Source organism: Capricornis sumatraensis, chromosome 14, assembly GCF_032405125.1.
Source record: "Capricornis sumatraensis isolate serow.1 chromosome 14, serow.2, whole genome shotgun sequence".
NCBI classification, from domain to species: Eukaryota; Metazoa; Chordata; class Mammalia; order Artiodactyla; family Bovidae; genus Capricornis; species Capricornis sumatraensis.
The window spans coordinates 25,420,430-25,492,518 of record NC_091082.1 but is presented as its reverse complement, the minus strand read 5'-3'; positions in this window follow the sequence as shown (position 1 = coordinate 25,492,518).

Here is a 72,089-nt window from a genome sequence, read left to right as displayed (position 1 = left end):
AGATCTTGTTTTACTTAATCTCTCAACAGCATTAAAACAAACTGAGGCTTTCTCATTGCAGGCACTCTGCTATGAAGTGAACTGTGTTCCCCACAAATTCCTGTGTTTAATGCCTAAATCCCTAATGGAAACTGTTTGGAAATAGATTCATCAATGCCATTTTCTAGATTCCATATGTATGCATTAGTATACAATATTTGTTTGTCTCCTTCTGACTTATTTCACTTTAACAGACTCTAGGTTTATTCACCTCACTAGAAATGACTCAAATCTGTTCTTTTTTATGGCTGAATAACATTCCATTGCATGTATATACTACAATTTCTTTATCCATTCATCCACTGATGGACATCTAGGTATCCCAGCTATTGTAAACAGTGCTGCTATGAACATTGGGGTACATGTGTCTTTTTCAGTTACGATTTTCTCAGGGTATATGCCCAGTAGTAGGATTTCTCGATTACATGGTAGTTTTATTCCTAATTTTTAAAGGACTCTCCATACTGCTCTCCATAGTGGCTCTGTTAATTTACATTTCCACCAACAGTGCAAGAGGGTTACTGTTTATCCACATTACCTCCAGCATTTATTGTTTGTAGATTTTTTGCTGATGGGCATTCTGACTGGTGTGAGTCAATACCTCATTGGTAGTTTTCATTTACATTTTTTCCAATAATGAGTAATGCTGAGCATCTTTTCATGTGATTTTTGGCTATCTGTATGTCTTCTTTGGAGAAATGTCTGTTTAGGCCTTCTTCTCAGTTTTGGATTGGGCTGTTTATTTTTCTGATATTTCATTAGTGATCTGGATGAGCTGCTTTTATATTTTAAAGATTAACCCTTTGTCAGTTATTTTGTTTGCAATTATTTTCTCCCATTCTGAGGGTTGTCTTTTAATCCTGTTTATTGTTTCTTTTGCTGTGGAAAGCTTTTAAGTTTAATTAGGTCACACTTGTTTATCTTTATTTCCATTACTCTAGGAGGTGGGTCAAAGAGGATCTTGCTGTGGTTTATGTCAAAGTATGTACTACCTCTGTTTTCCTCTAAGAGCTTTATAGTTTCTTATCTTAGATTTAAGTCTTCAGTCTGTTTTGATTTTATTTTTGTGTATGGTGTTAGAAAATGTTCTAGTTTCATTCTTTTACATGTAGCTATCCACTTTTCCCAGCACAACCTATCAAAGAGAATGCTTTTTCTCCATTGTATATTCTTGGCTCCTTTGCCCATAGGTGCTTGGGTTCATCTCTGCGCTTTCTAGCCTGTTCCATTGATCTATATTTCTGTTTTTGTACTAGTACCATGCTGTAGCTTTGTACTATGACTGAAATCAGGAATGTTGATTCCTTCAGGTCCATTTTTATTTTTCAAGATTGCTTTGGGTATTTGGGGTCTTTTGTGTTTCCATACAAAATGTTAAATTTTTTGTTCTAGTTTTATGGAAAATACTATTGGTAGTTTGATAAAGATTGCATTGAATCTGTACATTGTTTTGTGTAGTATAATCATTTTCACAATACTTATTCTTCCAATCCAAGAACATGGTATATTCCTCCATCTGTTTGTGTCTGATTTATTTCTTTGATGTCTTATAATTTTATGCATTCTTTTATCTCTTTATGTAGATTTATTCCTAGGTATTTTATTCTTTCTATTTCAGTGGTGAATGGGATTGTTTCCTTCATTTCTCTTTCTGGTTTTTCTTTGTTAGTGTATAGGAATGCAAGGGAATTCTGTGTTTTATGTCCTGCAACTTTACTATATTCATTAATTAGTTCTAGTAATTTTCTGGTGGCATCTTTAGGGTTTTCTATGTAGAGGATCATGTCATCTGCAAACAGTGAGAGTTTTACTACTTCTTTTCCAATCTGGATTCCTTTTATTTCTTTTCCTTCTCTGATTGCTGTGGCTAGGACTTCCAAAGCTATGTTGAACAAGGTGACAAGATTGGCCACTCTTGCTTTATTTCTTTTTAGGCTGTAATTTTCTTCTGACCACTAAGAGGTTGAATTTCCTCAAAGCTCAGATACAGTCCTTTGGTTCTTCTCACTGTCTGCTTCTCCACAAATATGATCCATGATTATGGCTTTAATGGACATCTTGCTAATGTATTCATGTATATTTCTAATTTATAATTTCTTTGATATCCAGAACCATATACCCAACCACCTGCTGTGATTTATACTTGTATTTCTTCATGATTTCCAAATTACTGTGTCCAAAACTGAACTCATGAATTTAGTGAATGATACAATTATTCTAGATAGAAATATACTGGCCATCTATAAAACTTTTCTACTTTTAACTATTTGGTATCAAATCTGCACCCAAATCCTGTAAATTTGACTGTCTATACACCATCCATCAGTTCAGTTCAGTCACTCAGTCATGTCCAACTCCTTGCAACCCCATGGACTGCGGTACGCCAGGCCTTCCTGTCCATCACCAATTCCCAGAGCTTACTTAAACTCATGTCCATTGGGTCAGTGATACCATTCAACCATCTCATCCTCTGTTGTCTCCTTCTCCTCCCGCCTTCAATTATGTCCAGCATCAGAGTCCTTTCAAATGAGTCAGTTCTTTGCATCTGGTGGTCAAAGTATTGGAGTTTCAGCTTCAGCATCAGTATTCCACTGAATATTCAGGACTGATTTCCTTTAGGATGATTTCCTTTAGGACTTTCTCTATGCAGTCCAAGGAAATCTCAAAGAGTCTTTTTCAACACCACAGTTCAAAAACATCAATTCTTTAGTGCTCAGCTTTCTTTATAGTTCAATTCTCACATCCATACATGACTACTGGAAAAACAATAGCCTTGACTAGATGGACCTTTGTTGGTAAAGTAATGTCTCTGCTTATTAATATGCTGTCTAGGTTGGTCATAACTTTTCTTCCAAGGAGCAAGTGTCTTTTAATTTCATAGTTGCAGTCACCATCTGCAGTGATTTTGAAGCACCCCAAAATAAAGTCTGTCACTGTTTCCATTGTTTCCCCATCTATTTGCCATGAAGTGATGGGACCAGATGCCATGATCTTAGTTTTCTGAATGTTGAGTTTTAAGACAATTTTTTCACTGTTGTTTTTCAGTTTCATCAAGAGGCTCTTTAGTTCTTCACTTTCTGCCATAAGGGTGGTGTCATCTGCATACCTGAGGTTATTGATATTTCTCCCAGCAATCTTGATTCCAGCTTGTGCTTCTTCTAGTCCAATGTACATTTATGATGTACTCTGCATATAAGTTAAATAGGCAAGGTGACAATATGCAGCCTTGACGTACTCCTTTTGTGATTTGGAACCAGTCTGTTGTTCCATATCCATTTCTAACTGTTGCTTCTTGACCTGTATACAGATTTCCCAAGAGGCAGGTCAGGTGGTCTGGTATTCCACTCTCTTTTAGAATTTTCCACAGTTTGTTGTGATCGACACAGTCAAAGGCTTTGGCAATAAAGCAGAAGTAGATATTTTTCTGGAACTCTTTTGCTTTTTCAACAATCCAGTGGATGTTGGCAGTTTGATCTCTGGTTCCTCTGCCTTTTCTATACTTCCAATGTATTCTTTCCATCTGTATTGACCACTACCTACTCCTATTATTTCTCTAGTTGTAGTAACTTGCTAACTGGTCACTCTGAAACTACTCTGCCTTTCTTCTCCACTGCATTCAAAGTAGTCAGCATTGAGACCAAAGCAGTTTTTTTATTTTCTTACCCTAAAAACACTTCTTGTGGATGGCTTCTAAAGACTGTTCCCTGTTTATATCACTTACCTTCTTGTGTTCTCCCTTGCATTCTGCTTTCTAGCCATACTGGCTTTATTTCTCTTCTTGGAACATGACTTGCATTATTTCATCATGGAGCCTTTTAAATATTACTCTTTTCCTTGGACTTTCACTTCCTCTTTCACCAGATTAACCCTCTCATTGAATATCTGCTCATTCCTCGTTTTTCTTAAAGTCTCTTGCTGACTACAAATGCTTACTGCAATTCACTCAGTTTCTCCCCAATCACCTTGTCTTCAATATCATTTACTACAACTGTTGCTTTCCATTTATTATGCATTCATATGGGTTTTTGATCAATATTTGTATGCTCCAGTTGACTATAAACTTCAGGAATGTAGGGAATGCATCTGCATTTTGTTGTTGTTGTTTAACTTTTGCTTGCTAGTATATACCCATCACTTCATGGCAAATAGAAGGGGAAAAGGTGGAAGCAGTGACAGATTTCCCATTTGGGGGCTCTAAAATCACTGTGGTTAGTGACTGCAGCCATGAAATCAGAAGACTATTGCTTCTTGGCAGGAAAACTGTGAAAGACCTAGACCACCGTTGAAAAGCAAAGACATCACTTTGCCAATAAAGGTCCACATGGTCAAGGCTATGACGGTCTCTTCATTGGTCATGTACCATTGTGAGAGCTGGACCATAAAGAAAGCAGGGTGCTGAAGTGTTGATGTCTTCAAACCGTGATGCTAGAAAAGACTCTTTAGAGTCCCTTAGACAGCAAGAAGATCAAGCCAGTCAATCTTAAAGGAAATCAACCCTGAATACTCATTGGAAGGATTGATGCTGAAGCTGAAGCTCCAGTATTTTGGTCACCTAATGTGAACAGACGACTCATGGAAAAGACCCTGATGCTGAGAAAGATTGAAGGCAGAAGGAGAAGAGAGCATCAGAGGATAAGCTGGCTGGATGGCATCACTGATACAGGGACATGATTTGGGCAAACTCCAGGAGATGGTGAGAGACAGGGAGGTTTGGCATGCTGCAGCCCATGGGATTGCACAGAGTTAGATACAACTGGGCAACTGAATAACAAAAACTACAAATATTCCCAGAACCTAAGTCAGTGCTTGTTACATGATAAATGCTCAATAAATACTACCTGAGTTTTGCATGAAAGAAACCTAAAACACCAGTGGGATATGTTGGGTAAGTACTTGTCAGAGCAAAACAAACAAACAAAAAATCAGTTAAAACTTTAAACTGTTTTACTCTTTCCATAACCAATAAGAATATAGAAATATTTGAGTTTTCAGATCCCAAGTTGTCTTGCTTCTGTGCACAAGTGGATTGTCTAAGTTATTTCAGAGATGATAAGATCTACAATCACAAAGATGTGGGAAGGAGTAGTGATAGTTTTCAATTAATTGACTAAAAAACAATAGATATGTAGTTATCTGGACATCCATGAACTTCTGCCTTTAGACAAAGTCAGACAAAATGAGATATTTCAGATAAGTTTTAAGATTAATCTTTGCATTCAGTATCAGTTCTGATATTGTTGTTTGGCAAAAGCCTCTTTGTATGTAGCTGCAAGGTCACAATCACATGAGATGCATTTATGAGTGATATTAAACATTCTTTAATTTCCTGAAGAGTTGAAGTAGTATCTGGATAGTAGTGATAATCTTGATTGGTGAGAAAGTTAGGAGTATTACCTTATGGTTATATATTCATATTAAATCAGGAGCTCCTCCCAGGAAAGTAATTGTTGTTGTTATTGTGTACTCACTAAGTTGTGTCTAACTCTTTGCAACCCCATGGACTGTTGCCTTCCAGGCTCCTTCTGTTCATGGAATTTCTAAGGCAAGAATACTGCAATAGGTTTCCATTTCCTTCTCCAGGGAATCTTCCTGACCTAGAGACTGAATCTGTGTCTCCTGCTTGACAGGTGGATTCTTTACCACTGAGCCACCTGGGAAGCCCCCAAGGGCAAATATAACAACTTATCTTTTCAACACCAATCTATAGCATGTGCCAGGCATTTTGTTAATATTTATTCTGATTCAACTATTATTTTATGAATTCTATTGTATTTAAAATCAAGCTTGGGGACTTCCTTGATGATTAACTGATTAAGAGATTCCACATTTTCAGTGCAAGGGGCCTGGGTTCAATCCCTGGTCAGATGACTAAGATCCCACATGCAACATGATACAGCCAAAATTTTTTTAAATTCAAGCTTAATATTAACCATAACATAATGCAGTGTCATTATCTGTTGTACTAATACACTTATGTGCGTATGAGAGATATTCCACGTGCTTCCAATTTAAGTAGCATTTGGGAAACTGTTCATTTCTTGTACAGATGTATTTAATAACTGTACTAGTTAACCTGTGAAAAATTTCATGGATCTCCTCGGGCAGTTGGTTTCATACAAAATTGCCTTGTGAAATGCACTCCTTATCTAACCTTCCTGGTACAATCCAAAATAAGCTCTTTCAGAGCCAAGTTAAATCAGAAAATATCCTAAAAGACACTTGGGAAACAATACATTCTTAGCCAGCTTCTGCCTGAAATTTTAATCACCTTGCCCTCTTGGATTAATGTTTCAGTCATTTTCATCCTTCTGTTGGTAGATGTGAAGTGTTTAGAGGCACTTTTGCCTCCAGTCTTCACTGATCCTCTGCCTCACTTCTCTCTCCTGACCCAGGTGACCCATAGGTTATAGCAAGTGCCAGGCTGAGAAAATTGGAGTATGGCAGAAAACCCTCCCTCTGATTTGCATCATCAAACGTTCTAACTTTGGAAAATATGTGGAACTTTTGTTCGGCTCACTGACTGGCCCTCCTGTTCTCCTTCTGATTGTATTTTATGACCTAATTGTCACAAAACAAAAAGTTTGTGAGACACCCTCTGAAAAATCACCAAAAGATGGTTCTGTTAGTAATTCTTTATCTATGCAACTACTCCCATTCATCTTGCCTGCAATTAATTTTCTGTTGCTGGGGCTGTTAACATATGGTGTTCTAAGTGTCTAGTGCAAAAGGAACTAATTCCTCTGAGGAATGTATATGATTAAAATATTATAGTCTGTCTTAATAAGAAAATTCAATTTCCTTATCAAAATATTTTTTCCAGTTTTTATGTTAGGTTAAAGTATAATTTTAATTTAGTCTTATTTAATTTGATTGCTAAAATGTAGTAAATTTTTTTTCTGATTTAAGGTTATGAAGCAGTATCCAGTATCCTCCATGGAACTTACCACAGACCTGTCTCCATGGGAGAGAGATGGAAGATTATTGCTTTGGATAAATTACCATTTCCAGTTTGCTCTTTTTCAAATGATTAAAATAGAAAATAAGATCACTATTAATCATAGTTAGAGAAAGCACTAGACACAAATTATGGATGGCAGAAAAGAAGAAGCAATCTTAATTAAGGCATCTATAGAATACTTGTATAAGCAGAAATGGCTGAAGGCAATGCCTTCTCATTTATTTCTTCAACAAATCTTCATTGAGTTACACAATGTGTCAAGATCTGACTATTACTGCTCTTGGAAATGTTTTCAAGGAAAGATAACTGATTCTTGGCCTCCAGAAGCTAATATTCTAGTTGAAGAGGAAGGAAACAAGTAAATATTTAATAGGACCTGGGAGAGTAGAAGTTTTAAGAGGAGAAATGAGGCAGGGGAAGAAAACAGACTTGGGTAGTAATGGACAGGGCTGCTCTTTCAGAAAGAGTGGAGAGCACATAACCTGATATTTGAGGATAAAATTGGATAAAATGAGAGTGACGGGGCTTGACATTGTGAGGAAAGAGAATCCCTGTCAGAGAAAGCATCAAGTGAACATTCCCCAAAGAACTGAGTTTGGCATTTTGAGGGATAGCCAGAAAACCAGTCATGGTCTGGTGGCAGGAAGCTGGACACCGTGACAGGAGATGAAGCTCTAAAGGGAAGGGGCCTGACCAGGGAGGGCTTTATCATTGTGGGAAATTAAAGTCTTTATTGAATTTGTTATATTATTGCTTCTGGTGTGTGTGTGTGTGTGTGTGTGTATAATAGAGTCATTTAATGTTGTTAATATTGCTTATTTTAGATATACATACATATTGTGAAATGATTACCATGATCAAATTAACTAACATATACACATATTTCTGGGGCTTCCCTCGTGGCTTAGAGGGTAAAGCATCTGCCTACAATGTGGAAGACCTGGGTTCGATCCTTTAGTCGGGAAGATCCACTGGAGAAGGAAATGGCAACCCATTCCAGTACTGTTGCCTGGAAAACCCCATGGACGGAGGAGCCTGGGGTCTCAAAGAGTTGGACACGACTGAGCAACTTCACTTTCCTTTCCATTACACATATTCCTTCCCTCTTAAGCCTCCTTCCCACCTCCCTCGCCCATCCTACCCCGCTAGGTCAGCACACAGCACCGAGCTGAGCTCCTTGTGTTACACAGTAGCTTGTCCCCAGCCATCTGTTTTACACATGTTGGTGTGTATATGTCAGTGCGACTCTCTCAATTCGTCCCACCGTCCTCTTCTGCTGTTTCCGCAAGTCCGTTCCCTACCTCTGCGTCTATTCATGTCCTGCAGAGAAGTTCATCAGTACCATTTTTCTAGATTGCGTATATATGCATTGTTGTTGTTCAGTCGCCCAGTTGTGTCCAACTCTGTGTGACCTCATGGACTGCAGCACACCAGGCCTCCCTGTCCCTCACCGTCTCCCAGAGTTTGCTCAAATTCATGTCCATTGCATTGGTGATGCCATCCAATCATCTCACCCTCTGTCGCCCCCTTCTCCTCCTGTGCTTAATGTTTCCCAGCATCAGGGTCTTTTCCAGTGGGTCGGCTGTTTGTATCAAGTAACTAAAATATTGGAGCTTGAGCTTGAGCTTAAGCACCAGTCCTTACAATGAGTATTCAGGGTTGATTTCCCTTAAATTAACTGGTTTAATCTCCTTGCTGTCCAAGGGACTCTCAACTCTTCTCCAGCAGCACAGTTCAAAGGCATCAATTCTTTGGCACTCTTCCTTCTTTATGATCCAGCTCTCACAGGCACACTTGACCACTGGAAAGACATAGCCTTGACTATATGGACCTTTGTCAGCAAAGTGATATCTTTGCTTTCCAACACACTGCCTAGGTTTGTCATAACTTTCCTGCCAAGAAGCAATCATCTTCTGATTGCATAGCTGCAGTTGCCATCATCTAAATGGCCAGTGATTTTAGAGCCCAGGAAGAGGAAATTTGTCACTGCTTCCACACTTTCCTTTCTATTTGCCATGAAGTGATGGGGCTGGATGACATGATCTTAGTTCTTTTTAATATTTAGTTTTAAGCCAGCTTTTTTACTCTCCTCCTTCACCCTCACCAAGAGGTTCTTTAGTTCTTTAGAGGTTCTTGTGCAAACACAGCATTATGTTTTGGTTTTCTGGCTACAAGTCATGTGGAGGTCTCAGCTCCCCAACCAGGGCTGGAACCTGCACTCCCTGCATTGGAAAAGGAAGTTGTAGCCACTGGACCACTAGGGAAATCTGTCGATTTCTATTTTGAAAGCATATCCTTGGCTATTGTGTGTGGGGAATGATTATCAAGGGATAAGCATGAAAGGCAAATGATACTTCAGAAGCTTATTGCTCCTGAAGTTTATTGCCTTATTCTTGGGGCATGATGGTACTTAGACTATATTTTTAGCTGTGGTGGCAGTAAGAACAGGATGGATTAGCAATGCATTTGAAAGGCAGAGCCTATAGTACTTAACATCTTTTCAGATGTGGAGTATAAGAGAAATAATGAGTCAGAAATGGCTCCTGGGTTTCATATTCGGGCCAGATGATGCCATTTACTAAGATGAAGAAGCTGGAAAAAGATCAGCTTTGAGGGGGCAAATCTGAAATCTTATTATAGACGTGTTAAGCTTAGATTATCTGTAGACCTTCCCAGGGTTTGCCTGGTGGCTCAGATAGTAAAGAATCTACCTGCAATGTGAGGGACTTTGGTTTGACCCCTGGGTTGGAGAGATCTGCTGGAGAAGGGGTAGGTTACCCACTCTAGTATTCTTGAGCTTCCCTTGTGGTTCAACTGGTAAAGAATCCACCTGGAATGTAGGAGGTCTGGGTTCGATCTTCTGGGTTGGGGAGATCCCCTGGAGAAGGGACAGGCTACCCACTCCAGTATTCTGACCTGGAGAATTCCTGCATAGTCCATGGGGTTGCAAAGAGTCGGACACAACTGAGCGGTTTTCACTTTTACATATCTGGAGCACAGGTGAGAGGTGACCATGGTGTGGTAATGAGGAAATCCTTAGGATCCTGATGGAATTGAAAAGAGGGGGTCATTATATGAATGCCAATGGGAAATGTGTGAACCAGTGTTTCTTAGTCTCAGTGCTACTGCCATTCTGAGCCCACTGACTCTTTGCTTTGGGGACTGTCCTGTGCACTGAAGGATGTCAAGCAGTACCTGTGGCTTCTACCCTTCTATCTGTGGCTCAACTGAAAGCCAGTGGCACCTCTTCCTGTCTGGTTGCCACAAAGGTTTTCAGACATTTTCAAACATCCCCTGATAGGAAAAGTCACCTGGCAGTTAATAAGCATCAGTGTAAATAATAGCAAGAAGACCAGAAGAGGGATCAGAATGAGCCCTGGGCCACCCCTGTGCTTGAGAAAAGGAAAGGCAGTGAAGGAAACCTAGACATTGCAATAAATGAGATAATAGAACACGGTGGAGAGACTTCTAAGTTAAAAGGTAAAACAATTGAGTTTATCCTTTAGAATGAGATAATAGCTGTCTTCCCTGGGGCTTCCCTGGTGGCTCAGAGGTTAACACTTCTGCCTGCAATGTGGGAGACCTGGGTTTGATCCCTGGGTCGGGAAGATCCTCTGGAGAAGGAAATGGCAACCCACTCCAGTATTCTTGCCTGGAGAACCCCATGGATGGAGGAGCTTTGTGGGCTACAGTCCACGGGGTCACAAAGAGTTGGACACGACTGAGTGACTTCACTTTCACTTTCAATAGCTGTCTTAATAAAGTCTATATTCCTAATGGCACAGGAGCTAGTAGCATTTCTAGACCACCAAGTGCTGTGATTCTTTTAAAATGAAAATTTCCTGCCCTGTTTAAATATTTCCCATCTCTTTTGATGCAAAAGCCAATCCTTATACTGGTCCCAAAGTTTCTATATGACTTGTGTCCCTCCTCCTCACTCTTCGCTGGACTTCATTTTCCCCTAACTCACTCTGCTCCCCAGTGGCTGACATTCTGCTTTTGTGCGCAGTGCCCACGCCCCAAATTCAGGGCATTCAGTTCAGTTCAGTGGCTCAGTCCTGTCCGACTCTTTGTGACCACATGAACTGCAGCACGCCAGGCCTCCCTATCCATCACCAACTCCCAGAGTTTACCCAAACTCATGTCCTTTGAGTCGGTGATGCCATCCAACCATCTCATCCTCTGTTGTCCCCTTCTCCTCCTGCCTTCAATCTTTCCCAACATCAGGGTCTTTTCAAATGAGTCAGCTCTTTGCATCAGGTAGCCAAAGTATTGGAGTTTCAGCTTCAACATCAGTCCTTCCAATGAACACCCAGGACTGATCTCTTTTAGGATTCAGGGCATTAGCCCTTGCTATTCATTCTGGTGAGTTGTTCCCTCCCAGGTATCCATCCCCAGGACCCCCTTCACATCTTCCAATTTCATTCAAGTGTCCTCTGCTGAGCTCACATCTTAAAACTGCCACTGTCCTCCTAACCCACTTTTTATCTCCCTTAAAAGCATCATAATGTTATCTAACTAGCTGAAATTTGGATCACTTAATTATCTTACCAATATTTTTGTTTTTCTACTAATCAACAAATGCATCACCTTTAATTGTTCAACAGACACATTTACTATTTATTATATATCAGCTCCTGTGCTCCAATGTGGGAATAAAGCGGCAGCCACACTTAGGAGAAATACAAGGCAGTCAGCATTACTAACAGGTGCTGGCATGGGGATCTGCCCAGGGAACTGTCGAAGAACAGGCATAGGGGAACATGTACATTAGACTGAAGGGTAGGGGGAAGCTTTCTGGAAGAAATGGTCATTGAACTTTGTTGCAGAAATGATAAGAATTAAACTGGAACAGAATGGGCATACAGTATCTAAAAATATGATGTGAATGAACTTATTACAAAACAGAAATAGACTCACAGACATAGAAGACAAACAATGTTATCAAAGGGGAAAGTGGAAGGAGTTGGAGGGGGGGATAATTCAGGAGTTTGAGATTAACAGGTACACTACTGTATATATGGGATTGCCGGGAGAAATATCAATAACCTCAGATATGCAGATGACACCACCGTTATGGCAGAAAGTGAAGAGGAACTAAAAAGCCTCTTGATGAAAGTGAAAGAGGAGACTGCAAGAGTTGGCTTAAAGCTCAATATTCAGAAAATGAAGATCATGGCATCCAGTTCCATCACTTCATGGGAAATAGATGGGAAAACAGTGAAAATAGTGTCAGACTTTATTTTTTTGGGCTCCCAAATCACTGCAGATGGTGACTGCAGCCATGAAGCCATGAAATTAAAAGACACTTACTCCTTGGAAGAAAAGTTATGATCAAACTAGATAGCATATTCAAAAGCAGAGATATTGCTTTGCCAACAAAGTTCCATCTAGTCAAGGCTATGGTTTTTCCTGTGGTCATGTATGGATGTGAGAGTTGGACTGTGAAGAAGGCTGAGTGCCGAAGAATTGATACTTTTCAACTGTGGTGTTGGAGAAGACTCTTGAGAGTCTCTTGGACTGCAAGGAGATCCAACCAGTCCATTCTGAAGGAGATCAGCCCTGGGTGTTCTTTGGAGGGAATGATGCTAAAGCTGAAACTCCAGTACTTTGGCCACCTCATGCGAAGAGTTGACTCATTGGAAAAGACTCTGATCCTGGGAGAGATTGGGGGCAGGAGGAGAAGGGGACAACAGAGGATGAGATGGCTGGATGGCATCACTGGCTCGATGGACTTGAATCTGAGTGAACTCTGGGAGTTGGTGATGGACAGGGAGGCCTGACGTGCTGCGATTCATGGGGTCGCAAAGAGTCGGACACGACTGAGTGACTGAACTGAACTGTATATACAATTGATAACCAACAAGGACCAACAAGTATAGCACAAGGAACTATACTCAATATCTTATAATGACCAGTAATGGAAAAGAATATTAAAAGGTGTGTATATATATACGTTCACACTGACTGTATGTATAACAGAATCACTTTGCTATACACCTGAAACTAATACAACATTGTAAATTAACTGCATTGTTTTAGTTGCTAAGTCATGCCTGACTCTTTTGTGACCCGAAAGACTGTAGCCTGCTAGAGTCCTCTGTCCATGGGATTTCCCAGGCAAGAATACTGGAGTTGGTTGCCATTTCCTTCTCCAGGGTTCTTCCTGACCCTGGGATTGAACCTGACTCTCCTGCATTGGCAGGAGTGTTCTTTACCATTGAGTCACTTGGGAAGCCCTGCAAAAAATGAACTATCCTTCAATAAAAAATAATGGGCATTCTGGAAAAAGAACAGCATGTGAACAGTGTAAAACAATATGGGATATTTAGGAATCTTTAAGAGGTTGCATTATGTAGTCAATAGCATGACTAGAAGTCAGGCGTGTGCTCACCAAAAGAGTTTTCGTATTATAGACCTATACAAGCGAGACCCTGAGAGGTTTTTCAACTAGAAAATGACAAGGTCACGTGATCGAATTTTAGCAACGTCAGCTTGACATATGTTGAAGGTTTGTCATCAAGGAACCGGACAGGCAAGCTCAAGGGTGGCAGTGGAGCCATGACATTTTTTTTCCATTAGAGTGCAGACTGTAGAGTGACCAGAGCGCCACTGAGATGAACAAGGGGAGTGTTATATATAGAAGGCTTGGTGTATCAAATTACAGTTAGCTAACAATTATTTTTATTTCCTTGAGGCACATGTTAGGTTGTTAGGAAACCAATGTTAAATGTCATTTGTTTCTTCCTTATGTCTGCTGTATTTTTTTGAAAAATGTATCCTATGGGATAATTTGTGTGACTATATATGGAATGAAAAATGTTAAGCTTTTAAATATAACATATCTAATGTTATAGGATAGTCACACAGTTGTGTCTGACTCTTTGTGACCCATGGACTGTAGCCTGTTAGGCTCCAGGCAAGAATATGGGAGTGGGTAGCTGTTTGCTTCTCCAGGGTATCTTCCCAACCCAGGGGTCGATCCCAGGTCTCTCACATTGGAGGCAGATTCTTTATCATCTAAGCCACCAGGGAAGCCCACTATTGTATGGTAAGGTAGGTTTGATCCCTGTGTTGGGATGATCCCCTGGAGAAAGGAATGGCTCCCCACTCCAGATCTTGCCTGGAGAATTCCATGGACTGAGCAGCTTGGTGGGCAACAGTCTACCTACTCTAGCACTCTTGGTGGCTCAGATGATAAAGAATCTGCCTGCAATGCAGGAGACCTGGGTTCGATCCCTGGATTGGGAAGATCCTCTAGAAAATAAATGGCTACCCACTCCCATATTATTGCCTGGAGAATTACATGGACAGAGGAGCCTGGTGGGCTAAAGTCCATGTGGTGGCAAAGACTTGGACACCACTGAGTAACTGACACTTTCACACAAGATACAGGATAACCCAGGCATTTTTTTTTTTTTTCCATCTTTAGACGTCCCTTGAGAGTACAGGGTGTATATCACAAATGGTAAATATTCAGAACACTAGGACACATAGTCTGTGTTCTCAAAAGAAATTCAGTGAAAGAGAGAAATCAAAATACATATAAGGTGCTTATCTGCTTTGGTTCATAAATATGGTTTTGGACTTTTATGGAAAAGTACATTAATTATCAAGAAAACTGACAGCTCTATTATCTTTTAAAATGGGATCCCTCCAGCCCTTATTTAATGAAAGCCTTTCTGTTGGTTCATGTAAATATTGCCCTTTGATGAGCTTTGAGGTCTGTCAGTTTATGGAGTGCAGCCCTCAGATTAATGGGCGGGCTGGGAACCAGATGTGTGTTTTCAGGGCTGAAAACCCAATTAAAATAGAGGTCGTGAGGGTGGAAGGAAGAGAGAGGGTCAGCTGGAGCCCGTGAGAGCAGGGCATGGTGGGGAGAAATCAGAGGCTATGTGTTCCCTTGGCAGATGTGTTAAGGGAACTAATCCATAGATACTTTTATCAAATGATTGGAAACTCCTGAACCAGATGGGATTCAAGGAGATACTAATCTCCACAAAAATTTCAGGGAGAGTCTGCTCTAAGTGTCGATCTCAACAGTAAAGCGCCGTTTTGAAAAATCCATTAAAGCATATGTATTAGTACAGTTATCAGAAGTCTCAGTTACGATTTTTAAATCATATCTGAAGTGTCTTCCTGCCTGGATATATTAATATTTGAATAACCCATCTATTTATTTACGTCTACCTGGCCAATATACTAGTGCAAAACTTCCTTACTGCTTTCTATTCCTTTTGCCTATCCACCTATCTTGTTATCTTGAAGAGCACTCTGGGTTAATCTTTCTAAAGCAGTGCTCTAATATGTCAATATTTTAAAAAATCTGAGAACTATCAACTGGTTACTAAATAAAGTCCAAATCACTTTCTCCCAACCCCAGAATTTGTACAATTTGATCCCATCTTTCTTGCATGAATGTATCCATTTGATAAATATTTATTATGCACTCACTGTATGCCAGACATGCATCTAGGTTCTAAAGATACAACTGTAAATAAACAAGGCCCCCACTGTCATCAAATTTATATTCTAGAAGGAATAATAAAAAAGGAAAAATACATACACACATGTGTACATAGAGGATGAAAATTACTCTGGAATAAAGCAGTGTAAAAATATTTAGAGACTGTTATACTGTTGCATGTGAGGATTTATTTATTTTAGTTTTGCAAAAGATAACTTTAAAAGAGTAACTTTTGATTGGACACTGAGAGAGGTGAGAAATGAATTTTGAGGTATTGAGCAAAGACCATTCCAGCCAAAGGGAACAGTAAACAATAATCTTGAAGAAATTCCATGCTTGGTAAATAGCTGGGCAAAGCCATCCACAGGGGGCAGAGTGAGCAGAGAGGTGCATAGTAGGTGATGTGGTCAGAGGTAGTAGGGAGGCCAGATCAGGTAGGATATTATAGGGTATCACGATGATGGGAATTTCAGGAATTTTAAGAGATGAGAGACATGATATGGCTTATGTTTAAAAGGACCATCTGGTTCATATGTTTGAATAGACAGTGGGGTAAATTATATACGGATATAATGAATGTATCGATGATTTTATAGCCATTGAACTTGTAGGTCCACCAAGGGTATAGGGATAACTATAAAGGGGACTGGGTCTGGGAACTGAATAAAATTTGGGTATTCTACTAAGAAAGATGATGGAGGCAGCAGTGAAACTTTAGGAATGGCCACTGGACAGGAGGAAAACTTTAAAGAAAAGGGTTATTTCATATAGAGAAAATGAACAGAGGTTATTTGTTGCTGTTGAGTTGCTAAGTTGTGTCCAAATCTTTGTAACTCCATGGGATACTACATGCCAGGCTACCCTATCCTCCACTATCTCCCTGAGTTTGCTCAAATTCATGTCCACTGAGTCGGTGATGCTATCCAACCATTTCAGTCTCTGTCACCACCTCCTTTTGCCTTCAATCTTTCCCAGCATAAGAGTCTTTTCCAGTGAATCAGCTCTTTGTATCAGGTGGCCAGAGTAGATTCAGCATCAGTCCTTGCAATGAATATTCAAGGTTAATTTCCTTTGGGGCTGATTGATTTGATATCCTTGCAGTTCAAGGGACTCTCAAGAGTGTTCTCCAGCACCACAATTTGAAAGTATCAGTTCTTCAGCACTCAGCCTTCTTTATGTTCCAGCGTGACTACTGGAAAAACCATAGCTTTGTTATATGGACCTTTGTCAGCAAAGTGATGTTTCTGCTTTTTAATATGCTTTCTACATTTGCCATCACTTTCCTTCCAAGGAGCAAATGTCTTTTAATTTCATGGCTGCGGATCATCATCCACAGTAATTTTGGAGCCTAAGGAAATAAAATCAGTCACCCCTTCTACTTTTCCCCCATCTATTTGCCATGAAGTGATGGGACTGGATGCTGTGTTCTTAGTTTTTTTCCCCCACATATAAGCAATATCATATGATATTTAACTTTCTCTATCTGGCTTACTTCACTTAGTATGATACTCTCTGGGTCCATCCATGTTGCTGCAAATGGCCAGGAGCATTATTTCATTCTTTTTTAATGGATGAGTTATATTCCATCATCTGTGTATGTATGTGTATATACACGTATATGTGTGTGGGTGGATATGTATACACACTACATTGTCTTTATCCATTCATCTGTTGATGGATATTTAAGTTGCTTCTGCATCTTGTCTATTTAAAATAGTGCTGCAGTGAACATAGGGGTGCATGCATATTTTCAAATTAATTTTCTCCAGATATATGCCCAGGATTGGGATTACTGGATCATAAGGCAACTCTTCTTTTAGTTTCCTAAGGAACCTCCATACAGTTTAGATTCCCATCAACAGTGTAGTTGGGTTCCTTTTTTCCACACACTCTCCAGCATTAATTATTTATGTACTTTTTAGATAACAATTTATTTATTTTTATTGAAGCATAGTTGATTTACAATGTGTTAATTTCTTCTGTGTAGCAAAATGCTTCAGTTTTAAATATACACATTAATTTTTAAATATTCTTTTTCCATTATGGCTTATCATAGGATGTTGAATATAGTTGTGTGCTATACACTAGGACCTTGTTGTTTATCCATTTATGAAAGTTTACTTCTGCTAACCACAACCTCCCACTCCATCTCTCCCCTAAGCCCACTCCCTTTGGCAACTACTAGTCTGTTCTCTATGTCCACGATTCTGTTTCCTATTTCAGTGATAGGGTCCTTTGTGTCATATTTTAGATTACACATGTGAGTGTCATTCTATGGTATCTGTTTTCCTCTATCTGACTTACCTCACTTAGTATAGTTCAGTTCACTTGCTCAGTCGTGTCTGACTTTTTGCAACCCTATGGACTATAGCACTCCAGCAGGCTTCCCTGTCTGTCACCAACTCCCAAAGCTTGTTCAAATCCATGTCCATCAAGTCAGTGATGCCATACAACCGTCTCATCCTCTATCATCCCCTTCTCCTCCTGCCTCAATCTTTCCTAGCATCAGGTTCTTTTCCAATGAGTCAGTTCTTTATATCAAAGAACTAAAAGTGGCCAAAGTATTGGAGCTTCAGCTTCAGCATCAGTCCTTCCAATGAATATTCAGGACTGATTTTCTTTATAATTGACTGGTTTGATCTCCTTGCAGTCCAAGGGACTCTCAAGAACCTTTTCCAACACCACAGTTCAAAATCATCAATTCTTTGGTGCTCAGCTTTCTTTATGGTCCACCTCTCACATCCATACATGACTACTGGAAAAACTATACTTTTGACTATATGGACATTTGTTGGTAAAGTAATGTCTCTGCTTTTTAATATGCTATCTAGGTTTGTCATAGCTTTTCTTCCAGGGAGTGAGCATCTTTTAATTTCATGGCTGCAGTCACCATCTATAGTGATTTTAGAGTCCAGGAAAATAAAGTGTGTCACTGTTTCCATTGTTTTCCCATCTATTTGCCATGATATGATGGGGCTGGATGCCATCACTCAGTACATTAATATCTAAGTCCATCCATGTTGCTGCAAATGGAATATTTTGTTCTTTTATGTTTGAGTAATATTGTACTGTGTATATGTGCCATGTTTTCTTTATGAATTTATATGTCATTGGACATTTAGGTTGTTGCCATGTGTTGAATAGTATGAATAATACTGCTATGAACAGGGATGCATACATCTTGGATTACCTTTTTGTCTGGATATATGCTTAGGAGTTGGATTGTTGGATCGTATAGTAATTCTATTTTTAGTTTTCTGAAGAATCTCCATGTTGTTTTCCACAGTGATCACACTAACTTACATTCCCACGAACGGTGTAGAAAGATTCCCTTTTCACTACACGCTCTCCAGCATTTTTTATTTGTAGACTTTTTAATGATGGCCATTCTGACTATGCTTATTTAACTTATATGCAGAGTACGTCATGAGAAATGCTGGGCTGGAAGAAGCACAAGCTGGAATTAATATTGCCAGGAGAAATATCAATGATCTCAGATAGGCAGATGACACCACCCTTATGGCAGAAAGTGAAGAGGAACTAAAAAGCCTCTTGATGAAAGTGAAAGTGGAGTGGAAAAAGTTGGCTTAAAGATCAACATTCAGAAAATGAAGATCATGACATCTGGTCCCATAACCTCATGGCAAATAGATGAGGAAACAGTGGAAACAGTGTCAGACTTTATTTTTTGGGGCTCCCAAATCACTGCAGATGGTGACTGCAGCCATGAAATTAAAAGATGCTTACTCCTTGGAAGAAAAGTTCTGACCAATCTAGACAGCATATTGAAAAGCAGAGACATTACTTTGCCAACAAAGGTCCATCTAGTCAAGGCTATGGTTTTTCCAGTGGTCATGTATGGATGTGAGAGTTGGACTGTGAAGAAAGCTGAGTGCCGAAGAATTGATGTTGGAGAAGACTCTTGAGAGTGCCTTGCACTGCAAGGAGATCCAACCAGTCCATTCTGAAGGAGATCAGCCCTGGGATTTCTTTGGAGGGAATGATGCTGAAACTGAAACTTCAGTACTTTGGCCACCTCATGCAAACAGCTGACTCATTGGAAAAGACTCTGATGCTAGGAGGGATTGGGGGCAGGAGGAGAAGGGGACGACAGAGGATGAGATGGCTGGATGGCATCACGGACTCGATGGACGTGAGTTTGAGTGAACTCCGGGAGTTGGTGATGGACAGGGAGGCCTGGCATGCTGCGATTCATGGGGTCGCAAAGAGTTGAACATGGCTGAGCAACTGAACTGAACTGATTCTGACTGTTAATGAGGTTGTTCCTCTTTGTAGTTTCTACTTTTATTTCCCTAGTAACTACTGATGTTGAATATCTTTTCATGTGCCCAATGGCCATCTGAATTGCCAAACATCTATTTAGGTCTATTTATAAATGTCATTTTCAGTTGGGTGGCTGGTTTTTTGTTGTTGACTTCTTTGAGCTACATATATGTTTTGCAAATTCAGCCTTAATCAGTCACATGGTTTGCAAATATTTTATTCCATTCTATAGGTTATCTTTTGTTTCATTTATGGTTTCCTTTGCTGTACAAAGGTTCAATTCCTGGCTCAGGAAGATCTGCTGGAGAAGGGATAGGCTACCCTCTCCAGTATTCTTGGGCTTCCCTTGTGGTTTTTTCAGCAGTAAAGAACCTGTGTGCAATGCGGGAGACCTGGGTTTGATCCCTGGATTGGAAAGATCTGTTGGAAAGTGGAAAGGCTACCCACTCTTGTATTCTGGCCTGGAGAATTCCATGGACTGTATAGTCCATGGGGTCGCAAAGAGTCAGACACAACTGAGCGTCTTTCACTTTCATTTGCTGTACAAAAGTTTGTTAAGTTTGATTAGGTCCTATTTGTCTGTTTTTGTGTTTATTTCTATTGCCTTAGATACTGACCTAAGAAAACATTGCCGCAGATTTTTCAGAGAATATTTTGCCTATGATATTCTCCAGGAGTTTTATGGTGCCATGTCTTATACTTAAGTCTTTGACCCATGTTGAGTTTGTTTTTGTGTATGTTGACAGAGTGTGTTCTAACTTCATTGACTTACAAGTGGCTGTCCAGCTTTCCCAGCACCACTTGATGAAGAGGTTGTTTTGTTAACATATTCTTGCCTCCTTTTTTCTCTCCCTATATTTAATTCTTGTTCTATCTTGGAATATAGTTGATTTGCCATATTGTGTCTCTCAAAGTGATTCAGTATTATATATACATATATACATATATCGATTATTTTTCAAATTCTTTTCCAATATAAGTAATTACAAAATATTGAGTAGAGTTCCCTGTGCTAGAGGGTCAGTGCTTGTTGATTATGTATTTTATATATAATACTATGTATATGTTAATACAAAACTCCTAGTTTAGCAACCCCCCACCTTTCCCCTTCAGAATTCATGTTTGTTTTCAAAGTTTGTGAGTCTGTTTCTATTTTGTAAATAAATTCATTTGTATCATTATTTTTGATTCCACGTATAAGTGTATCATATGGAATTTCTTTTTCTCTGTCTGATTTATTTCACTTTGTATGATCATCTCTAGGTCCATCTGTTGCTACAAATGGCATTATTTCATGACTTCTTTATGGCTGAGTAACATTTCATTGTATATACCACCTTTTTATGCATTCATCTACTGATGAGTGTTTAGGTTGCTTCTAGGACTTGACTATTGAAATGCATTTTTTATTGGAGTACAGTTGGTTTACAATATTGTATTTAGTTTCTGCCAAGTTGGGCCTTAGAAAGCATCAGTACGAACAAAGCTAGTGGAGGTGATGGAATTTCAGTTGAGCTGTTTCAGATCCTGAAAGATGATGCTGTGAAAGTGCTGCACTCAATATATCAGCAAATTTGGAAAACTCAGCAGTGGCCACAGGACTGGAAAAGGTCAATTTTCATTCCAATTCCAAAGAAAGGCAATGCCAAAGAATGCACAAACTACCGCACAGTTGCACTCATCTCACATGCTAGTAAAGTAATGCTCAAAATTCCCCAAGCCAGGCTTCAGCAATACGTGAATCGTGAACTTCCTGATGTTCAAGCTGGTTTTAGAAAAGGCAGAGGAACCAGAGATCAAATTGCCAACATCCGCTGGATCATGGAAAAAGCAAGAGACTTCCAGAAAAACATCTATTTCTGCTTTATTGACTATGCCAAAGCCTTTGACTGTGTGGATCACAATAAACTGTGGAAAATTCTGAAAGAGATGAGAATACAAGACCACCTAACCTGCCTCTTGAGAAACCTGTATGCAGGTGAGGAAGCAACAGTTAGAACTGGACATGGAACAACAGGGTGGTATCATCTGCTTATCTGAGGTTATTGATATTTCTCCTGGCAATCTTGAATCCAATTTGTTCTTCCTCCAGTTTAACATTTCTTATGATTACTCTGCATGTAAGTGAAATAAGCAGGGTGGCAATATACAGCCTTGACAGACTCCTTTCGTGGTTTGGAACCAGTCTCTTGTTCCATATCAAGTTCTAACTGTTGCTTCCTGACCTGCATACAGATTTCTCAGGAGACAGGTCAGGTCATCCAGTATTCCCATTTCTTGAATGTCCCACATTTTGTTGTGATCCACACAGTCAAAGGCTTTGGCATAGTCAATAAAGGAGAAGTAGATGTTTTTTTCTGGAACTCTTGAAGTTTTTGATGATCCAACAGATGTTGACAATTTGATCTCTGGTTCCTCTGCCTTTTCTGAATTCAGCTTGAATATCTGGAAGTTTACAGTTCATGTATTGCTGAAGCCTGGCTTGGAGAATGTTGAGTAGTACTTTACTAGCATGTGCACTAGATGAGTGCAATTGTGCAGTAATTTGAGCATTCTTTGGCATTGCTTTTCTTTGGGATTGGAATGAAAACTGACCTTTTCCAGTCCTGTGGCCACTGCTGAGTTTTCCAAATTTGCTGCCTTATTGAGTGCAGTACTTTCACAGCATCATCTTTCACAATTTGAAATATCTCAACTGGAATTCCATCACCTCCACTAGCTTTCTTCGTAGTGATGTTTCCTAAGGACCACTTGACTTCACATTCCAGGATGTCTGGCTCTAGGTGAGTGATTGCACTGTCATGATTATCTGGGTCGTGAAGATATTTTTTGTACAGTTCTGTGTATTCTTGCCACCTCTTCTAATATCTTCTGCTTCTGTTGTGTCCATACCATTTCTGTCCGTTATTGAGTCCATATTTGCAAGAAATGTTTCCTTCGTATCTCTGATTTTCTTGAAGAGATATCTAGTCTTTCCCATTCTATTGTTTTTGTTCTATTTCTTTGCATTGATAACTGAGGAAGGCTTTCTTTCTCTCCTTGCTATTCTTTGGAACTCTGCATTCAGATGGGTATATCTTTCCTTTTCTTGTTTGCCTTTTGCATCTCTTCTTTTCATAGCTGTTAGTAAGGCCTCCTATCACAACAATTTGCCTTCTTCCACTTCTTTTTCTTTTGGATGGTCTTGATCACTACCTCTTGTACAATGTCATGAACCTCTGTCCATAGTTCTTTAAACACTCTATCAGGTCTAGTACCTTGAATCTATTTGTCACTTCCACTATATAGTTGTAGGATATTTGATTTTTGCATGGTCTAGTGGTTTTTCCTACTTTCTTCAATTTAAGTATGAATTTGGCAATAAGGGATTCATGATCTGAGCCACAGTCAGCTTCTGATCTTGTTTTTGCTGACTGTATAGAGGTTCTCCATCTTTGTCTGCAAATATATAATCAATCTGATTTTATAATTGACCATCTGGTGATGTCCATCTCTAGAGTCTTCTCTTGTGTTGTTGGAAGAGGCTGTTTGCTATGACCAGTGCATTTTTTTTTTTCCACCAAACTCTATTAGCCTTTGCCCTGCTTCATTCTGTACTCCAAGGCCAAATTTGCACATTACTCCAGGTATTTCTTGAGTTCATACATTTGTATTCCAGTCCCCTCTAATGAAAAGGACATCTTTATTGGGTGTTAGTTCTAGAAGGTCTTCTAGGTCTTAGAATCATTCAGTTTCAGCATCTTCAGCTTTATTGGTTGGGGCATAGACTTGGATAACTGTGATATTGAATGGTTTGCTTTGGAAATGAACAGAGATCATTCTGTTATTTTTGAGATTGCATCCAAGTACTGTATTTCAGACTTTTTTTGACCATGGTGGCTACTCCATTTCTTCTTAAAGATTCCTACCCACAGTAGTAGATACAATGGTCACCTGAGTTAAATTTACACATTTCAGTCCATTTTAGTTCGCTGATTCCTAAAATGTTGATGTTCACTCTTGCCATCTCCTGTTTGACCACTTCCAAATTGCCTTGATACATGGACCTAACATTCCAGGTTCCTATGCAATATTGCTCTTTACAGCATCGTACTTTACTTCCATCACCAGTCACATCCATAACTGGGTGTTGTTTTTGCTTTGACTCTGTCTTTTCATTCTTTCTGGAGTTAGTTTTCCACTGAGAATTTATGTTGGGTACATAAATATTTACAAGGATTGATCCCTTGCTTATTATGTAGTGTCCTCCTTTTCTCCTATAATATTATTTTCTTTCTAGTCTATTTTGTCTGATATGAGGATTACTACTTCAGCTCTCTTCTGATATCCATTTGCATAGAATATCTTTTTCCCTCCCCTTAGGGCTGAGATCGGTCTCTTGCAGACAGCCTATATATGAGTCTTGTTTTTGTATCCATTCAACAAGTCTCTGTCTTTTGGTTGGAGCATTTCATCTATTTACATTTAAGATAATTATCAATATGCATATTCCTATTACCAATTAAGAGAAGAGCGAAAAAACTAGCTTAAAACTTAACATTCTGAAAACTAACGTCATGGCATCCAGTCCTGTCACTTCATGAGAAATAGATGGGGAAAAATGGAAACAGTGGCAGATTTTATTTTCTTTGGCTCTGAAATCACTTCAGATGGTAACTGCAGCCATGAAATTAAAAGTGCTTGTTCCTTGGAAGAAAAGCTATCACAAACCTAGACAGTGTATTAAAAAGCAGAGACATCACTTTGCTGACAATGGTCTATATAGTCAGAGCTTCTGATTTTGCAGTAGTCATATACAGATGTGAGATTCAGACCATAAAGAAGACTGATAGCCAAAGAACAGATGCTTTTGAACTGTGGTGTTGGAGAAGCCTCCTGATAGTCCCTGGGACAGTAAGGAGATCAAACCAGTCAATCCTAAAGGAAATCATCCCTGAATATTCACTGAAGGGACTGATGCTGAAGCTAAAGCTCCAGTACTTTGGCCACCTGATGCAGACAGTCTAAAAGACCCTGATGTTGGAAAGATTGAAGGCAGGAAGAGAAGGGGATGAAAGAGGAGGATGAGATGGTTTGACGGCATCACTGACAGTGTACGTGATCTGAGCAAACTCCAGTAGATGGTGTAGGACAGAGAAGCCTGGCCTGCTGTAGTCCATGGGGTCTCAAATAGTTGGACATGATTTAGTGACTAAAAACAGTTACCAATTTCTTATTTGTTTTGGGTTCATTTCTGTACGGGGTTTTTTTGTAATTTATTTATTTATTTTAATTAGAGGCTAATTACTTTGCAATATTGTAACGGTTTTTGCCATACATTGACATGAATCAGCCATGGGTGTACATATGTCCCGCATCCTGAACCCTTTCCCACCTCCCTCCCCATCCCATCCCTCAGGGTCATCCCAGTGCACCAGCCCTGAGCAAACCTGTCTCATGCATCAAACCTGGAGTGGCAATCTATTTCAGCTCTTATTTTTCATTTAGCATTTGTGTATCTTGCCTCTTTTGTTAAAGATTCAGTTCAGTTCAGTTCAGACGCTCAGTCGTGTCCGACTCTTTGTGACCCCATGAATCGCAGCATGCCAGGCCTCCCTGTCCATCACCATCTCCCGGAGTTCACTCAAACTCACGTCCATTGAGTTGGTGATGCCATCCAGCCACCTCATCCTCTAGTCATCCCCTTCTCCTCCTGCCCTCAATCCCTCCCAGCATCAAAGTCTTTTCCAATAAGTCAACTCTTCGCATGACGTGGCCAAAGTACTGGAGTTTCAGCTTTAGCATCATTCCTTCCAAAGAACACCCTGACTGTAATTATCTGGGTTTTTTTCTGGGTACTCTCTTCTGTTGCATTAATACACGTCTGTTTTTATGCCAGTAGCACGGTGTAGCATTGTAATATTGTCTGAAGTCTGGGAGGATTATGCTTCTTGCTTTGTTCTTTTTTTTCCCCTTGGATTGCTTTCGCATTTCTGGGCCTTTTATGGTTCCATATAAATTTTAGTTATTGGTTCTAGTTCTGTGAAAAATGTTATGGGTAGTTTGATAGGAATCATGTTAAATCAGTAGATTGGATAGAATGGCAATTTTAGCAATATTAATTCTTCAAGATGGTCTTTCAGGTGGCATGGTGGTAGAGAATTCACCTGCCAGTGCAAGAGATACAGGTTCAATCCCTGGGCCAGGAAGATCCCCTGGAGTAGGAAATGGCGACCCACTAAAGTATTCTTTCCTGCAATATTCCATGGACAGAGGAGCCTGGCAGGCTACAGTCCCTGGGGTTGCAAAGAGTTGGACATGACTGAGTGATTGAGCATGTACACACAGTTCTTCAAGAGCATGGAATTATTTTTTTTTCATTTCTTTAAGTTATCTTCAGACTCATTTATTAATGCTTATAGTTCTGAACATGTAACTCCTTCATCCTTTTTGTCAGGTTTATTCCTAAGTATTTTGTTTTGGGGAATATGATTTTAAAAGATACTGTTTTTCTAATTCCCTTTCTGATATTTTGTTGTTGGTGTAAAGAAATGCAATCTATTTCTGTGTGTTAATCTTATATCCTGTTACCTTGTTGAATTTATCAGCTCTGGTAGTTTCTGTGTGAAGTCTTTAGTTTTTCTATATATGGTATCATGTCATCTGCATATAATGGCAATTTTACATCTTCCTTTCTAAATTGGATACCTTTTATTTCTTGTCCGATTTTTGTGGCTGGGACTTCTGATACTATGTTGAAAAGAAATGAGAGTGAACATCCTTGTCTTTTTCCAGATTTTAGTGGAAATGTTTTGAGTTTTTCATCATTTAGTATTTTATTGGCTGTGAGTTTGTTATAAATGTCTTTTATTATATTGAGTTATGTTATTCTATACCCACTTTGGTAAGAGTTTTTATCATGAATGGTTGTTGAATTTTGTCAAATGCTTATGCATCTATTTGGATGATCATGTCATTTTTTTTTTTCCCTTTTGTTTATGTGTTATATTACATTGATTGATTTGCATATATTGACCCATCGTTATGAACCTTGGATGAGTCACACTTGGTATATAATCTTTTTGATGTGTTTCTGGATTTAGTTGGCTAATATTTTGTCAAGAATTTTTGGATCTATATTCACCAAAGATATTGGCCTGTTATTTTATTTTTTGGTTGTATATTCCTCTGGTTTTTGGTTTCAGGGTGATTGTGGCTTCATAAAAAGTCTTTGGGAGTGTTCCCCCCTCTTCAATTTTTTGGAAGGTTTGAAAAGACTCAGTATAAGTTCTTTGTATGTTGGGAAAATTCATCTGTGAAGCCATATTGCTTTTGTTGTTCACTCAGTAAGTCATGTCCAACTCTGCAATTTCCTTGCTGTCAAAGGGACTCTTAAGAGACTTCTCCAACACCACAATTCAAAAGCTTTAATTCTTCAGTGCTCAGCCTTCCTTATGGCCCAACTCTCACATCCATACTTGACTACTGGAAAAAACATCTTTGACTAGATGGACCTTTGTCAGAAAAATAATGTCTCTACTTTTTAATATGCTGGCTATGTTTGTCATAGCTTTTCTTCCAAGGAGCAAGCATATTTTAATTTCATGGCTGCAGTCACTGTCCAGAATTATTTTGGGGCCTAAGAAAATAAAATCTGTCACTGTTTTCATTGTTTCCCCATCTATTTGCAATGAAGTGATGGACCAGGTGCCTTGATCTTAGTTTTTGAATGTCAAGTCTTAAGCTGGCTTTATAATTCTGATTGATTTCTTCCATTTGAATGGTATCATCTGCATATCTGAGGTTGTTGATATTTCTCCTGGCAGTCTTGATTCCATCTTGTGATTCATCCAGCCAGGCATGGTCCTGCACTTTTTTGTGTAGGGTGTTTTTGAACTACAGATTCTATCTCACTCCTTGTGATCATTCTGTTCAAATGATGTATTTTTTCTTTATTAAATTTTACTGTGCTTGCTGTATGTTTCTAGAAACTTGTCCATTTTGTTTAGGCCATCAGATGTGTTAGCATATATTCGTAGTATTATGAATGTTCATAGCATGTTCATAGTATTCTCTTATGATTTTCTGTATATCAGTTGTTATGTATCTTTTTTCATTTTATTTGTGTTCTCTCTCTTTTATTCTTGGTATGTTTGTATACTTTTTGATAATGGCCATTTGGACCATCCTGAGGTGAGGTAGAGAGACTGTGAATAAGGTAATCATTGGAGTGAAGGTCAAAACATTCAGAGGCAGTGGGTTAGAAAAACTACTTATATGTTGATTGAAAACTTATCAAAGTTATGACAATGATTGTGAAGATTATATTAGAAGCTATAATCTTGAAGGAACAATGGGAGTGAACTGAGTCTCTGCACGATGCAGGATAAAAAGGATAGTGGGTGAGATAATCTAATAAAGCCTCAAATCTACAGTTTTGTTTTCTTTTAAGTGAGTGTGTGTAAGGTTGGGAGAAATGATGTGAATGAAGCAAGGACACCTTCATCACCTTCAGGCCTAGTAGGATAAGGGATGTAGATAAGAAAATTGAGAGAGCTGAAAGGGAAGTCTGGATTTTAGGGAGGAGTCCAGTATCAGAAGTGAATATTCACAGGGACAATTTAAAAGATCTGGGATATTTTTCTAATAATGAACTCTGTGTTATAGAGTGCAGGGTGAAAGGGTTTAGGGATCAGGAGATAAATATCTGATAAGACATGAAGGTAGCTGAGGACAATTGTATTTTTCATGACGACTGATACAGTCAGGAATTGATTGAGTGTATGATGCAGGAGCAGTGGCTGCATGGCACAGGAGCAGCCAAGAGGAGCTACCCCACGTCCAAGGTCAGGGGTGGTGGCTGAGAGGAGCTACCCCCCGTCCAAGGTAAGGAGCAGCAGGTGCACTTTGCTGGAGCAGCCGTGAAGAGGTACTCCACGTCCAAGGTAAGAGAAACCCAAATTAGACGGTAGGCACTGAGAGAGGGCATCAGAGGGCAGACAGACTGAAACCACAATTACAGACAACTAGCCAATCTGATCAAATGGACCACAGCCTTGTCTAACTCAGTGAAACTAAGCCATGCCATGTGGGGCCACCCAAGATGGGCGGGTCATGGTGGAGAGGTCTGACAGAGTATGGTCCACTGGAGAAGGGAACGGCAAATCACTTGAGCATTCCTGCCTCGAGAACCCCATGAATAGTATGAAAAGGCAAAAAGTTAGGATACTGCAAGATGAACTCCCCAGGTTGGTAGGTGTCCAATATGCTACTGGAGATCAGTGGAGAAATAATTCCAGAAAGACTAAAGGGATGGAGCCAAAGCAAAAACAACACCCAGTTGTGGATGGGAGTGGTGATAGAAGCAAGGTCCAATGCTATAAAGAACAATATTGCATAGGAACCTGGAATGTTAGATCTATGAATCAAGGAAAATTGGAAGTGGTCAAACAAGAGATGGCTAGAGCGAACATCAACATTCTAGGAATCAGTGAACTAAGATGGACTGGAATGGGTGAATTTAACTCAGATGACCATTATATCTACTACTGTGGACAGGAATCCCTTAGAAGAAATGGAGTAGCCATCATAGTCAGCAAAAGAGTCCAAAATGCAGTACTTGGATGCAGTCTCAAAAACGACAGAATGATCTGTTCGTTTCCAAGGCAAACCATTCAATATCATGGTAATCCAAGTCTATGCCCTGACCAGTAATGCTGAAGAAGCTCAAGTTGAATGATTCTAGGAAGACCTACAAGACCTTTTAGAACTAACACCTAAAAAATATGTCCTTTTCATTATAGAGGACTGGAATGCAAAAGTAGAAAGTCAAGAAATACCTGGAGTAACAGGCAAATTTGGCCTTGGAGTACAGAATGAAGCAGGGCAAAGGCTAATAGCATTTAGCCAAGAGAACTCACTGGTCATAGCAAACAGTCTCTTCCAACAACACAAGAGAAGACTCTACACATGGACATCACCAGATGGTCAATTCTGAAATCAGATCGATTATATTCTTTGTAGACAAAGATGGAGAAGCTCTATACAGTCAGCAAAAACAAGACCAGGAGCTGACTGTGGCTCAGATCATGAACTCCTTATTACCAAATTCAGACTTAAATTGAAGAAAGTAGGGAAAACCACTAGACCATTCAGATATGACCTAAATCAAAGCCCTTATGATTATACAGTGGAATAGAGAAATAGATTTAAGGGACTAGATCTCATAGAGTGCCTGATCAACTATGGATGCAGGTTTGTGACATTGCAAAGGAGACAGGGATTAAGACTGTCCCCAAGAAAAAGAAATGAAAAAAAGCAAAATGGCTGTCTGAGGAGGCCTTACAAATAGCTATGAAAAGAAGAGAAGTAAAAAGCAAAGGAGAAAAGGAAAGAGATAAACATCTGAATGCAGAGTTCCCAAGAATAGCAAGGAGAGACAAGAAAGCCTTCCTCATTGATCAATGCAAAGAAATAGAAGAAGAAATAGAATGGGAAAGACTAGAGATCTCTTCAAGAAAATTAGAGATACCAAGGGAACATTTCATGCAAAGATGGGCACAATAACGGACAGAAGTGGTATCGACCTAACAGAAGCAGAAGATATTAAGAAGAGGTGGCAAGAATACAGAAAAGAATTATAGAAGAAAGATCTTCACAACCCAGAAACCATGATGGTGTTATCACTCACCTAGAGCCAGACATCCAGGAATCTGAAGTCAAGTGGGCCTTAGAAAACATCACTAGTGGAGGTGATGGAATTCCAGTTGAGCTATTTCAAATCCTGAAAGATGATGCTGTGAAAGTGCTGCACTCAATATATCAGCAAATTTGGAAAACTCAGCAGTGGCCAAAGGACTGGAAAATGTCAGTTTTCATTTCAATCACTAAGAAAGGCAATGCCAAAGAATATTTAAACTACCGCACAATTGCACTCATCTCACATGATAGTAAAGTAATGCTCAACATTCTCCAAGCCAGGCTTCAGCAATATGTGAACCATGAACTTCCAGATGTTCTAGCTGGTTTTAGAAAAGGCAGAGGAACCAGAGATCAAATTGCCAACATCTGCTGGATTTTGAAAAACCAAGAGAGTTCCATAAAAATATCTATTTCTGCTTTATTGACTATGGCAAAGCCTTTGACTATGTGGATCACAATAAACTGTGGAAAATTCTGAAAGAGATGGGAAAACCAGTTCACCTGAACTGCCTCTTGAGAAACCTGTATGCAGGTCAGGAAGCAACAGTTAGAACTGGACATGGAACAACAGACTGGTTCCAAATAGGAAAAGGAATATGTTAAGGCTGTATATTGTTACCCTGCTTATTTAACTTATATGCAGAGTACATCATGAGAAACGCTGGGCTGGATGAAGCACAAGCTGGAATCAAAATTGCCAGGAGAAATATCAATAACCTCAGATATGTAGACGACACCCACTCCAGTGTTCTTGCCTGGAGAATCCCAGGGATGGGGGAGCCTGGTGGGCTGCCATCTATGGAGTCACACAGAGTTGGACACGACTGAAGCAACTTAGTAGCAGCAGCATGCAGATGACACCACCCTTATGGCAGAAACTGAAGAAGAACTAAAGAGCCTCTTGATGAAAGTGAAAGAGGAGAGTGAAAAAGTTGGCTTAAAGCTCAACATTCAGAAACCGAAGATCATGGCATCTGGTCCCATCACTTCATGGCAAATAGATGGGGAAACAATAAACTTTATTTTTCTGGCCTCCAAAATCACTGCAGATGGTGATTGCAGCCATGGAATTAAAAGAAGCTTACCTCTTGAAAGAAAAATTATGACCAACCTAGACAGTCTATTAAAAAGCAGAGACATTACTTTGTCAACAAATGTCTGTCTTGTCAAGGCTATGGGTTTTCCAGTAATCATGTATGGATGTGAGCGTTGGACTGTAAAGAAATCTGAGCACTGAAGAATTGATGCTTTTGAACTGTGGTGTTGGAGAAGACTCTTGAGAGTCCCTTGGACTGCAAGGAGATCCAACCAGTCCATCCTAAAGGAGATCAGTCCTGGGTGTTCATTGGAAGGACTGATGTTGAAGCTGAAACTCCAAAACTTTGGCCTGATGTGAAGAGCTGACTCATTTGTAAAGACCCTGATGGTGGGAAAGATTGAGGGAAGGAGAAGGGCACGACAGAGGATGAGATTTTTGGATGGCATCACCGATTCGATGAACATGAGTTTGAGTAAAGTGCAGGAGTTGGTGATGGACAGGGAGGCCTGGCATGCTGCAGCCCATGCATGGGTTGCAAAGAGTTTGACACGACTGAGCGAGTGAACTAACTATGATGCAGTCAGTGCTCAGAATCTCTAAGGCAGGTTGTACTGAAGAGACTGTGAATATTGGTGGAGCAAGCCAGGAAGTGGAGGGAGGGTGGATTGCACAAAGGCACAGATATGAGGACATGGATGAAGAAGTCACGGATCTTTGGAAGCCATTTCAGAGGCTGTGTACTCTAGCTACAACCACAGCCCATAGCTCATTTCAAATTATTGTTCTTTCCAATACCTTGTTCTGACCTGTAACGGATAACATTGGGAATCCTGGCACTTCTCAGAAGCCAGTGGAACGTAGGGCTTTTTTATATTTGAAAATTTAAGATGGCATTTTAAATTTTTTTAAACTTCAAACTTTTTATGCTAGAATAGCTGATTAACAATGTTGTGATAGTTTCAGGTGCATAGCAGAGGAACTCAGCCATACATTTACATGTATCCATTCTCCCCCAAACTTCCCTTCAATCCAGGCTGCCATACAGCATTGAGCAGGGTTCCCTGCCACATAACATTGAGCAAGGACCTATACGGTAGGTCCTTGTTGATTACCCATTTAAAATATAGCAGCTGTCCATGGTCATCCCAGACACCCTAACTATCCTTTCCACCTGCCTGAAGAAGAGCAGTCTTAGCAAGGGCACTGTGGCTTTAGGGGTCTCCTCTTCACTCCTACTTTTGAAGGCATAGAATTTAGGGAGCAGATGGGACAATGATGCTAAGACAAGTGATGTCCTGGGGCTGTTTCTTTTCATTATCTTTCTGACCGTTGCCTATTGTACACATTATCTTCTTTCTCTGTTTCAGCAGTTTCACTCCTTTTCTGTTTTTATTTTATTTTTGCTATATGGAAAGACATGTATACACTTTTGAAAAGGTGACTTTCTTCATCCCACTTTTCTTCATGTCCAGGCAGTATCAGTTTTCTCTTCTTCCTTTCTAGAGTATCAAATAGCATTATCACTCTTCCAGAGATCCCTGGGAATTGTGGTTTATTTGAAAGACAAGGAAACAAGCAGATAAAAGAGAATGAGAAATTTCAGTGATGTTAGGGATTTACCTTCTGAGACTTATTTCTCTTATCAGTAATTAATTACAGCTTTGCTGAACATCTCATCAGATGTTGTACACAATGGGCATAGCTGAGATTTATCAACTAGCAAGCACATATACAATGTTATCTGTTGTGAGCTTCTCCACTCTGACATAGGCACTCTTCATTTTCATGTTTTTGTTTGGTTGTTTGTTTTGTTTTTTTTACTTCTACCTCTGTTTATTGCTACCAACCCATTTCCTTGTCCCTCCACCCCTCTCATGCGTGTGTGCCCAGTCAAGTGACCCCATGGACTGCAGCCCTCCAGGCTCCTCTGTCCATGGAATTTTCCAGGCAAGAATACTGGAGTCTGCATTTTCAATAAATAATCTTTTCTCACTTTGCAGCTGCACACCTGCATTAAGGCAATGCTCTTATCCTCAGATGAGCTATCAGAATAGGATCACTGTGTGTCACTGCATATAGTATTCTATTTATATCTCTTTAGTCTCCAATACATTCCTCATGTATTCAATAAATATTCATGAATGAATGACTAAGGAATGAATGTTGACTTTTTAAAATATTGGTAAAATTATTACATTAGGAGTGAACATAGCTTAGGAACAAAGTAGGTAGTGGAAAGATAAACGTGAGGTTGTTTCCTAGACCATACTAAAAACAAAAATCTAGAATGTCATAAAAAATGCAGAATTCTTAAAAATTAAAGGAAAAAGTCAAAAGGCAGACTATAGCCAATTAGGAATTCTAGAGAATAAAAAAAAAGAAATTAGAAGGAATTAATTAAAAGAAGTAAAGACATGAGTATTTAGAATTAAGATAGTCAAATATTGAGTAGGAATAAATAATAAAGAGAGGCTCATTTTTATTTTTGTGAAATTTCTGAGCTCCAGAGATAAAGTTGAAATTCTCAATGAGGCCATCAAGAAAAACAGCAATAACTATTACTTAACAGAGTATAAAAATTAGAGAGGCATCAGGTTTCATAGCACTAAAATGGATTCTTAAGAAACTCATCAAAAAGACTTTAAAATTTTTTTAAAAATATTTAAAGCTAGAATTCTATATCCTGACAATGCTGTTTGTAAAGATTTCTTATCAATTGAGTGTAAAAGTATAACTAACTCAAAGATATAGAAGGCAAAGAATTTAACCAGGCTAATGACAAAAAATATATATTGAACTATTCTGCAAATAAAAGCAGAGATTCTCAAATTATTAGAGAAAGTAATAATAAAATATCATTTTGTACCAGTTGGCATAAGATAAATAGTTTTCTCAAACACCAGGAGAAAAAATGTACATGGTTCTAAATGTTTGTTTTTCTTTTTTTGGAAAGCAAGATGAAAATATCTAAAAAAGTTTAAAATACATCAATCCTTCAAGAATTAAGACTGAGTGAGTGTGTGTGTGTGTGTGTGTGTGTGTGTGTGTGTGTATACACACACACATACCCAAGGACATAAATTGTAAAATTCTTGATAGCAACATAAAATGGGAAAAATAATGGCTGAATAAATGATTGTATATCTATACTGTTGTGGATTCATTAAAAAAATGATGTATTGAATTGTATATACTAACATACTTGGAGGGATTTTCATAAGTCATACTGCATAAACTTGCAATATGAAATTTATACTATAATGGGTTTTTATAAGGGGGGAATTAAAACATGCACTTATATGTGTACATATGCATATGTATAAGACATATCTTTCTATATATTGACGCATACAAGCAGTGACTTGTATTTGCTTTTTTAGAAACTATAGGAGAATAAACACCATTTTTTTACAAGTTAATGAATAAAGAAATTGATTAATAGATTTAGGCAAGGAACATCAGTGGTTACTCAAATTATTTGATGTAAGACTAATGGTAAACTTAATATTTTCAGGGCACTGAAACATCATTCCGCAAATAGCTACCTGTCCATAAGGGAAAAAATTATGTAAGGGAAAGTTAAGGTTGTCACAGCTTCAGTGTGATCATTTTAGAAAAACTATTAAGATAACTGAGCATTATGTACATAATGACACGATGCTATAGATTAGGAGCATATGTGATATTCTTTTTTCGTTCTAAAACAATTAAGTTTAAAATGAACATTTTAAAATTAAAAGTTCACAGCTTAGTTAATGTTTCCAGTTCTGGACAGTCATGCATAACTAACATCTAGAAACAAAACAGACCACTGTCTCTACCACAGAATCTGCCCCACCTCCCAATTTCACTAATCCCTCCTTCCCTAAATTTATCACCCTTCTGACTTCCACTGCCAGCTAAAAGTAACCTTTCCATTGTATTTAACCTGAATCTGATTCATCTCATAGATCTACATACTTTCTAAAGAATATACATTAAATTCTCCATATACAAAATACAAAAATGAACTTATTAAATGATAACATGAGTAAACTACCTGATGAATCCAGAATTGGTACCTTCTAAAGAACAACTTTCCAGCATTCTAGAGTGAGAGCTGGAAGTGGAGAAAAGCAATTGTTAAAATTTAAGAGATATAAAAATTACCGTACATTAAATTTATGGTTTTATTTGATCACAATTGGAACAAAACAGCTGTAAAAGAATACTAGGGAAGTTTGGGAAATTTGAATTTTAATTGGGTATTTATGATAGTAAGGGACTATTTTTAATCTTGTTGGTAGTGAAAATTATAGTTTGGCCATGTAGAATAATATTTTTGTGTTATACATTAAAATATTTAGGAATGAAATGTTGTAGTATATGTAATATGTTTAAAAATATTTCATAAAATATAGAGGAATAAGTATAATAAACTATCGCTGTTGCCCAATCTAGATTATAGGTATATGAGTATTAACTATATTATTTGTTCTTCCTTCTATGTGATGGAAAATTGCTATAATATAAAGCACAAAAAAGAAACATCAGGGGACACATATATCACATAACTAATATCTACTCTACAATGAGAAAGTACAATTTAAGTATTACTCCAGTTTTATCAGCATCATATATTTTAAATGTTGACATCAGTTCAGTTCAGTCACTCAGTTGTGTCCGACTCTTTGCAACCCCATGAACCATAGCACGCCAGGCCTCCCTGTCCATCACCAACTCCCGGAGTCCACCCAAACTCGTGTCCATTGAATCTGTGATGACATCCAACCATCTCATCCTCTGTCGTCCCCTTCTCCTCCTGCCCTCAATCTTTCCCAGCATCAGGGTCTTTTCAAATGAGTCAGCTCTCCGCATCAGGTGGCCAAAGTATTGGAGCTTCAGCTTCAACATCAGTCCTTCCAATGAACACGAGGACTGATGTCCTTTATGATGGACTGGCTGGATCCTCTGTAGTCCAAGGGACTCTTCTCCAACACCACAGTCCAAGGGACTCTTCTCCAACACCACAGTTCAAAAGCATCAATTTTTTGGCATTCAGCTTTCTTTATAGTCCAACTCTCGCATCCCTACATGACTCTGGGAAAAACCATAGCCTTGACTAGAAAGACCTTGGTTAACAAAGTAATGTCTCTGCTTTTTAATATGCTGTCTAGATTGGTCATAACTTTCCTTCCAAGGAGTAAGCATCTTTTAATTTCATGGCTGTAATCACCAGCTGCAGTGATTTTGGAGCCCCCCAAAATAAAGTCAGCCACTGTTTCCACCTTTTCCCCATCTATTGGCCATGAAGTGATGGAACCAGATGCCATGATCTTAGTTTTCTGAATGTTGATCTCTGGGTCCTCTGCCTTTTCTAAAACCAGCTTGAACATCTGGAAGTTCACAGTTCACATATTGCTGAAGCCTGGCTTGGAGAATTTTAAGCATTATTTTACTAGCCTGTGAGATGAGTACAATTGTGTGGTAGTTTGAGTATTCTTTAGCATTGCCTTTTTTGGGATTGGATTGAAAACTGACCTTTTCCAGTCCTGCGGCCACTGCTGAATTTTCCAAATTTGCTGACATATTGAATGCAATATTTTCATAGCATCATCTTTCAGGTTTTGAAATAGCTCAACTGGAATTCCATAACCTCCACTAGCGTTCTTCGTAGTGATGCTTACCTAGGCCCACTTGAATTCACATTCCAGGATGTCTGGCTATAGGTGAGTGATCATACCATTGTGATTATCTGGGTCATGAAGATGTTTTTTGTACAGTTCTTCTGGGTATTCTTGCCACCTCTTCTTAATATCTTCTACTTCTGTTAGGTCCCTACTATTTCTTTCCTTTATTGAGCCCATCTTTGCATGAAATATTCCCTTGGTATCTCTAATTTTCTTGAAGAGATATCTAGTCTTTCCCATTCTGTTGTTTTCCTCTATTTCTTTCCATTGATCGCTGAGAAAGGCTTTCTTATCTCTCCTTGCTACTCTTTGGAACTCTGCATTCAGATGCTAATATCTTCCTTTTTCTCCTTTTCTTTTCGCTTTTCTTCTTTTCACAGCTATTTGTAAGCCTTCCTCAGACAGCCATTTTGCTTTTTTGCATTTCTTTTTCTTGGGGATGGTCTTGATCCCTGTCTCCTGTACAATGTCATGAACCTCTGTCCATAGTTCATCAGGCAATGTGTCTATCAGGTCTAGGCCCTTAAATCTGTTTCTCACTTCCACTGTATAATCATAAGGGATTTGATTTAGGTCATACCTGAATGGTCTAGAGGTTTTCCCCACTTTTTTCAATTTAAGTCTGTATTTGGCAATAAGGAATTCCTAATGTGAGCCTTAGTCCTGGGTCTGAGCAAACTCAGGGAGATACCGAAGGACAGGGAAGCTTGGCATGCAGCTGTTCACAAGGTTGCAGTCAGAGATGACCTGGCAATTGAACAACAACAACAAAATGTTTTAATCAGAGACACTTTTTTCACCTGACTTTATATGTCTATTTTATTGATGTTGTTAACAATCTAATCTTTCTAGACTTAAATCCAAATTTCCTTACAAAGGAATTCACACTAATGGATATATTTGTTTCAAATTCACTATTACTGGAACTCAATAGGTTTTTTTCTTCAAGCTTCCATTTTCCTGTGCTCTGTCGAAAATCAATATGAAGTTAAGAAGGGACTCTTAGATAAAATTACAAGAGGTTAACTATGCCTTATGTATTTATAGTGATGGTAAGTAAGCTTTTTACTTTTTAATTTAAAAATGTAAATTTTTGAAAAGATTGCTTTTTATCTGTATCTTTTATTACACAGTTTCTTTTTCATGTCAACATGGCAGTTAACAGAAAAGTATCTCCTTTAACAAGAATATCTAACAAATATATGATTAAGTACCAAACATAATTACAAACAATAAAACCAAAAACTGGCAAATTCCAGAAGCACTGCCAGCTATACTTTCAAATATCTAGGATACTATTGAACTGCATTGGAGAAAATTATTGTAAAATCTGTATTTTGAGAGTGTAGGTCATTTATGGACTAAAGATGGTATAAATGCTAATTATTTAGTTTTTTTAGAGTAAAATCCTTAAAGTGCAAGCACATTTAGGACTTTGTTATGATTTTCATAATCTGGGAGGCTTCCAGTCTGAGTTAAACTAAATATTATTGATAGTTCACTAGTTAATACACTATGTACTGAGCTTTCTGTTATAAAAATATTACAAAGATTTTATATAGAGCTGTAGTGCAGTTTGAACTAGAGAAATAAAATGATTTAAAACATATAGTTAAGCAATTTGGTATCTTAGATTATTTTATCTCAGTTAGAACCAATTCAAACTCGGAGAATAAGTACAATTTATTGATTTGTTTATTTAAGATACACACAGTTCCTTTGAAATTTCAATGCTCTTAATTGCATCTCTGACTTGTATTTGATTGCCTGTTATGGAGAGGTCTCCTTGACCTGCTGCTTGTTCTTTTTAGCAAGTGGTGAAGAATTTCAGTTAACTCTTTCTTTGCAAGAAAATAGAACATTTGTTTCTCTGCACTTGTATATCTGGGATCAGAAAAGAAGTCTTGGCAAAAAATCTACTGAAAAAGTTATGTTTTATTTTTCTCTTCATCTTCCATTCAGAATCTCTATTCATTGGTTTATTAAAATATAAGAATCAATATATTTACATAATAATATGACAAATTCCTGAATGACAGATATGATATATATTATGGAACATTTAATCCCAGGTAATAGAGTCAAATGCAGTCTGTACCTTGTGATAGAGCACTGCCATGTATCATTTTCCTAGACATTGGTTAGCATAGTTTGCTACAAGATTTCATTTACAATGAATGAATATGTTTTCCATGTAGAATCATAAGATATGTACAAATACATATTTTTGTTTGGATTTAGAAATTTGCAAGTTAGTAAAGATCATAAAATCTCTTCTTCTATGCAGCCTCTATGCATAAAAGTAATAGATTATTTTGGTGAAATAATTCATTCCATTCTACATTTTGTTGATACTGCTAGGTAGTTCAGATCTTCTGTTTAGTGTTGCAGTACATAATGTAATGAAACAATGTTCCTGCCTACAAGAAACTACAGTCTAATAAAATATTAGAATTAGTTTGAAAATAACAAGGAGCCATACTAGGACAGTAGTCATGTATGGATGTGAGAGTTGGACTATAAAGAAAGCTGAGTGCCAAAGAATTGATGCTTTTGAACTGTGGTGATGGAGAAGACTCTTGAGAATCCCTTGGACTGCAAGGAGATCCAACCAGTCATCCTAAAGATCAGTCCTGGGTTTTCATTGGAAGGATTGATGTTAAAGCTGAAACTCCAATAATTTGGCCACCTGATGTGGAGAGCTGACTCATTTGCAAAGCCCCTGATGCTAGGAAAGATTGAGGGAAGGAGGAAAAGGGCACGACAGAGGATGAGATGGTTGGATGGCATCACAGACTCGATGGACATGGATTTGGGTAGACTCCGGGAATTGGTGATGGACAGGGAGGCCTGGTGTGCTGCGGTTCATGGCATCGCAAAGAGTCAGACACGGCTGAGCGATTGAACTGAACTGATACTAGGACAAGAACAAGGTCAGTGCTCCAAGATATGTAAAAATACAGTATTTCAGACTTGGAACAAAAGCGTAAACTCTTCTTGCTTGATGAGGGTACATGTAGCTGTAGAAAACCTATAGTTTTATCTTTTATTTTTATTGGAATATAGTTGCTTTACAATGCTATGTTAGTTTCTGCTGTACCGGAAAGTGAATCAGCTACATGTATGCATATATGCCCTCTTCCTTGGATTTCCTTCCCCTTTAGGTCACCACAGAGCACTGAGTAGCATTTCCTGAGCTATCCAGTAGGTTGTCACAAGTTATCCATCTGATAGAGAAAACCTATAGTTTTAAATGGAGGCCTGTACATAGGCCAAAATTGTACTAAAAGTACCCTGAGAAATTTACAACTAAAATAGTAGCTTAGAATTTCAAACTAACTTTGTCACCTAAGAAAGAAATCAATAAAAATATATAAGAAAAAATTAGTTTCTTATAACCCTAGACCTTTATGACAATGCAAAAATAATAGTCTCAAGTAAGGTATTGATTCTAATTAATGCTAATTAATTGCTTAACATTAAAAAAGAGAGGGGTGGGGAAACCTGCAAAAATTCTTAAACAGAGCTGATATTGAAAGCTGTTTCCAGCCTTGCCTTGAGAAACAGCAAGAGAGGAAAATAATAGCCACCAGGGAGGTGTGTCTTCCTTTTGGAGCCAAGGAAAGCCAGCTCTTCTTTTCTCCTGCCATGGACAAACTAGACCAGTACTACCTCAGCTCCCATATTCTGGTTTTCATTTTACAGCAGCACAGTATAAATGTATATTTAATGGACATGATCAGCACTGAATGCAATATAACTAGTTGACATTATGATTTATGGATATATCTTTTGAAGTTATTTTAAATAGATTTCTAAGAGCTAGATATACTCTAGAATCATAGAAAAAAGGAAGTGGAGCTTCTAATCTTGAGTGCTAGCCTCTTAAAGTTTTTTTTTTTTTTTTTTGTAATTTTCTTTTATATTGGAGTATAGTTGACTAACAATATTGTGATAGTTTCAGATACACAGCAAAGTGATTCAGTTATATGTGTATCTATTCTTTTTCAAATTATTTTCCCATTTAGGTTATTAAATAATTTTGAGTTGAGTTCCATGTTCTATAAAATAGGTTCTTGTTGGTTATCTATTCTAAATATATAACTGTGTATATGTCAATCCCAAATTCCCAATTTATCCCTTGGCACCACCTTTCCCCTTTGGTAATCATGTTTATTTTCTTAAGTCTGTGAGCCTGTTTCTCTTTTGTCAATCAGTTCATCTGTACCTTTTTTTTTTTTTTTTGATTCCACATAAAAGTGATACATGATACTTGATTTCTTCTGTTTGGCTTACTTCCTTTAGTATGGAAATCTCCATGTCCATCCCTGTTGCTGCAAATAGCATTATTTCATTCTTTTTTAATGACTGAGTAATATTCCACTGGATATATATACCACATCTCTATCCATTTCTTTGTTGATGGACACTTAAGTTGCTTCCATGTCTTAACTAATATAAACAGTTCTGCAGCAAACATTGAGCTTGCATGTATCCTTTTGAATTATGGTTTTCTCTGGATATATGTTAAGCAGTAAGATTTCTGGAACATATGATAGATCTGGCTTTAGTTTTTTAAGGAGACTCCATACTCTGGGCTTCCCACCTAGTGCTAGTGGAAAAGAAGCCACCTGCTAATGCAGGAGACATAAGAGACACAGATTTGATCCCTGGATTGGGAGGATCTCCTGGAGGAGAACATGGCAACACACTCTGGCGTTCTTGCCTGGAGAATCCCATGGACAGAGGACCTGGCAGGCTACGAACAATAAGGTCACAAAGTGTCAGACACGACTGATGCAACTTGACATCGTGCACGCACACTCTTCTCCATACTGGTTGTATAAATTTACATCCCACTAACAGTGCAGAAGGGTTTCCTTTTTTCTACTTTCTCTCTAGAATTTATTGTCCTTAGCCTTTTTAATTATGGCCACCCTGACTGATGTAAGGTGTTAGCTAATTGTAGTTTTTATTTCCTTTTCCTAATAATTAGCAGTGTTGATCATCTGTTCATGTGCCTCTTGGCCATCTGTATGTCTTCTTTGGAAAAATATCTGCTTATTTTTTCTGACCATTTTTGATTGGGTTATTTGTTTTGATATAGGGCTACATGCTGCTGCTAAGTCGCTTCAGTCTACATGACCTATTTATAAATTTTGAAGATTAATCCTTTGTTCATTACACTGTTTGCAAATATTTTCTCCCATTCTGTGGGTTGTCTTTTTGCTTTGTTAATATTTTCCTTTGTTGTCCAAAAGATTTTGATTTTAATTAGGTTCCATTTGATTTTGTATTTATTTCCAGTATTCCAGGAGACAAAGAAAGATATTCTGCAATTTATGTCAAAGTGTTCTGCCTGTATTTTGCATTAAGAGTTTTATAGCATCAGGTCTTACATCTAGGTCTTTAATCCATTTTGAGTTTATTTTTTGTATATGGTGTTAAAGAATGTTCTAATTTCATTCTTCCATAGTATCATGCAGCTGTCCGATTTTCTCTGCAACATTCCCTGAAGAAACTGTTTTCTCCATTGTATAGTGTTGCCTCCTTTGTTATAGATTAATTAGCTATGGCTGTGTGCTTTATTTCTATATTTTCTGTCCCGTCCCATTGCTCTAAATTTCTGTTTTTGTCCCAGTACCATAATCTTTTGATGACTGTAGCTTTTTAGTATTATCTGAAGTGTGGGAATTTGATTCCTCCAGCTCTATTTTTCTTCTTCAAGATTGCTTTTTGGGGACTTTTGTAACTCCATACAGATTTTTAAAATTTTTGTTCTAGTTTTGTGAAAAAAAAGAAAAAAAATGGTATTGGTAATTTGAATCTGTAAATGGCCGTGGGTCATCTAGTCATTTTGACAATGTTGACACTTCCAATCCAAGAACATAGTGTTTCTTTCCATCTGTTTGTGTCTTCTTCATGATTTCTTTCATCAGCATCTGATAGTTTTCAGAGCAGAGGTCTTTTGTCTCCTTAGGCAGATAGAGGCCTAGGTATTTTACTCATTTTGATGCAGTGATAAAAAGGGATTGTTTCCTTAATTTATCTTTGTAATCTTTCTGTGTTAGTGTACAGAAATGCAAGAAATTTGTGTATTGATTTTGTATCCTGCAACTTTACTGAATTCATTGATATGCTCTAGTAGCTTTTTGGTAGGATCTTCACAATTTTCTAAGTATAGTATCATGTCATCTGCAAACAATGACAGTTCTTAAGTTATTTCTTTAAGGGCCTGTATCAACAGTGAATTGTCCCTCTAAATGCCATTTCTGTCTTGACTTTGTAAGTTAGGAAACATAATTTGTGCAAGGTCTGGAAATTCTGTTTTTACTTTGCCCAGATAATTTTTTGGACCTTGATTTGTTAACTAGTGATATAAAATACTCAAGAAATCTCTACCTAGGATGATTTGCTCAACTAAAAATTCCCTCTCACTTGGAGAAAATTCAAATTATATTTGATTTAGCTTTTTTTCCCTCCAACTGTGTAGAAGAAAACCTCTGTTGTATAAATAAAACTTGTGAAGACATTACTATGAATGGTTAGGTTTTTCTAAATTAGTTTAAACCAAAACTAGAATCTTTTCAGGCAGTGCAAGATGAAAATCTGTGTATTTATGATGCAATCAATGAAATCTTTTTCAGGTCAACTCTTGCCTGAAGCTATTTCTTTATACTTAGGGGACAAGTTTTGCTTTGGTATGATTGATTAAGTTTTAGCTCATGTTTACTTTTGAAATTAATTAGTTAATTGAAAAAATGCATGTGATGCACAAGTAACTCAGGCCCATTCTGAGAGGTAAAAGAAGAATTAGTTCATGCACTTATCCATTCATTCATTTGTGGATTTTTTTTTTTTTGTATATTCAATAATACATGAATTCTTAATAAGTTACAGGCACTATCCTAAGCGCTGATGCTGCTAAGTCGCTTCAGTTTTGTCCGACTCTGTGTGACCTCATAGACGGCAGCCCACCAGGCTCCTCTGTCCCTGGGATTCTCCAGGCAAGAATACCGGAGTGGTTTCCCATTTCCTTCTCCAATGCATGCATGCATACTAAGTTGCTTCAGTCATGTCTGACTCTGTGCAACCCTGTGAACAGCAGCCCACCAGGCTCCTCTGTCCCCTGGATTCTCTAGGCAAGAATACTGTAGTGGGTTGCCATTTCCTTCTCCTTCCTAAGGGCTGGTCTTACAATATTGAATGAAAGAAAGTGTTCTCAGATCTCATGGGTTTAGAAGCTTACATAAATGAATAAAGTTGAATGAATTAATAATAATTCATATCATTTTTCTCTATGAAACTATTTAGGGACCAACAGTGTTAAATATAATACAATGAATGGCTGAGAATTTCATCTCTTGCATTTTGAAACTAACACTGTTTTCTAAAAGTGAAAGAGAAAAGAATGTTACATAACCAAAGCAGAGTGACCCTTTGTTAGTTAACCTAGCTTATAATGGACTAGCCAAATTAGAGGCCCAAGAGTACTGTTAAATTTAAGAACTAAGATTCCAGCTGCCAATACTCTATCAAGAATCCAGATGGTGCTTTTGGAAGAACACATTTTCAGTAATTTGGCATCATTTAATTCCATCATTAGTGAAGAGAGAGCTTCATAAATTGAGTGGATTGTGTTATACCAAGAGTTTTAATGTATTTATTTTTATCATATTGAAACTATAAAAAATAGGAATATGTATATTTAAGATGAAATAACTTTGTTAGAAAAGTTATTGTGTGTTAGTCTTGAAATGACTTCCTTTGAAACTTACTGAATTTCATGAAGGCAAATGTTTCATCATATTGATCACTGTGTCCAGAATTTTGAGCTCTTTTTCTTCATTGCTGTTCAACATAGCCAAATATTCTTTCAAGTGGGTGATCCAATCCTAGGAATATGGGAGCACTGACTGAATCAGTACAATTTGGGGTAAAGTCAGTGTAGTCCTGTTGTGATCCTTTCCAAGCATCGCTCATTGATCTCCCTTTTTTTGTTCTCTTTGAAACACGTGAAGCTCTGAATTCCAGCTGGAATTTCTACTCATTTCAAGCTGCCTTGATATTCACAGTGTTCCTCAGAATGTCAAAGGGCTCCCACAAATCTCTAGCTGCTTGTTTTTCATTACTCACTGTTTACTTAATTTTTATTGAAGGATTCCAAACTCCAGAAACTTAATTTTCAGTCCACTGTGATACGTTTTTTGTGTGTGGGTCTCTGTTAGTGGTTGAACAGTTTTTGTCATGCATCTAAATAATTCTCTAAGAACTATGTCAATAAATGGCTTGAATGAAGACATAGACAAACCGTGGTGAGCTCACCTAATGCCAGAGAGCACTAAGAAGGGAAGATTATTGGCAGAATATGTCAGAACACTTGCAGCTTTCACAAGAAGCAGACTCTGAGATGGAGATCAGTCTGTAAGTGATTTATTAGGGAATGTTTCTGTGGGCTTCCCAGGTGGTGCTAGTGGTAAAGAACCTGCTTGCCAATGCAGGAGACCTAAGGAACACAGGTTTGATCCCTGCGTTGGGAAGATCCCCTGGAGAAGGGCGTGGCAACCCATTCCTGTATTCTTGCTTGGAAAATCCTATGGGCAGAGGAGCCTGGCTGGCTATAGTCCATAGGGTGGCAAAGAGTCAAACACGAATGAAGTGACTTAGCAAGCATGCATGCATCTGTGATCAATACCAGGGTAGAGAGGAGATGGAAGCGGGAGTGAGCTAAGGGGAACATTCTGTCATGAACTCTCTTTATTAATTTTTAAAGTCAATACAATAGAGCCTTTTATTCAATCACATAACCAACTCAATGGACATGAGTTTGAGAAAGCTCCAGGAGTTGGTGATGGACAGGGAAGCCTGGAGTGCTGCAGTCCATGGGGTCACAAAGATTTGGGCATGACTGAGTGACTAAACTGAACTGAACTGATTCAATTACAGTGGATTTGTATATTTACTAAAGGTGAAAACCTCTTAAAACTCCCCTGGTATTTTTTAAAAATCGGGGTATAATTGCTTTACAATGTTGTGTTAGTTTCTGCTGTACAAGGAAGTGAGTCTGGTATACGTTTGCATATATGTCCTCCGTCTTGAATCTCCCTCCCACCCTCCATCCCACCCATCGAGGTCACACACAGAGTGCTGAGCTGAACTCCCTAGGCTATACAGAAGCTTCCCACTAACTGTTTTCCACAAGGTAGTGTATATATGTCAATGCTACTCTCCCAATTCATCCCCACCTCCCTTCCCTTCTCCCCCATGTCCACCTGCTTCTCTATTCCTGCCCTGCAAATAGGTTCATCAGTACTGTTTCTCTAGATCCCACAAGTATGCATTAATGTATGATACTAGTTTTTCTGACTTCCCTCTGTATGACAGACGCTAGGTCCATTCACATCTCTACAAATGACCGAATTTCATTATTTTTAAAGGCTAAGTAATATTCCATTGTATATGTGCACCATCTTTTCTAAATATCTGTTGATGGACATTTAGATTGCTTCTGGCTAATGTAAATAGGGCTGCAGTGAACACTGGGGTACATGTGTCTTTCTATCGCAATATAATTGCTTTACAATGTTGTGTTGGTTTCTGCTGTACAACAAAGTGAATCAGCTATAAGTATACATATGCTGCTGCTGCTGCTGCTAAGTTGCTTCAGTCGTGTCTGACTCTGTGCAACCCCACAGACGGTAGCCCACCAGGCTCCCCTGTCCCTGGGATTCTCCAGGCAAGAACACTGGAGTGGGTTGCCATTTCCTTCTTTTGGATTTCTTTGCCATTTAGATCTCCAGAGAGCACTGAGTAGAGTTCCCTGTGCTGTACAGCAGCTTTTCATTAGTTACCTATTTTATGCCTAGTAGTGTATACATGTCAGTCCCAACCCCTTAATCCATCCCACCCCATTGTCCTGCCTTGATAACCATCAGTTTGTTCTCTACATCTGTGTCATGAACTCTTGATGGAGGCTTCGGTTGGTTCCACAAAGAGCTTTTGAAATGGGAAGCACATTTTAAGAATTGTGGGGGTGAGGGACCCAGGGGTTCATATCCCTGTGTCTGGCCAGTCATTGAATGTGACTTGACTGTTGCCTGATGGCTGAGAGCTGAAGCTTTTCTTTGGCAGCATTCCTAGCAATTCTTAGTCCTAAGGGATGATCTGGTTGATGCCTGGTAGCATCTGTTCCAAACACTCCTTAGACAATATTATCCAGTGAGATATTCCATTGTAGTGTCACTGACTGACAGTATGCAATAGTGCTCAGAGGGTAAGGAGAAATACATATCAGCATTATTTCACAGATTTGTTTCGTGTGTATGTTTATATGCATGTGTGTGTATGTCTATATTATTATATATATTATATATATGAAATTCATATTGTTTATCACTTATAATTGTGATTAATATGTTCAAATGAACTTATAACTTCATAATCTTGAATGAACAAGTACATACCCTGGGATTTCTTTGGAAGGAATGATGCTAAAGCTGAAGCTCCAGTACATTGGACACCTCATGTGAAGAGTTGACTCATTGGAAAAGACTCTGATGCTGGGAGGGATTGGGGGCAGGAGGAGAAGGGGATGACTGAGGATGAGATGGCTGGATGGCATCACTGACTCGATGGACGTGAGTCTGAGTGAACTCCGGGAGATGGTGATGGACAGGGAGGCCTGGCGTGCTGCGATTCATGGGGTCGCTAAGAGTCGGACATGACTGAGCGACTGAACTGAACTGAACTGAAGCACTTCTTTACTAGTCTTATAAAACTTTAAAGTTGCCTCTTTGTTGCCATTTTTCTTTATTTCTTTTTTAATTTTCTAAAACAATGTTGAAATTACCAACCGGAAATTCTGTGACATTTCTATTGTATGAAACCTTAAAAGTGGTATGTAAGCTGCCATGCTCATTGAACAGTGGATTCCAGCAATCTTTCAAGTTGATATTTAGACCACCATTGGTCTCAGTTATTTCTAATTTAGTGACAGTCGTTTTTTTAACATGATCGGAGTTAGCAAGGAATGAGCTGGACTAAGATTACCAATTCACTTAAGACTGGCCACCAAATAGTAAACAGATGGTAACAGCTTTGACTCAATATAAATCTGGGCTAGAAATCAAATAATGACTGTAAGGTAGATATTTCTGTGCTTTTATTGAATTCAGTTAATGCCTGTTGCTTTGTAGGTACATGTTTAAGATATATTTTTCAAGTTTGGAAAATAGGTAATGAAACATTAAAATGTGTTTATGTTGTTTATATATAGATACATGTGCAGTTATATCATAAAATATATATTATGCATATATATTGCCAAAACTTAATTTTTAGAGAAGCTAAAAATAATGATTTTAGAATATGAAACATACAGTTTTGAAATTTTGCTCTTCTTAGTGAATTTAAATTATTAGTCAGTCTACATAATGTGATTTTGGTATGGGTGAAATTAATGATGTTAGCTTATTTTGGCTCAGGATTCACAGAGTGTACATATAAACTATTTAATGTGGCTCTAGCATGTTTTTTCCATTTGGACAAGGACATTATTTTCCTGTTCATTGCTATGCATTCAGCACATAGCCCAGTGCTTGTTCAGCTGTAAGCTCAATAAATATTTGTCAAATAAATGAATAGATATATGTGTGACATTTATTAAACTTGTCAATTTACACTGAATATTTCTTTACATTCTTTTTAATAATACAAAATTGACTGAAGTAATATTTGACTCTAGGATGTAGACAGAGGTGAGTGTATTAGGACTATATATTCTCTTGCAAAACTTATCATTTACTGCTGGACAAATTATAAACAAAATTTTTTGAAATGAATTTATATATGTTATGACACAAATAGGTGCACTCTTTTCCTGGGTTTAAATAAATTTTGAAAATTAGTAGATATCTTTGAATCATTTAAAGGCATTATATTTCTTTTATATTTAAAGTACTGTGTTACACATTAAAGGACACAGTACAATGTCATTGGCGGTGTTCTTCATAATTCTTTTAAAACGTACTAAATGATATTCTATCTGCATCATTAGGTTACTGTACAACACTGTCCTTTGAGAATATGGTTTTGCTATCATTTCTAGTTGTAATTACTTCCCAAAAAACTGTATGGGCTTATTGAAATGATTTGATGTGTGAAGGTTGAGAAGACAATGCCTATGAACACTGTAAATAACTGCAGCTTGATCGCATGGTGTGTTTATTTCACATAGGCTCACTTTTATAAAGTGCCATATCTCTGAGTATGATTTTTTTAAACCTCTCCAGTATTTATAGTTTCTTCATAGAAGTCTGAAGTTTGAGATTTCTTGTAACTAAAAGTTGCTCAGCCTCAACCCTTTTGCCATTTTGAACCAGATGATTCTTTTCTTTATGGGGGCACATGGTGTTTTAGGATGTCTAGAAACATTTACTGGATGCCAATAGCATCCTCCACCTCAGTTGTGAACATCAAAAATGTCTCCAGATATTGTCAACTGTTGCGTGGTGGCAAAGTCACCCCAGGTTGGAAACTACTGCATGACTTTATCGTTACTGCCTATGGGAGTGTGTGTATAGTATGATTTTCAGGGGAATATTAGTGTTTTCAAATTTTGCCAGGCTCAAAATTAAGAATAAAATGTTCATTGTTGCCCAATCTAAAGAGAGGTGCCCCGGAGCTACCCAAAATGGGGACCAGGCACCCTGCCCAAGGGCTTTCTTGGAGAAAGAACCAGCTCTGCTTCACCACACATCACCCCAGTCATCCTTCCCCCATATGCTGGGAACAGGAGAAGAGAATGATCAGGTGGGTGATGTCTGCACTGATGGGAATGCAGTTTGTTGCAAAAGGCTTACTCAGGAAACTGCTGAGGGAAAACCCATGAGAGCTTTTGGACTATCTATTTTTACATGGGGAGAAAATTAGTATAGGATAAGATATCCCTGGTGGCTCAGATGGTAAAGAATCTGCCTGCAGTGTAGGAGACCCGAGTTTGGTTCCTGGGGTCAGTAAGAACCCCTGGAGAAAGGAATGGCAACCCACTCCAGTATTCTTACCTGGAGAATTTCATGGACAGAGGAGCCTAGTGGGCCACAGCCCACAGGGTCACAAAGAGTGTGAAACAGTTGAGCGACTAACACACACACACACATATGCACACACATACACAATAGGATAAATAGTCAAGGGGCTTGACCAGTCACTTACTGTTTCTGATGTTTGACTGTTATGCGGAAGAGTTATTTGAAGAGTCTAATCTAGTGTTTTTGTCTCTTTGCTAGTTTATTTCTGGATGTGTTTGTATGGTTTTCTTCTCTTCTGTGTGAATACCAAAGAGTTGTCTTTCTTGATCAAGGAGCGATAGGTGTATGTTTAACTTTATACGAAGCTGCTGGAGATTTTTTCCAGAAGACATTAAAGCCTGGCTTGGTGATATCACTGTCTTCTCTTCATAAGACAGTGATATCACCTTGTAAAGCTTTGATTTCCTTCTCTCCTCTGCCTCCAGACACTGGAACAAGTAAAGCTATAATGATGGTAGAAGAATATCTGCATGTTTAAAATCAGGTATAAGATTGGAAGTGTTAAAATAGCTTGGACCAAGTTCAGTTAACAAAACTGATCAAAAGTTAGTAAAATTTGTCACAAACAACATTATAGTACAGGAAATCAAGATTTGACAAACCAAGGTATTCAGTTCCGTTCAGTCACTCAGTCTTGTCCAACTCTTTGCAACCCCATGAATCGCAGCACGCCAGGCCTCCCTGTTCATCACCATCTCCCGGAGTTCACTCAGACTCACGTCCATCAGTTCGGTGATGCTATCCATCCATCTCATCCTCTGTCATCCCCTTTTCCTCCTGCCCTCAATCCCTCCCAGCATCAGAGTCTTTTCCAGTGAGTCAACTCTTCGCATGAGGTAGCCAAAGGTATTAGGGAAAAATAAAAACTCTTCTATATTTATGCCTTAAAGAGTTGAACTTATGAGATAAACTTGTTTACACAGATACAGACATGCATATATGCTAGTGTATTTGTGACAAAGCTCAAACATACAGTCAACATTCAGAAATGCAGAATTAAAATGTATTTTTTAACAGATATTAGCTTTGGAGCTGTCGTTTCTCCTCATGGGGTAAAACCAGAAATAAACAAAACCCCACCTGATAGGCATGGCTCTTAAAATAGTTTTGTCACTTTAGGGTTAAAATTATTATTAATTTTTTAGATGAAATTAACTCTAATATTCAACCACAACCAATTTAAGATTAATTTTTTTCTTTCTTTTTGTTTCTTCTCTGCCCAGAGTGAAGTAAGTGAAGTTTTCAGCGCTCTGCATAGTTCTGATATCAATGAAGGGGCATCCACTTGGTCCATGGAGGCCATGGGCTGTGGTCACTCCTGTTTGTACAGTTGTCCTTAAGTTTTCAGTGCCACCCTCAGTCTGTGTACTGCTTAAGTCTCTGCAGCTGGAACATTGCAGGTAACTGAACTCTCAGAGAGTCCAGAGTTGCTTCCTAATAATAACCTTGACCAATATTTCATAGCATCACTGGCAGCTCAGCTCAGCTCTGTCCTCCCCATGGTTCCCTGACTTTAAGTTGTTTATGCAGAACTTCTGATAGAGTGCTGTGCTGTTCTGAGTCACTCAATCGTGTCTGACTCTTTGCAACCCCATGGACTGTAGCCTGCCAGACTCCTCTGTCCATGAGGATTCTCCAGGCCAGAATACTGGAGTGGTTAGCCTGTCCCTTCTCCAGGGTATCTTCCCAACCTAGGAATCAAACCCAGGTCTCCCACATTGCAGGTGGATTCTTTACCATCTGAGCCACAGGGAAGCCCGATAGAGAATGAAGCATTGGATAAAGTTTTAATTTTCCAAAATTTTAACCCAGGTCTTTGTAGCCATGCTTTAATTTAACAAATAGCAGGTGACAGGTGTTTTTTTTTTTTTTTTTACAGTTATTGCTAATGGTATTTGCAATTTTTCTCACATTTGATCCCCACTTGATAAATCCCTTATATATACAACTTCTTTACATGTTTTAATCAAATAGTCATACAGACATTTTCAGGATCCATTAAAGTACTATTCCATTATTTGAACTTCTCCCCTAAAGTTTTGTTAAATCTGTCTTCCAGTTAGCACCTAATTTTGCAATGAAAGAGCATTTAGAAAATGTATTTTACAAAAATCAAGGTAAGTGATGCATATAATACACTAAAGTAAGAAAATTATTACATTTATATATGAGAATTACAGTACTATTAAAAGCAAAGTAATATCTTTTTTATCATGCTACTGTTTTCCCTGAAAAAATGGTTTTTTTAAGAAATGAAGTATTAGATATAGGAAATGAGGTTAGGACATGATGACTGTAATCATTTTATATTCTTGAAGCACTTATGATAATGCAATAATCAATAATCAACATATAGTCAGCATTTATAATGTTAACTGTTCATGAAAACAACTTTGGCATCTGTCCAATTGTAAATGTAATTAGTTTGCTACTGTCCTTTAGATACAAACTAAAATCCACGTTGTGATATTTTCTTGATGAAAAACAATGTATTTTAAGTTTTTCAAAAAATAATAATCAACTCGAATTTTCTTTCTACTAAGGTATATGTCAAATGTTATACTTATAAATATTAAAAATAGATTTGTTAATTTTTCAGTCATTTAATAATATCTGTGTGCTTGCTTCAGCAGTACATACACTATTAATAAAATTGGAACAATGCAGAGAAGATTAGCATGGCTTTGTGCAAAAATAATATTCTGTCCTTTTAAGGAAAATGATGCTTCCTTGTAATTAGTAAAATTAAATAATTTAACATGTGTTAGAAAAGTCTGATTTAAAAATTATAAGAATATATAATTCAGTTATCTCTCTTGATAATATTTTGCCTCTTACAGTACACAGGCATACCTTGAAGATGTTGTGGGCTGGGAATACGGCAGTAAAGACAGTCATACACATTTTTTGTTTCCTAGTGCATATGAGTTATGTTTACACCATGCAGTTGTCTGTTGTATATAGTAACATTATGTCTAAAGAAACAATGTACATATTTTAATTAAAAAGAATTTATTGCTAAAAACTGAACCTTCTGAGCCTTCAGCAAGTCCTCATAGTACTATCAAAGATCACTGATCACTGTAACAGTAATAATAAAAGGCTGAAATACTGAGAGAATTACCAAATGTGATATGGAGACAATAAGTAAATGCTGTTGGGAAAATGGCACTGATAGACTTGGTCAACACAGGATTGCCACAGATCTTCAATTTGTAAATTGCACTATGAGGCACAGTTAAGCAAAGTGCAATAAAACAAGATACTCCTGCAATGTTCTTTTTCATAGTTTTGATTAGTTGAAAGCACTAATTACTGGCTTATTTATATCAGTGTTTGCTATATAATTGTGTGACTTCTGTATACGTTTGAAAATTTACACCAAACTATTTGGAAACCATTTTTGTTTATATTGAGGAAATAATCTGAGTCATTTTTGCTGTGTAATGATATTACCATTAACTTATCATTTTAAAACAGCACAGGTTTATTGTTTTGGTGGTGAAGTATCTGGGTATGATTTAGTTGGGTTTTCTGTTTCAGGGTCTTACAAATCTGTTATCATGGACATGTTGGTTAGGGCTGTGGTGAAATCTGAGAAAGGTTCCACTTCCAAGTCCATAAGGATGTTAGCAGGATTCAGTTCCTTAAGGACTGCCATCCTGAAATCTGAAATCTGTGGTTACCTGCTGGAAGCCACATTCAGTTCCATATCACTTGGACCTTCTTGTAGAGCTCCTTAAATGCTGGTAAGGGTGAGAGTTAACAGAGAGAATTTTTCTAGTAAGTTGAAAGTCGTGAGTTATGATCTTAACCTATATTTCTCTTCTGCACCAGTTTCATACTATTTTGATTAGTGTGGTTTGTAGTATAGTCTGAAGTCAGGGAGCCTGATTTCCTTCAGCTCCATTTTTTCCTTTCTCTTATTGCTTTGGCTTTTTGGGGTCACTTTTCTTTCCATGCATACATAATTTTTTTCTGTTCTAGCTCTGTGCAAAATATCATTGGTAATTTGATAAGGACTGCATTGAATCTTTAGATTGCCTTGGGTAGTATAGTCATTTTGACAGTACTGAGTCTTCCAGTCAAAGAACATGGTAGACGCATGTAAGAATTAAAGATTTTAAAATTAAAAAAAAAAAAAAAAGAGCATGGTATATTTTTCCAGCTGTAACATATCATCAGCTTTGCCATATTCTTGGATTAGAAACAAGTCACGGGTCCCACCTATGCTTAAGGAGAGGGGATTGCACAGGGCTTGAATACTAGGCGATGAGGAAAATTGAAAGCCATGTAACTAACTATCTCTCAAGCCCAATTAATATTTATTTTTCATTGGTTTTAGAGAATAGACTTACCGTGTAATTGAAGGAATTTCATAGAGTTGTTATGTTTATGTACAACTAACTTCAGCTCCCACAGTACATGGTTTGATATCCACGAGTATTCACTGGTGTGGTCTATGAGTTCAGCTGCACGGAATCCTATATCTCATCTACTTTCTGGTTAAAAGGGAAAAAGGATAACTTGCTTTGACTAATAATGATTGCATGTCATGTATTGGCAGAGGGATCTTAGTCTTATTTAATCAGTATGGATATTGCAAAATTTCTCTTTTTACATCTGACTAGAAGGAGTTATCCTGTCAAGACAAGAAGAAATAGGAGTAGGAGAAGAGGTGGCAAGAATATGCAGAAGAACTATATAAAAAAGATCATGACCCAGATAACCATGATGATGTGATAACTCACCTAGAGCCAGACATCCTGGAATCCGAAGTCAAGTGGGCCTTAGGAAGCATCACTACGAACAATGCTAGTGGAGGTGATGGAATTCCAGTTGAGTTGTTTCAAATCATAAAAGATGAAGCTGTGAAAGTGCTATACTCAGTATGCCAGCAAATTTGGAAAACTCAGCAGTGGCCACAGAACTGGGAAGAGATCAGTTTTCATTCTAATCCCAAAGAAAGGCAATGCCTAAGAATGTTAAAACTATTGCACAATTACATTCATCTCACACACTAGCAAAGTAATGCTCAAAATTCTCCAAGCCAGGCTTCAAAAGTACATGAACTGTGAAATTCCAGATGCTCAAGCTAGATTTAGAAAAGGCAAAGGAATGAGAAATTAAATTGCCAACATATGTTGGATCATTGAAAAAGCAAGAGAGTTCCATTAAAAAAAGTCTACTTCTCTTTTATTGACTACACCAAAGCCTTTGAATGTGTGGATTACAACAAACTGTGGACTATTCTTAAAGACGGAAATATCAGACCACCTTACCTGCCTCCTGATAATTCTGCATGCAGGTCAAGAAGCAATACTTAGAACTGGACATGAAAAAACAGACTGGTTCCCATTGGGAAAGGAGTACCTCAAGGATGTATACTGTCACCCTGCTTATTTAACTTATATGCAGAGAACATCATCTGAAATGCTGGGCTAGAAGAAGCACAAGCTGGAATCAAGATTTCTGGGAGAAATAGCAATAACCTCAGATATGCAGAGGATACCACCTTTATTAAGGCAGAAAATGAAGAACTAAAGAGCCTCTTGATGAAAATAAAAGAGGAGAGTGAAAATTTGGCTTAAAGCTCAACATTCAGAAAACTAAGATCATGGCATCCAGTCCCATTACTTCATGGCAAATAGATGGGGAAACAATGGAAACAGTGTCAGACTTTATTTTGGGGGCTCCAAAATCACTGCAGATGGTAATTGCAGCCATAGAATTAAAAGATGCTTGCTCCTTGGAGGAAAAGCTATGAGAAACCTAGACAGCATATTCAAAAGCAGAAACATTACTCTGCCAACAAAGGTCCACCTAGTCAAAGCTATGATTTTTCCAGTAGTCATGTTGGGATGTCAGAGTTGGACTATAAAGCTGAGTGCCAAAGAATTGATGCTTTTGAACTGTGGTGTTGGAGAAGACTCTTGAGATTCCCTTGGACTGCAAGGAGATCCATCCAGTCCATCATAAAGGAAATCAGTCCTGAATATTCAATGGAAGCACGGATGTTGAAGCTGAAACTCCAATACTTTGGCCACCTGATGTGAAGAACTGACTTATTAAGAAAGACTCTGATGCTGGGAACGATTGAAGTCAGGAGGAGAAGGGGGCAACAAAGGATGAGATGGTTAGATGGTATCACAGACTCAATGAACATGAATTTGAGCAAGCTCCGGAGTCTGACATGCTGCAATTAATGGGGTTGCACAGAGTTGGACACGACTGAGTGGCTGAACTGAACAGAGAAGGAGTCAAAATCGTGTATGTACATGGATAAGTAAACAAATAAAATATAAATAGCTGCCTGGCTGTGGCAATAAAAATGTTGGGTAGGATGAAAGGGACTAAAAGCAACAAAGAGAAACACAAAACTTGTTAATTAGTGACATATTTGAGGGTTCAAGGCCTTTAAAACCTAAGGGTTCTTCTAATCTCCCATCATTTGTAAAATCTCTTATACACGTTTTATATGATATTCAAGAGTAAACTACAAAAGACCATCATAAGTTTATCTTTAAATCTGTTGGAGATATTCAGTAAACAATATTTGTGGGAAATGAGAAAAGTGGGAATAAATTTAAATCAAGCAGGAAGAAGAAAAGAGTAACTTGTATGTGGTGAGATGGCAGAAAGTGAGGCAGAAGTAATAGAAGGTTCCCAAATTTCATGGAAATCACAAGAAAGCCTTGGGCATTCCGTAGAGGACATTCCAAAAGATGAAGTAACTTGGATGAGTCAAGCTCAAATTTACACTGATTCTATAGGTTGGGGGTGGGAATATTTGAATATCTGTTTTATAATGAAACTTAATCTCAAGGAAGATAATGATTTACCACGGAAGATAATGATTTCCCCAGTTAGTTAGTGGTTACAGGAGTAGGATTCAGACTCACTCAAGTATAACTCTACATCAAGTGTAGTTTCCACTGCAATCTGGATGGGTGCCCCACGTGGAGGGAACTGGAAACAACTGTAACAGTTTGAGGAAGGTTGTGTCTGAAGCTCTTATTGTGTATGTGTTACTCATGAACAATCAAAATATAAATGGTAGTGAATCAAGCAGTAAATACTTTTGAGGACCAAGCCTTGTTCACAGGGAAGATACGATAACTTAGTATATCCATACATTTAAAAATAATTACTATAGGCATACTATTAATACAAGAAGGAAGCTAGGTAAAAATAAAGGGATTGCTTGGGCAAAATTCTGGCTTAGCTTTCTGTAGAATTCATTTCTCTCTTCTTTATAGATGGTGGGTGGGGTGGGGAAATTGTGTTTATGTTAAATTCTCCTAATCGTATTACTTATGGGATGAATTCTAGTATTTTAAAATAGGAAAATTGTTAAAACAGTCTTTGTTTTTACTCTTCTTTCCCATAATTCCAAATGTTAGAGTGTTCCTTTAAGTTAGAGTATCTCAGAATGTTTATTTGAATAAGATAAAGTTAATCATATTAAACTGAAGGTTTATAAGATATAGAAATAATTTATTTAGATTAAAATAAGCCATCCCATTGGATGAAGCCAGACTATCTCACCAAAAGGGTTTAGCAAGAACTGTGCATGCTCTTTTGGACAGTATAGGGTAGCCCTGGGAAAAGAAGTTCAACTGGGACTATCAGAGTCCACAGGTACTTCTCTATTCAAAAAAGGCCATGCTGATGCAGTAATTTACTATTGTTGCTTTAAAAGAAGAGCTTCTTATATAGAACTGATTTAGACCCTATAACTGTTACAAACAAATGTAGACAATGTGAAAAAAATGTTTATTTCTGAAGTATAAGGTAGAACTTTGAAAAATTTCAACTCATTCTGCTTCTAGAAACAAATATTATTTTGGTAGAAATGAAATGAAAATTACTATAAAACCTAGGTGTGAAAAAATGACAAAACTCAAACAGTTCAAAGACTAATTTTGGCATATGATATAAGGCTATAATATTAGAATGAATGCTTTAATAATTGTATTTAAATATTTAATAGCATAAAATTGAACATTGAATGATGTAATTCTCATATATAAGTCATAAATATATTATATGTTTTATGTCCTGGAGAAATTGTGAAATACCATTATGCATTTCTCTTTAGCTCTGTCACAAACTTTTGGCAAATGATATCTAATTATTTTAATAGAGGAAAATTTTAAAGATATCTATTTTCCCAAAATAAACTGTTAGCGAATGGTGTGCTTGTAAAAATAAGAACTTTGAACACCTTTTGAGCAATTAAATGAAATGACTTATTAATTCAGAAGAAAATCTTGCATAAATGTGAACTGGTATGTGGAGAATAATTAAATTGTAATTCCAAAAGGTTAATGTAGCGATTTACTTGTCCTGATTTTTTAATTTAGATAATAGTGCAGATTTTTGCAATATGGCAAATCAATGCATGATTTATTTTCCAGTATATATGAGAATTGCACATCTGTGCTAAGGTTTTTTTTTTTTCCTATGTTACTCTACAAGTATTTGATATTAATTATTTTACCATAATGCATGCCAAAGGGTATTAGCATTTATTTGGGTTTTGAAAGTTTTAAACTATTGTGAGTGCAGTAAAAATAAATTTATATATACATTTGACTGATGAATGTCCTTGTAAAAGAGCAAACAGTGAATTTATTATGCTCAATAATGTAACAGATATTTAATTTTCCTTACCCCTCAAAGTCCCACTTTATTTGGGGCACAATTTTTCAGGCAAATTTTGTTCATCCTTTGACCTACTTTACATTTTCTTCTTTTTCCAAATTGACAATAGTATTAATTAGGTAAAAAGAAATGAAAATTAAAAAATCAGCTCAAGTGATAAAATAAGTAAAATTGTACTTATCATATTAAATAAATTTTCATAATCAAAATGAAAACTTATAATGTGTTGCCATATTAAAATCACTATACTTTAATTCCCTTTGTGTTATTGTCATTACCCTATAGTTGAGATTGCTAAGTCACTTCTGGCTTATTCAGTCTGTTTCTAAAAGGTAAGCATACATACTATTTAAATTTGTACACTGCCATTTGTTGTTGTTGTTCAGTCACTCAGTCGTGACCGACTTATGCAACCTTATGGACGGCAGCACGCCAGGTCTCCCTGTCCTTCAGCATATCGTCCTTTGTTGTCCCCTTTCCCTCCTGCCATCAGTTTTTCCCAGCATCAGGGTATTTTCTGATGAGTCAGCTCTTCGCATCAGATGGACAAAGTATTGGAGCTTTAGCTTCAGCATCAGTCCTTCCAGTGAATATTCAAGGTTCATTTCCTAGTACCTGCTTTTGCTTTCAGCCCCTCAGAAGTGGCAGTTGGGCTTTTGTTCTTTATTGTGATGTCCGTAATTTGCCTCAACTGTGTATGCACCCAGTTATTCTTAGTCCTTTATTTTGTTGCTGGAAGAGATGGTTGTCTAGATATAAGAACTACAGCAAAGGGTCCCAGGTCCCAGCTTGTCTCATTCCCCACTGATGGATTCTACACTCCCTCTTTCTTAAAGCATAAAGAAAGTGAAGTTGCTCAGTCATGTCTGACTCTTTGCGACCCATAGACTGTAGCCTACCAGGCTCCTCTGTCCATGGGATTTTCCAGGCAATAGTATTGGATTGGATTGCCATTTCCTTCTCCAGGGATCTTCCCAACCCAAGGCTCGAACCCTGGTCTCCCACATTGTAGACAGAATCTACCCATAAGGGTGCCTAAAATATCTTCTTCTGAAACTTCCTCTGGATAGGGGCCACAGCCCTAGCTCACCCTAGAAGTGTAGACGTACCTCATTGACTCTTCCAACGACTTGCAGGTACCTGGGCCACCCTCTGCTGGAGTGGAGCAGCATCCTTGAGCCATCATGAGTCTTACTTGAATCTTTTGGAGCCTAGAAAACACAACCAAATGCTTAAACAAACAAGGACGAAAAGGAGAAGCACAGCTACTAAAAGACATATAAAGGAAAGAACCAGTATATCTTTGGGAGGCCTTCCTTAACTGTTAACCAGACAGTGGAGGTAGTATCATCCCTGAAATTGTGAAGCAATTCAGCTTGGGTGTATATTTCTTTAATATTAATGTACCTATCCTGTCACATTGATCCAGGTGCAGCAAGAAGTATTACTTATTGCACAAACTCCACTGTGTTCTGCCAGACTGTGAACAAGAGTTAGGTGATCGTCAAGAACTACATTAGCCAAAGAAACAAGAGAGGGCTTGAGTCATTTCCTGTCTATTCCATCACAAAATGAAGCTGTCTTGTGAGATCTCTCAGTGTTGCTTTATGATAGCAAAAGCCTCCCCGTGGAGCTGCCAGTCCTGTGGTCAGCCCTGCCCCTGCTAGGATCATTGCTAGTGTTCTCAGGGTTTGGTGGTGAGCCAGAATGGTTCTCTTATATATAAAAATACTTATCACTATAGTGCACTCTCCTATTAAGTGGACATTATTAATGCATTGATAGGCCATAGCTTGGTTGAGAAAGGATGGGGCCTAGTCATAATTCTGTAATATATGATGGTTTAGGTGTCTACAGAGGAGAACAGACCCTTCAGGGACACAGACATGAATGTCTCTCTCATGATTATTAAGAGTGGACAGTTTCTTAAGGATATGAATATTGTTAACTATTGTTAGTACTTAAGCAGTTAGGGGACAGCAGATGTTATGTTGAAAATTAAGTGTATAAAGCTCTGCAACATTTTTAAAAGATGCTCATATGTGATCCTGCTGACATCATCAGTCACACTCGGTAGGCAAGATCAGTTTGCCTGGCCTGGAATCCCCCAGGTGTGTTGAATTGGACTGACTGGGAGGAGGGGACATTTCTTTCTCACCACTCACATTCCCCTTCCATGTTATTTAGGGAGACTGGGCCATAGTTTGAAACAAGTTGCAGGTACAGTTTATCCCTATATAAGAGGCTAATATATCTCATATAATTATACCTCAGGGGGTTCTCAGGGCATGTGAAATATCTACTATTTGTACAAATTAATAGAGTATGTCCCACACCACAGGTGTATGAGGGAGTCAAGTTCAAGCACAGAAATAGCACCCTGGAAAGTTCAAGTGTGACGAGCAGAGGTCAAGGGGGTGGCAACTATCCCCACTTTAGATCGTTAATTACCATTGAACCTGGTAGGTCCAGGGGAAATGCAATAGTAGGACCAGCTGTGATGGTGATGGCATACCCATTTTTTTTTGTTTATTTGTTTTTTTACTTTACAATATTATATTGGTTTTGCCATACATCAACATGAATCCACCACAGGTATACACGTGCTCCCCATCCTAAACCCCCCTCCCTCCTCTCTCCCTGTACCATCACTCTTTGCCAGTCCAGCATTCTTTTAAACATTTCCCTTCAGATATGATTCTGGAAATGCTAAGTGTATTTTCTTGTCATTGTCCCCTAGTTACAGGGACTAGTAAGGTGGACAAAGTCAACAGAGCGTTTCTGTGGTAGAGTGTTTTCCTTAAACCCAGTGTGGAAAAAGCTCCTTTTCTGGTGGTGGTGGCTAAGCAAACCAGAAGAATCCAAGCGGGAGTACAATAGCAAGAATGGCAGGTATAAGTCCAACCCACCACCTTATTTTACTTATCTGTCAATAGCACCTGTCTTTTGGATAGGTATCTCGGATTTTTCTGCTGGCTTACTGGTATATTGTTTTGTTGCAACCTGCAGGTTCTTTGGAGATAAAGCTTTTAGTCTGGACAAATGTGCCCAACTAGATGTCCCCTGCAGTTTGACAGAGTGGGGGTGGCTGAAATTACTTTATAGGCGCCTTCCATTTTGCGAGTAGCTGGTCTTCAAGGGACCCACCCCTCTTTCCAGGTTTAAAGAATAACTTGATCCCCAGAATAATAAAGCTTATCTTTATCTGATATGGATAAACTTCAGAAACAATCTTAGAGTGTCTATTTATTAATGCAATTTAAAATTTACAAAAAGGGGCTATCTGGAAAATCTTAGTACACACAGAATTTGATATCCACTGAAACAATGTTTTTGTCTCTAAAGTACCCTCATATTTACCAAATATAGCCAAATTAAAATTACTTTGTTAGCAGATTAAGCATGATTTCAATAAACTTGGGTCGATTACTTATATAAATGTAATTGATCATATAAGTTCTTTTAAATTGGCTGTCATGGAATTTTTTATAAGGAATCTCAGACTAAACTTTAAAAGGGCTGATCAGGGCCAAGAAAGCAATGCCAAGGGCTTACCGCAGATTTTGCTTTGAAGATTTGGATGAATTGATCTCTTTTTGAGGTCTCTGAAAAATACTGTGAAATTCTTACACCTCTTAGGAGATGGCTTTTCTTTGTTGTTACTCAGTTGCCTAGTTGTGTCCAGCTCTTTGTGACCCTTTGGACTGCAGCATACCAGGCCTCCCTGGCCCTCACCATCTCCCAAAGTTTGCCCAAGTTCATGTCATTGCATTGGTGATGCCATCTAGCCTTTCATACTCACCCAGTAAAGCTGCTGGTAATATGAGTTTCCAATTTCTGGAGGAAGCCAGTAGTGGGAAAAGATAGAGATTTCAATTGTACTTAGGTATGGACATTTACCAAACTGCTCTAAATTATAAGGAAACTCCTTCTCTCAAGTCAGTTATATCTGGACAACACATTAAAAGCAGTAATATTTTAGACAAAACTGAAAAATTATAACCATATCCATCAGTTTACTCAACCTGTGTAATTAACAGTTTTATAAAGCCATCAGTTTTACCCAGCTCAGTGGTTATGATATGACAATTACCAAAAACCTGTATTTTTCAAAAAGCCCTTTCTATAAATCTTCCTAAAGATGAACCATCAGGTTATCTGTCTGTGAATGACAAAAGATTTAGAAGGGCACAGTTAAACATCTGATTACAATGCAATTGAAAAAGAAACATCATTATGCTAGCTAGAATTATGACTGATAACATTTTATCAGGACATAGCAGGTTTTTAGGAATTCCATATAATTTTTATACCTATATTAATAACATTGACCCATTTGATAGTAAGGAGATTTAGTACTCTTTTGACATTGATTCCCATGTCATTTAACTCACCAAGCGAACCCAGTTAGTTTAGAATTTCTCTTTGGGATACTCCAGGGACCCTTTGAAGCACCCTGACACTAGCTGAAGGTTAAAGTAATTTTAATTAGAATTTTATATTTGAGAAGTCTCAAAAAGCTGTGGGCTTTTTAAAGATTTAAGATAGGAGGATCATTTATAGCCTCACCAAGATGCAACTGCTTTCATTTTTTGTTTTCCATCCCTGATCACAGTCACATATTATTCTATACTGAAATAATAGCAATCATTGCTAACAGATAATTCATTTATATTTACATTAATATTGTATAATTATTTTTCATAGTGCTGTGTAGTTATAATTGTTATCATAACTGTTGCCATATATTTTATTAAGTTTGGATACTAGGATTTACTTCCATTCCTATTTGGTGGATCACTGTGCTGTTTCAAGTATTATTTCCTTACACTTAAGAGAAAATAGTAGAATTCAGTTTAGTCTTCATTTAGACTTTTGTTTCTGTTGAGTTACCTGCACAGCAGATTTCCATAACTGAGATAACTAAGAGCAAGTGTATTGAGTGGTAGCTTGATAGCTATCACTGGGGTGATTCAAAGAAGGCTGCAGAAGCTCACCAGTTCTGCAACAGTCTTTGTCAGTATTCAGGGTTTATCGTGATTTGCTTTGATTCCTAGTCAAAATGAACAACCATTTGTTATATTTCATTAGTTATATTATTCTTGAGCAAAATATGCTTATAGCCTTTGTTCATTTACCTGCTAAGGACTTGATGCTTTCTTACAAATAACACTTTGAAGACACTCTTTAGAAAATGCAATTCTAAATTTTCTGTCAAATTTACATACATATGTTTTTGTCATCTAATTTGCTTTTTTAATTTTAGCTATAGAGGTTTAAATTTGTTTGTATAAATTGGGACAGAAACTCAATCAAACCAAAACAGCAACCAAATGAAACAACTTATGTTATCTAAACTCCATGTAATAGACAAGGCAACTCAGAGTTTGGAGTGTTGTATGAATAACCTGTTATGGTACTTTAATTTTAATTTGATAACTGATTATATAACTTATAACATTAATAGTGATTTATTATCAGTGACAAAGTTTTTGTAGCCCATTTAATTTTCCTTTATCTTCTGACAAAGGTATAATTTGAAATTGAGCAAAAACCTTAAAATCAAATCAATTCAAGGAAAACTAACCACTAACATTTTTTCTAATTATAAAAATATTTTATTAAAATTTAAAATGACAGGAATTTGAAAGTAAGTACATTTCAACTGTAATCTCATCACCCAGAAAAAATTTGTTCTACATTGAACTGTATTCTTTCAGTCTTTTTTTTTTCAGTTTTTTTCTCAAGTGTGTGTAACTATATAAAAATTTCAAGAAATTTTTGATTATACCATTTTGCATCACAGTAAAAAAAAAAAAAAAATCAAAATGTTTTAAAGCACCTGATCAGATACGATCATAGATCTATGTGAAACAATATTTATTCATGTAGCCAAAGTGATAATAAAATATTTCAAAGGCAAATAGGGAAAATATTATTTAAAGGCCAAGAAATCTGCAGTTTTCTGTCAAAAGCAGCATTCCAAGAAAACTGTTTTTTGTGTTTTTTTTTTAAGGAGGAGAAACCAGCTCACAGCATTTCAGACTGAGATGTTGTGCACAGCCATCTTGAACAGAAATGTTGAAAGCAGTTCTGTACAGGGTACACTGAGTTGGGGTGTCAACACAATAGTTCTGTGCTGGGGACTCTAATAAGGTACATTAGGTGCAAGGCCTCCACACACAGCTCCCTATAGAATACTACACACAAGAGCTTATAGGCCCACTACAATAGGCCATCAGCTTTGGTTGTTTCTCATAAAAAAGAATCATCACAATTATTAGGGACTTGCCAAGTTCCATTTAAAGCAAACATCAGAAATAGCACTTCAAAAATTAAGAGAATAAATCCGTTTCAAATGGATTGCATATCAGCTTGGTGTGGTCTGTAATGAGCAGTACATGCCTACAGTCTGGAGTCAGGCACTGGCTTGAGAAACTCCTAATGACTCCAAAGAACCTTCAACAAGAAGTACAACTTCAAACATAATAGATTTCTCCAATCAATAAACTTCATTAACCAGGTTATTCCTTTATCTCCACAAAAGACACTAAAATATCTCTTTGTGCTTTAGTGTTGATTTAAAGAGTTTGAATGCCTGTGTGTGTGTTAGTTGCTCAGCCGTGTCCAATTCTTTGCAACCCCATGGGCTGTAGGCTGTCACGCTCCTCTGTGCACAGAATTCACCAGGCAAGAATGTTTGAGTTTGTTGCCATTCCCTTCTCCAGGGGATCTTCCTGACCAAGGGACTAAATCTAAATCTCTTGGATTGCGGATAGATTCTTTACCCTCTGAGTCACCAGGGAACAACACTAAAATTTCTCATTGTGCTGTTAGTGTTGATTTAGAAACAGTTTGATTGCCTATCTGAATCAAAATTATCCTCTTCAAAATGATCTTCTTCCAGAATCTAGAGATTCTATGCTATCTACAGACTTGCTCCCAGTTTCTACTTCGGGAGATTCTTACACAAGATCTCCTTCATCGTATTCAGTAGTCCACAGTTCTAGTAAATTTATCATGATCAGGCTGTCTTCTGAAATCATCAGAGTCTTTCTTTAGGCAGCTCCTGAAATAAAATATTCAACACAACAAACAATACATATGTATTAAACTCTTGGAAGCTAAAGTAACTTTTAATATTTTAAACTATTTAAGTATTTTCAACTAAGTCACTAAACCTATATTTTAATCAAGTGTATCTAAGATGCCAATGATTTGCTCAAGAAGACAAGGTTGTAGGCATAAGAAACAACAGATTATATCTGCAATTTTGGAATAAACTGTTTGCAAATATAAAAAATATTGACATGTAAAAGAAAAGAATAATATTAAAATCCACAAGGGAAAAGCAACAAAAAGCATACAACTGGATTCCCATAAGGTTATCAGCTGATTTTTTAGAAGAAATTCTGCAGGCTAGAAGGCAGTGATATATTTAAAGTGATGAAAGGGAAATACCTACAGCTGAAAATACTCTGCCAACAAAACTCTCATTAAGATTTGATGGAGAATTCAAAAGCTTTACAGACAAAAGCTAAGAGAATTCAGCACCACAAACCCAGTATTACAACAAATCTTAAAAGAAACTCTCTAGCCAGGAAAAAAAAAAAAAAAAAGCTACAACTAGAAACAGGAAAATTATGAATGGGGAGGCACAGTGTAAAGGCAAACATACAGTAAATGTAGTAAATCATGTACATATAAATATTGTATCAAATTTAACATTCATGAGAAGAGCAAACAAATGCAGGATTTAGGAAATTTATTTAAGAGAACAGCAACTTAATCTTGTATGTATAGAGAGACTGCTATACATGATATAACTGCAAACCAAAAGTCTACCACATATAAATACACAGGAGAGAAAGGAATCCAAACAACAGTAAAAATAATTCTCAAATCACAAGTTAACAAAAGAAAAAGACATATAAAAACAAGTACAAAACAAAACAAAAACTCAATAAGAATGTAGATTCTGGTAATTACCCTAAATGTGAATGGATTAAATGCCCCACCCAAAGGACAAAGACTGGTTGAATGGATACAAAAACAAGATCCATATAGATATGTCTATAAAGAGACCCACTTCAGATCTAGGGACACATACAGAATGAAAGTGAGGGGACAAAAAATGTTTTCCATGCAATTTGAAATCAAAAGAGACCTGGAGTAGCAATACTAATAGCAAGCAAAATAGAGTTTAAAATAAGACTGTATCAAAGACAAAGCCATTACATGATTATCAAGGGACAATCCAAGAAAAAAGATAACATCAATTGTAAATATTATGCAGTTAGCATTGGGGCATTTGCCTTATATATTGAGATGCTAACAGCCATAACAGGGATACCAGACCACCTTACCTGCCTCCTGAGTAACCTGTATGTAGGTCAAGAAGCAACAGTTAGAACCAGGCATGGAACAGTAGACTGGATCAAATTTGGGAAAGGAGTGTGTCAAGGCTGTTTATTGTCACCCTGCTTGAAAGTAAAGTGAAAGTGAAAGTCGCTCAGTTGTTTCCGACTCTTTGCAACCCCATGCACTGTAGCCTCCCAAGCTCCTCTGTCCATGGAATTCTCTAGGCCAGAATACTGGGTTGGGTAGCCATTCCCTTCTTCAGGATAACTTCCCAACTTCTCCATGGGATCTTCCCAACCCAGGGATTGAACCCAGGTCTCCCACATTGCAGGCAAGTTATTTACTGACTGACCCACCAGGGAAGCCCAAGAATACTGGGGTGGGTAGCCTATCCCTTCTCCAGGGGATCTTCCAGACCCAGGAATCAAACCAGGGTCTCCTGCATTGCAGGTGGATTCTTTATCAGCTAAGCTACCAGGGAAGCCCTGCTGCTGAATGCCAGACTGAATGAAGCACAAGCTGGAATCAAGATTGCTGGGAGAAATATCAATAACCTCAAATATGCAGATGACACCACCCCTCAAGGTAGAAAGTGAAGAGGAACTAAAGAGCCTCTTGATGAAAATGAAAGAGGAGAGTGAAAAATTTGGCTTAAAACTCAACATTCAAAAAACTAAGGCCATGGCATATGGTCCCATCAATTCATGGCAAATAGATGGGGAAACAGTGGAAACAGAGACATAATTTTTTTTTCTTGGGCTCCAGAATCACTGTAGATGGTGACTGCAGCCCTGAAATTAAAAGCACATATAAGAAAAGTTATGACAAACCTAGACAGCATATTCAAAAGCAGAGACATTACTTTGCTGACAAAGGTCCATCTAGTCAAAGCTATAGTTTTTCCAGTAGTCAATGTATGGAAGTGAGAGTTGGTCCATAAGGAAACTTGAGCACCAAACAATTGATACTTTTGAAGTGTGGTGTTGGAGAAGACTCTTGAGAGTCCCTTGGACTTCTAGGAGATCAAACCAGTCAATCCTAAAGGAAATCAATCCTGAATATTCTTTGGAAGGACTGATGCTGAAGCTGAAACTCCAAGACTTTGGCCACCTGATGTGAAGTGCTGACTCATTGGAAGAGACCCTGATGCTGGGGAAGATTTAAAGCAGGAGGAGAAGGGGATGACAAAGGATGAGATAGTTGGATGGGATCACTGACTCAATGGACATGAGCTTGAGCAAGCTCCTGGTGATGGTGGACAGGGAAGCCTGGCGTGCTGCAATCGACGGGGTCACAAAGAATCAGGCATGACTGAGTGACAGAACAACAGCCATAAAGAAGAAAGCAACAGTAACACAGGAGTACCCCAGTTTGATACCCCAATCAAATGGGCAGATCATTTCAGAGAGAAAAGTAATGAGGAAACACAGGCCTCAAATGACACATTTGAGAACATGGACTCTCTATTTCTAGTGGCTTCTGTCTGCAGGCAGCAGAATTCATTATTTTCAAATGCTTGTAGAACACTCTCCAGGATACATCTCATGATGGACTACAAAGCAAGCCTTGTTAAATTTCAGAAACTTGAAATCATATCAAGCATCTTTTCAGACCACAACACTATGAGATTAGATATTTACTACCAGAAAAAAACTGTAAAAAGCCACAAGCAGGTAGATAATAAACAGAATGCTACTAAACATTGCATAGATAATCTACAAGGACCCACAGGGAATTCTGCTCAACATGCTGTAATAACATATGCATATATGTGAAAAAGGATATATATATATATATCCAGTTCAGTTCAGTCATGCCCGACTCTTTGCGACCCCATGAATCGCAGCATGCCAGGCTTCCCTGTCCATCACCAACTCCCGGAGTTCACTCAGACTCACGTCCATCAAGTCAGTGACGCCATCCAGCCATCTCATCCTGGGTCGTCCCCTTCTCCTCCTGCCGCCAATCCCTCCCAGAATCAGTCTTTTCCAATGAGTCAACTCTTCGCATGAGGTGGCCAAAGTACTGGAGTTTCAGCTTTAGCATCATTCCTTCCAAAGAAATCCCAGGGCTGATCTCCTTCAGAATGGACTGGTTGGATCTCCTTTCAGTCCAAGGGACTCTCAAGAGTCTCCTCCAACACCACAGTTCAAATGCATCAATTCTTCAGCACTCATGTGTGTGTAACTAAATCACTTTGCTGTATGCTTGAAACCAAGGCAGCATTGTAAATCAACTATACTCCATTATAAAGTAAAAAAGAATCCAAATTTATTCTTCCATTACCCTTCTTTAATTAAAACCAACTTATATAGTTAAATGTAATCCAACTGTGTAAAATCCTATCAGTGTACAAATTTATTTTTACAATGTTCCAGTTCCATAAATGTACAGCTTCTGGTGTACATATTATTTTGTGCTGTTTTTATAGTTTTTGCTTCCTTGAAACACTGTTGATTTCGAACAGGGGAAAGAGCCAAGGCCACTTTGCTTCTGCCTTGAGCCCCTGGAGGTCTAGTGGTTGGGATTCCTGGTTTTCGTCCAAGCTATTGTTTTTGTTGTCGTTTAGTTGATCTATCCTATCTGACTCTTTTGAGACCCATGGACCACAGCCTGCCGGGCTCCTCTGTCCATGGGATTTCCAAATCATAAATACCAGAGTGGGTTGTCCTTTCCTTCTCCAGGGAATCTTCCCACCCTGGTGATCAAACCCAAATCCCCTGCATTGCCAGGTGGATTCTTCACCGCTGAACCCCTGGGTCTCCCCTTTCATCCAGGCTACGCAGGTCCAATTCCTGGTCAGGAAATTAAGATCTCTGTTCAGGATCCCTCACTGCTGTCTCTCTGAGATCATATTTGTCACTTTTCAAAGTGAGCCACTGCTGGCCAGAGGGAGCATTATCTCACATGTTGAGAGGGGTGGTGCTATAGCTGCCTAACATCCACTCTCTTGGAAGGAGAAGACAAAAGTAGGAGAGGACAGAGAGGAGAGAAGTGAAGAGATATCCAGAGAGGGAAAAGGACAAAGGGAGGGAAGATTAGTGCCTGAATGAGGATCCTGTGGTTCCCTAGAGCTGGGAAGGCAGACTTACAAAATGTGGAGAGGCTGAAACAAGAGGTTTCAGCAGCTGCTTATCACCCACAGGGAAGCTGCATTCAGTGGTCACAGAGGTGCCCAGGTCCTCTTCTGAGAAGAGGACAATAGCTCTTCATTGATGCTACAAAGTATGTTACCTACCGGGGTAGTTGGGCTCCTTAATAGAAATTGATACAAAACCAGACAAGAAATTCAGGCAAGGCTTTACTGGGACTTGAGCTGCAGAGAAGAAAGCTAAAACAAGTAAGTGCTCTCTTGCTCACTCCCTATGGGGGGGAGGGTTGTTCCTTATATGGGATGAGGATAGGGGTGCACCCAGGGGTCACGCCAAAGGGGTGGTGTGGGTGGTCTGCCCACCCCCTTGGTGGTGCTCTGTGCAAGGGGGCATGTGTAGTCCCCTGCTTTTGCATCCAGCTCCCCAGAAGTGTCAGTTGGGTTTTTGGTCTTTTTTATTTTGTTCATAATTTGCCCCAACTGCACATGCACACAGCTGTTTTTAGTCCCTTATAGTTTTCTTGCATTTTGTTGCTAGAGGAGACATTTGTCTAGGTGCAAGCAATGCAGCAAAGAGCACTAGGTTCTAGTTTGTGTCAGCGCTAAAAAAGAGAACAAACATAAAAAAAAAAGGCAGAAGCAAGCTTATGTTCACTTCAAAGCTATATGTTTTAAAACAAAATACTGCGTGTGTTTTCAATAGGGAGCTCTTGTGTTCCCTGCTTCATTTTAGTAATGAAGAGAAGAGTTGCCATCTGGCCATTTCAAATGTATGGAGTTTGTGCTTCTATATATAAATGACAGCATATGGAAAGGGAGGCTTGGGATTAAGTACATATTCCTAGAAATACTTAGATAATTTATTCCTTTCAGAATGTGTGCTATCTGCCTTATCAAACACTACTTCTAACTTCTAAAAAAATGTAAGGAAAATATGGAGTCATAGTTCAAGCATGTGCTTTTCAAAATTTAGCCTGTTAAATAGATGCTTTTTAAAATAACTAAACATGAATGCAGCTCAATATATATATTTTAAAAGAATCCCAATCAGAAGTGGGCAAGGTTCAGGATGGTGGGACACATACACCCATGACTGATTCATGTAGCTGTATGACAACACACCACATATTGTATAGTAATTAACCTCCAATTAAAATAAATTAATTAAAAAAATTTTTTAATGGCAGACAACCTAAATAGACATTTCTCCAAAGAACACATACAGGTGGCCAAAACCCACATGAAAAGATGTCCATATCACCAGTAATTAGACAAATTCAAATCAAAGCTATAATGAGGTATTACTTCACACCAGTCAGAATAGCCATCATCAAGAGCATCTATAAACATGTTGGAGTTGGACAAAAACATTTATAAACATGTTGGAGTCAGTTGCAAAGAGTCAGGCAAGACTGAGCAACTGAACTGAACTGAAACATGCTGGAGAGCCAGTGGACAAAAAGAATCCTCGTGCACTATTGCTAGGAGTGTAAACTGATATAGCCACTATGGAAAACAGCATGGATGTTCCTTAAAAACTAAAAACAGAACTACCATATGACCCAACAGTGCCATTACTGGGCATATGCCCAGAGAAAACCATAATTCAGAAAGATACATGCACCTCAGTGTTCATCAGTTCATTTCAGTCGCTCAGTCGTGTCTGACTCTTTGCGACCCCATGAATCACAGCACGCCAGGCCTCCCTTTCCATCATCAACTCCCAGAGTTCACTCACACTCACGT